Raw genomic sequence first — 72,089 nt, 5'->3', positions numbered from 1 at the left:
CTCGACCTTATCTTTTATTTGGAAGTGATATCTTATTCTGTTGCCTAAAAGTGCAAGGCCAGAAAGGTACTATGTTTTTGGCTGAACTCAAATGACCGATACCTACCATAATCTTAAGTTCAAAATGGTTTAGCTCTTGTCTTTCACTTGGTGAGTAATAGGATGAAAACAGGCCTGGAAAGGACACACAAGTGATTTTGACTGGCACCTGAAGGCAATTTTAGTCCTAAATAACTGCTCTCAAAGGGCTTGTTTAATGGCTCTATTATATGTGTGATTCTGTAACAATAAAGTTGGCATAATAGCAATACCTCCACCAGTTTCTTTACATTTCATTTAAAGTCAACACTAGGAAATGACTCCCGTTACTTAGAATGAACGATATAGAGAAAATGACTGTATTATTTAGTTAAAAAACAACAAAAAGATCTTCAGCAAGACCCTCCAAAATGTTTGCTGTGGATCCCTAGTCATATGGAAATCCAATTCAAATTCATTCACCTGTGAAGTTCCTGACAGTATAGAACTAGTTATATTTCATTTGTTCATTTTTTTTTCATTTATTTACCAGGAAGAAGATTTTTTTAATCAAATATCTAATATGGGCTACACATGACTCTATGACTTTAGTGACAAAGAGGAGAGTAAAATAAACAAAAACCTGTGTTTCTCTGAAGCTTATATTCACAAGAGTAGAGAAGCCCTTTCTTCAAAGGGCTAGAAAAATAAGCATTTTTGGCTTTGGGGACCATCAGAAAGCAGCCATAGACGATACATAAATAAATGGGTATAGCTATGTTCCAATACTTTTCTTAGAAAGAGGTGGGGAGCTGGATTTGGCCCCAGGATGATAGTTTGCTGACCCCTCCCATCCAGTGGGAGAGTCAGACAGAGTAAGAAAATGATAAATAAGTGAAATCTTCATTAAGAAAAAAACCAAAGGGGAAACAATATGGAAGTGTTGAGTGTGCATGTGTGTGTGTGCGTGTTTGCTATATATTTTGCAATTTTAGATAAGGTGGCCAGGGAAGTTTGATTGAAGACCTCAAGGAAGTGCATGAAACTGGAGTAATAGTAGTCTTCCAGGCAGAGAGAATTGCAAGCACAAAGGCCTTGAAGAACCCACCATCACGTGCTCCAGCCAATGGTGTCTAGTGATCATGGGGGACAGGCAACAGGAGAAGAGGAGGTCAGAGAAGGCACGAAGAGAGAAGGGGAAAATATGGGCAGTGGAGCCAGATAGGTAATTGCAAAGACTTTGGGTTTTTAATCTGCATGAGATGAAACCATAGGAAAGATTTTAGGGCAGTAAGATCACCTTGGTTCCTGCCCTGATAGAAAGACTGCAGGGAGGCAAAGGTGCCAACAAGGAGACCAAGTAGGAGGTTATAACTGTAATCCGGGCAGGAGCTAATCTTCACCTAGACTAAGGTGATAGCAGAGGAGCTGACGACATGGCAGTGAGCATCTAGGTTATGTTCTTAAAGTAAAGCCAGGATTTCCAGAGCATTTGTAGAGTTTTAAGAGGAAAAAAAAATGAGTTAAGAGTGACTCCAAGGTTTTAACTTGAGCAGCTGGAAGGATGGAATTGCCATTTATTGAAATGAGTACTCCAGCAGGAAGAGCAGAGTCTATCAGGACCATGGTTTTGGAGGTAATAAGTTTCAGACTTTTTATATTGAAGTGGAGATGTCAAATAGGCCATTAGCTATATGAGTCTGGAGTTGAGAGGAAAGTTCTATGGTGGAGTTATAAATTTGCAAATTGTCAGCATATAGATGGTATTTAAAGCCATGAGATTGGATGAGATCACTGAGGACATGAATGCAAAGGAAAATATCTGAAGACTGAGCCTCAGGCCAGTCCAGTGTTGGGAAGTCAGGGAGATTAGGAATAATTAGGAAAGAAGACAGAGTCCTTTACATTTAGGCATTTTAAATATCAGTTGGCATCTTTGAATATATGTTTTAAAATGGAAAATTTAATTGAAAGCCAAAAATAATGACAAATATTCTGTGCAAACTTAAAGAAAAAATTTAAAATAACAGTATTTTGTTTTTCATGGGGATTTTGTGTATGTATATTTCTTGGCCTGAAGGCTTGCAAATAGAAGAAACAATGGTGAGATCTATGTAAGTGGACATGGGCATTTTCCATCTTTCAGCCCATTGCCTGTACTTACTGAACTTTCATATCATTTTCTGCCCCCTGATTAATTTTATGGTGGTGCTTGACCAAATTACTTATTCTAATTTGAGAATTGCTATATTTGTGAAAGTACAGCTAGGCCTATGACTCTTCCATTTCATATTCAGAATTTTGTATTTTATATTCCCAATAAGTTTTTGCAAATGTCACTCCCCCACTGACGGAACAGTGCTACAGTTACCTGTTGAAAAGCACATCAATTGTTTGATGTCAAACAACTGGACATATATGTTCTTGTAGACAGTGGCAGTGACAAGGAGGCACATGACATATTCTAATACTGGTTCTGCTATCAGTGTAATCTTGGCAAATCAGTCTCTTTGGGTACAATTTTCTTATCAACAAACTGCCTGTAGGCTAACATCCTTTCATAACCTTTTGGACCTTTTATCCTCTTGTGTTGATATATTGCTTTGGCTTGGGTTAAATTTTCCAAATGCTACATGCTGCAATAGTGGATGGTAGTGTATGTTACATAATTTTTTAGCTGCATTGTGAATTCAAAATTTTTCCAAAATATTTCACATACATATTATATATTACAGTATATTCAAGGGGTACATGTGTCCATTTGAACAGATGCAGTATCTTCTAGAATTTATATTTTCTTTACACAGCCGACGAAAGAAAACAAGGAAGATTTCAAATAAAGGTGAAGAAGTAGATGGAAATGACGGTCACTTAATAAGAGCTGCATTGACTGTTTCCATCTTCCTTTTTTCTCCATGCTCTTTTTGTGTGATGCCAGATTGTCTCCTAGCTGGAGGTGACAGACAGCCCCAGTCCAGATTGCATCTACAGACAACCCATCTGGGAATTGTCTCTGCGAGTTTCAAAGATGTTCCCTGTGGCAAAAACCACTTTATAAGTCTCTTTTCAGACTTGAGTTTCTGTTTAAACATGTTTGAGCAGTTATGGTCTGCTGTGTGATGATTGGGGTGGGCAGTTCTGCAGGGTGGGGTGGACACTTCCTGCCGACATTGCTCACGAGCTGTGTCCAGAGTGGACGTGCCCTGGGGATGGAAGCAGGCTTGGGCTGACTGCCCTTTTCTGCCACTTTGTGTGTGACATTCCTGTGGTCCTATTCTATCCTCACATTTTTTTTTTTTTCAGATTCCCTATTTAAGTATATGCAAGACAAGGGGAGTTGGGGTGCGGGCAATGGGTTTATCCACTTTAACTTCTTGATTCCTCTCATACACTTACCCCTGTGGGTACAGATCATTTACATAATGTCTTGTGAAACATTTAACATGTGTGTAATATATTGCATTGTAAAGTTATGCTATGATGGGTAAGAGAGGTTTGGAGTGTTGGTTCTTTAAGTTGAGGAACCAGAATGAAAAAAATACAAATTTGTTTTGGCCAAATGAGATGAAAAGGAATTGCTAACTCGAACACATGAGGTGACATAAAATGAACCTGGGATCCTAGGTTGGGAGGAGGGAAGAGAAATACAGGAAAGCAACAAGGTGGGTAGAGAATCCAGCATTTCCATTTGAAGTGGAATGTTCAGATTAATACAATGGACTCAGTAAAGAACTATTTTGAAGCTTCCCTTGCCTCTCAGAGCATTTGTCTATCTATAAGCACAACAGTTTCTCCCCCTCTTTCTGATAGAAGATTGGGCCAATATCCCTTTCAGTTATAGCAGGATGGGATGGCACAGTTACATTGTGAAGGCTAAGTTTCAAGACTATTGAACTGAGGACAGTAGAACCGCTAGTTATTCTTTTAACAAAGTACGCCACAGAAATGAACTAGTAGCATGCAGCATCATTTTCAGTGTTAGCAGAATGACCACAGAAGGAAGAAGGATCCATGGTAAGCATTTATGGTGTTAGCAGTATTCTCTTCTTGGGAAAAAAATATCATATGGAGACAAATGTCATCACAGAAGACCTGCCAAGTGAATGTAAATTTTAAAAATAGAATGATGCTTTATTATGTGAGTTTCTTTTTGAAGAATATTTCAGTTAGTTTCCTACAGGAGATATTGAGAAAGAAAACTCACAAAGAGTGATAAATATTCCTTGGGAGATTTTTTTTTAATAGTGAATTTTTGCAGACAAAGACAAAGGATCCAGACACAATGGGGTGGTGTGTGTGTGTGCTAAGTTGCTTCAGTTGTGTCCGACTCTTTGCCACTTTATGGACTGTAGCCCACCAGGCTCCTCTGTCCATGGGATTTCCCAGGCAAGAATATTGGAGTGGGCTGCCATGCCCTCCTCCAGAGGAAATTTCCCACCCAGGGATGGAACTCCTGTTGCATCGGTCTCCTGCACTGGCAGGTGGATTCTTTACCACTAGTGCCACCTGAGAAGCACACAGTGGGGTGGTACTGGTGGGTTAATCCCAGCCAGCGAGAGATCTGGCTTTGAGGAGAGCAATAAAGTGATACTGTGATATGCTCAAAGTATGGAATTTGAAGAAAAAATAGATCCGGTGTTGAGGGAACTCTGGATTGAACCCACTAGGGTAACACGATGATTAGTTTAATGCATCAACTTGACTGGTGTAATGGATGCCCAGATAGCTCCTGAAATATTATTTAGGGGTGTTTCTGTGAGGGTGGCTACTCAGTTTATTCTGTAGCCTGAATAAAGAGACCTGTCCTCACCAGTGTGGGCAGGCATCACCCAGTCCCCTGGGAGGTCTGAATAGAATAAAATAGGCAAATGAGAGGAGACTTCTCTCTCTCTTCTTGATCTGGAATGTCTCTTTTCTCTTATCCTCTGACTTTAGAGCTTCTTGTTCTTGGGCCTTCAGACTCTGGGACTTACACCAGTGGTCTTCCAGTCTTCAGGCCTTTAAACTCAGAATGAATTATATCATCTGCTTTCCTGGTTCTCCAGTTGGCAAATGACAGGTTGTGGGACTTCTTGGCTTGCATAACTCCGTTCTTATAATAAATTCCTCTACTATCTATCTACCTGCTTATCTTCCTATCTATCTATCTACCTCCTATTGGTTCTGTATCTCTGGAGAACCCTGACAAATGCAGGTCATGTTACCAGAAGTGGATGCTTCAGCAACTTAGAATGCAAGCAAGCATTGGGAACTATAGAAGATCCTACCTCATATGACACAAGAGTATACATTTAAAAGGGTGGCTTCTAGACAAGACAGGCTGTTGACTCTAGAATAGATACTCAGAGTAGAAATCACAGAAGAAGCATGACCCAGTGTCTTGATCTCCAAGCAGGAAGAATATAAAAGAACTTCCAACTTTATTATAAGGCTAGAGAAACTTTGTATTGTAGGTTACTTGAGAGTAAGACAATTCAGCACAGATCAAAACAAGCTCTGGCAGAAGCTCATGAAGGGCCAGGCTCAGCTAGCCAGCCTTAGAAAGCTTGAGAGTCATATGTACTCTCCAGGAGTCACCCTGTTGTCACAATAAATTCTGATAGAAAGAAGAGAGAGCTAAGGTTAGCAAGAATCAGGAAGAAGTAGGATGGCATATCAGTTTAGAGTTCCTTCTTAATAAATAAGCCAATAGTAACTCTATGGAGGCTAGTAATTGCTCACTCCTTTAAATTAATAAATAGTTGGAATTGGGAATTTATATGCCTCTCTCTTAAGAGGATGAAGAGAGTTGTGGACATCTCCTGCCTCCTCCTCTCCTCTCTCCTCTCTTTTCCTCTCCTCTATGCATGGAGCTTCACCCCTCCTACTTACCAGTGTAGAGAAGTGGTACATACTGGCAAATTGCAAGTGACTTGGAGGATTCCTCCCTAATGTCAGAACAGAAAATAGGATTGGTGGGGGTGGCTGGAAAACTGGTGTGGGGGTCAGGACTGACCAGAGAGAAACAAGAAGCAAATGGTTCAAATCCATAGCAGCATCTCAAGCTCTGAACCTTCCAATCTGCACGGTAAAATTTCAATCAGGTCTTTCTCATGGAGACTGTGAGTTTCACAGATTTTTAAGGATGAAGCAAAATCCGCACAAGAGATTAGTGATCTGTCTCCTTACACATACACATATGCCAAGTTGCTGTGCGTGGCACAGGTGTGGAGGCTGAATTTCTTCTTGGTTTACAGGTCCATTCTGATCAAGGGAGAGATCTGGAGAACTGTGCCTTTGAAAAGAAATCTAATTGACAGAAATCAAAAGTTTAAAGGTATGAGGCTAAGATAAGTTTGGTAAATTTGCTGGGTAGCCCTGGGCAGGGGCAGGAGGGGCAAGGGAACCTGCAAAGATACATCTAGATCAGGCCACATGGAAAGAAACCATAGTTTTAAAATTTCTGTTATGATATTTAGAAGGAACTCCAGCTGCCAACTGACCTTTGTCTTATGGTTAGTGACAAGGGAACAGATTGGAAAGGCCTGACTCGAGATGCAGTTAAAGAGAAGACCTCAAGACTCTTTGTGGCTGAGCTCTGGCAGTTCATCATAACCCTGAACACTGTGACATCTGGGTAAGGTGTTCTAAGTCGAGATCTTGTGCAAGATTTGGGAATAAGAGATCAACAAACCTGGGGAAATGTGGGAAGTGCTCTCCGAGCATATCAGTGTGCAATGATGTGTTATGATCACTACCTCTGTAAGATGCTATCTTATAGCCAAACCTGTGGCTATTAAGAGCATACAGTTCACCATGAAAAACTGCTGAAAGGGCAGAGGATTTATGTCAATCTAGGATAATGATAAAATCAATGATTTAGTTCTGATTTAAAACCCATGATTTAAGTTATCATCAACCATGTAGGGTCAGAAGGAAACCTCATCCTCACTCTCACAGCAGAGACAGTTTCAGAGAAAGAGCAAACAGAAAGAGATGATAATGAGTGACATGCCTTAATGGTACAGACTCAGTGACGCTCTGGTCCTTAGCGGGGTGGGGTGAGATCTCCCACTGGCATTCCAGGAGGCAAGTGCCTTCCCGGAGGACAATCTGGAAGCCCCAGTTATCATATCTGTAGGCCCATGTCTGTCTAAGACAGGAATGTGTGTAATGCATTGTGCTACAAAAGATGAGTATGGATGAAGCAGGGAGAACTCCCTAAAGGATCAAGTCACTGATAACAGGGACCATTCCAAAGTTAGCAATGTCTATCCGAGAAGATATTGGCTGGTGTCTGTGGAGCACTGGCAGAATCCCAGCCCACTTATGGAAAAGGATGACACTTCAGTTGGGAGGACTCAGATAATTTTCAGCTGGCAAGACAGATGTCTTCATCCCCTTAACCTCTCCATTCTCTCCTGTCTTTACCCTCAGCAGGGAGGGCATCTTTTAGCTTACCAACACGGCAAGAATTTCAGGGATGATTATTACGGATGATAGTGGTCCCATAGTGCTTCCCTCTGAGTAATGAGAGAGCCAGTATGAAGTGGCTGGGTGAATGGACTTGCTGGCCTTGACCGCAACTGGGGAAAACAGCTTGAGAACTTTGGACACAGGGCATAATTAACTCAAACTCAGGCGGAGGGAGTAGGGTGAAGCTGGGATCCAGAAAAGTGGGAAGAGGATGAGAAAATGAAGGAGGAAAAACAAAACAAGAGCATATAAGATCAACTAGACTTTCAAAGACGACTTTTTTTAATAAGAAAAGAAAAAAGATCATTCAGGGATAACAAAAAAGCACTTTCCCCGCCTCTCATTGCAAACCATGCGTTAGCTAGATGAGGTTCTTTGCAGAACTAGAGTGTGCCCGCACGCTTTCAGTCATGGCTGGTGCAGTGACAGAGTTCCCTGTCAGTCACTCTTGTGAACTTAGAGTCTCCCCACTTTTTTCCTTTGGAGTGAAAGGGTTCTGTGGTTCCAATGAAATAACAGATAACGTTGGTTACCTGGTTGAATAATGAGGATGAGGAGGGCAGTCTCCATTCTACACTTGGAGTCAGTTTGCACCTTGACATTCAGTGGTAGTAACCTTATATCACCCCGAGGATGAACCAGCCCCCCAGAATGGACATATATAGACAAATACATGTGCTTTTGATAAAGTAATTTCAATGCAATGAGACCATTTGTAAAAACGTCCTGTTTCCTTGGACATTCCTAAAACTCTGCTTGGTTGGAGGTCAAGTATATTCTCAAGATCCATCTCTGGGGTTGCGTAACTGCAGGAAATAGAAGCCAGACTCCTCTGACAAGGACATAACTCTTCCCACCCCAATGACTCCAGGTCAGGAGAAAAACACCTTACACTATTTTCATCACAATAGGGTTATAAAATAGTACTTCTGATTTTGTTATGCTAATTCTCTATTTAAACCATCAGATTATTTCTTGTCTTAAAACAGGGTAAATCTGGTATTATAAATGATAATATACAAATAACAAGATGTAAAATATAGAGGTATAGCTCTCATCATCCAAGTCAATTAAGAACATCCCTGAATAAAAGATATTTCATTCATTTGTTTTTTTAACCAGTTGAAAACTACATTTTATTTTACTTTAAAACTGAATGGTGGCAGGATGAGTGCTATTTCAATTTAAAAAAATTTTTCATTCAAATAATAAAATCCATCCAAAACAAAGTTCTTATCAAAGAATTGTTTTATATAAGTGTATATGATTACTAGTTCATGAATTATATATTAATGTATAATTTATAGCTATCATATTTCAGTTTTTTGTAGACCAGAACATATTACCCTATGATTTATTGTCAGCATATCACCTACAACTTTACAGATAGTTCCTATCAATTATAACTTCATGTACATATCACTGAAAATGAAGGATAACATTTAATGGGTTCACTTCAATCAACTCTTATTCACAGACTTTGATATGGATACCCAACTTCCCTGAAAAAATAATACTGTACCTTTGTATATTACTTTACAGTTTTCAAAATGTAGTCAAGCATATTATAATGTGTTCAAAATGAGTTATTTTTTAGTCTTCCTCATGTGAAATATTTCATAGTCAAATGCTGGATTTTAAAATACTGAAAGAGTATGAGGGGGTTCAAAAATATAGGGAATGGTGGGGTTTCCTTGGTGTCTCAGTGGTAAAGAATCTACCTGCCAATGTAGGAGATACAGGTTCGATCCCTAGTCCAGGAAGATCCCACATGCCTTGGAGCATTGAAGCCCATGCACCACAACTATTGAACTTGTGCTCTAGAGCCTGGGATCTGCAGCTACTGGGCCCATGTGCCACAGCTTCTGAAGCAATTAGAAATTAGATGAAGCAGTTAGAAAACAAAACAATATATAAACTTCTACATTGACTCTGTGTATGTGTGCCTGTGTGTGTGTAGTGGGGGTTGGGGATGGGGAGAGATGCTATATAAATAATGACTTTGTGACTAATAACATTTTCAAGAAGATAAATATTAATGTGGGATAAAAAACATTCAGAAAAATATATTCAGTAAAATATATTATATAAAATATTCAGGAAAAACATCAGAGAGCAAGTATTTAACTTGTTTTAGCAAAGGTTTAGATTGTGTGCATGTGTTTGTGTGTGTCTGCATTTGTTTAGGGGAAGGCAGTTTTAATGAAGGAACGTTCTTGACCAAGAAGAAATGAATGTTCAGAGTGCAACAAGGTGGTCATTCATTCAAGAAAGCAGAGGACTGAAATCCACCAGCTCTGTGCCAGGCATAGAAGATACAAAGCACATATTTCCCTTTTTGTTATCACTTATTTACAAAAACGATAAGTGTTCTCATGTTTTAAAATACAGTTTACAGATTTTAAGGTAACCAGACTTGAATCCCAAGGGGCTAGCAGAGCTTATCAAAGACCCCTACTTGATTTTTGTCTCTTAAGGACAACAAAGAAACAAACCTACAAACCCCAGAATCCAGTTCAAATTTACTTTTAAAATCTGTTTTAATTTTTCCAGAAAATTAAATTAATTATCTTTTTAGATCTTAGTGGATCCTTTTAGAAATAAAAGGCCCTGAGGACCCATAGACAAAAACCATTAGAAGCTTGCTATGAAATGATGCATTAACTTAGTAATCTGGCAAGCCCTCTCCACGTGTCCTTCTTCCTTCACCACACTTGAGGCACTTCCTGTTCTAGGTCTCCTCCCCGACCCTCTTCCCCTCTGGGCTCCTTGGGTACCTCAGCTTCTCAGGCATCTCTCATACTCTCCTATGGTTCATCAATGGTTTATGTATTTGACCTCCCCACTAGACTATGAACTTTTAAAATATTTCAGTAATTAGAACTAACCCCACACTTAGCATCCAGTGGGTTTCATGAAACTTTGCTGCACACTGTTAGACAATTTAGAGTCCTGGTTAGAAACTCTACATTTTCCTAGAGCTATAAGCTGTAGGGAAACAATTTTTGCAGCTATACTTTTAGAAGAGACAAGTTTCACAAATTCCTTATACCTGAAGTAGTAAAAATAAGATTATAAAGGTATATGCTTAATTCTTTCCTTTAGTAAATATATCATACAGGTGGAAAGGGGTAAAGATGGTAGGTTGTATAAACAGAATGGAGTTTTTCCACTCTTGTAATATAAAGTAAACTGAACTGAACATTACTTGAAATTTTGTCTTTGCGAGGATGGGATAGGGACAGAGAAAGAAACAGAGAGAGAAATTCACTACAGTCTGACATCTAAGTGAATCCTTTTGGAAACAAAGTACTAGGAGTGCTTCTGCTCACAGCAAGAAACAGATTCCAGGAGTAAAGATCAGGGCTTTGAACCCTGCTGTGAAGGCGACTCTCTCCAAATCAAAGGGTGCGGAAGGCGGTAGTTCTCTTCAGCCCTGGCACTGATCAAAGCCTTTATTTGCTTCTGCTCTTTCAAACCACAGATTAGTGTCCTAATCTTTGTATTCTTAATGTATCCAGTTCCAAACATAGAGAATTCTTCAACCCTGTCCATCTGCAGAATGCAGAGCCCTCTACACCTGTAGTCCTTCAATGCAATAAGTTCTCAGTCATCTGGTTGTCAATGGTTTGCAATTGACACCAACTATACAATCACATGAATACTTACTTGAGATGCTCATTGGACAGAGCTCCCCAAAACATCTTTGTTGTTTAAGCAAAACCTGATGTGTTTAAACAATAGCACAATAAAAACAAATCCACAGGAAGTAGGTAAAACAGAAAGATCATCCCATTTCCCTGCCTGACCAACGTAGCCCTGGGGAAAACGTCTGGGATGAGTCCTGCTTTAGCTGCTCTCTGACTCTTTGCAGTAGTCTTTCAGGGCTCTCTTCCACTAGGGTTTAAACTCCTCTCATCCCACATAGTTCTCTGTGTTCTCTGAATCAGATACACCAAGTCCTCAGGCTATTTCTATCCTCCCTGAAGGCAGGCAGGTAACACTGGGGGAACAGCAAGGTGACTAGTGTGTCTGGAGCAGAGTGAGAAGAAAAGTAGGAGAGGTCAGAGATAAGGGGCAGAGGCTGGTTGTGTATCACCATGTATTCTAAAATATTTTGGCTTTTACTCTCAGAAAAATGGGGTGTATTAACAGACTTGTGAGTAAAGGTGTGGCATGGTCCGGTTTATGTTGGAAAAGGATCCCTCGGGTTTCTATGTTGAGAGTAGTCTAGGGAGGCAAGGACAGACCTGGGGTCGGTCCCTGACAGCGAGTCAGGTAGCGATTACAGTGGCTGGACTTGCAGTAGCAGTGGAGGCGGCGAGACATGGTGAGAGTCTGGACCTTTTTTGAATGCAGAACAAACAGAATCCCCTGGTGGGTTTGATTTGGGATGTGAGAGAAAGAGGCATCAAGAATATTAGGAAGATGGTTGCCACCAGCTGAGACAGGGAAGCCGGAGAGTATAGCAAATGTGAGACGTCCAGGGTTCTACCAGAAAACAGGTAGAAAAGAGGAGGACTTTCTGTTGCAACATGAGAAGCGTATGCATGGAATTCTGCTCTGCCTGCTGGCAATTAGAAGAGGTTGTGCAGTTTATAAGCATTAGGTGGGTCCCAATAAAAGGGGGATGAAAAAGAGAAGTATGCGATGGGGAGCTGGAAAGAAAGAAGTTAGCATTCTCAGATCTCAGGGATAGATGGACTAAGCCAGTGGTACTCAGATTGGAGTATACAGTAGAGTTATGGATTATTAAAATCTGTGTTTATTAAAACACAGATTGCTGGAGGATCTCTGATTCAATAGAGCTGGTGATCCCAAGAGTGCACATTTCTAGATTTCAGGTGATTACACTTTGGAAAACACTGGCTGAAGAGCAAGCAAGAGTGAGACAAGTCCATCCTACAGTTCAGCTTTATCAAGAAAAGAAGCAGTTGTTGACCCAAGCTTTGCAATTCTTAATTATAGGATATCCTAATTCTTCACAGGGGTGATATCAAAAACATAGTTCTGGACAGGCAGTGTAATCTAGAGTCTGAAGTTTGGGGTTGACTGTTATTAATTGAGATATTAATAACAATTGTCCCCCTGTATCTGTGGAGGATTGTTTCCAGGGCCCCCTGCAGATACCAAAATCTGAAGATGTTCAAGTCCCCTATAAACAATGGCTTAGTATTTCCATATATCTTACTCATATCCTCCCACATACTTTGAATCATCTCTAGATTACTTGTAACACCTAATACAGTATAAATGCTATGAAAATAGTTGCTGACACTCAGTTAATTCAAGTTTTGTGCTTTTTTTTTTTTTGAACTTTCTGGAATTAAAAGAAATATTTTCCATCTGAGATTGATTGAATCCACAGATATGGAACCTGAGGATATGGAGGGCTGACTGTAGATGGAATTTAAAATCATGAAAAATTAGAAAAACATCCAAAATGCTTGATAATATAGCAACATAAAGGTGAAATAAAGACTGGAGACAAGATGGGATGATGTTTATATCAAATTTGATTGATACCTGTATTTAATAGCTCTTCTTTTGTTGCGGCGGATTTGTAGAGGCCAAAATCAGGTATTCCAAGAAGTATTCTCTTTATTTCTTTTTGTTCCCTTCTCCTAAAGGGAGGCATCTGAGCCTCTGCAATGTTCACTGTCACAGAAGCACTGCCACACAGCTAGAGTGGCACATTATATTTTCCATAGATGGTCATAGCATTCTCTCTCATTCCAAGTGCTATTTTGAAGCTTGCTTTTTTTTTTTTTATTTTTTTTTTACTTTTCAATATTGTATGGTTTTGCCATACATCAACATGCATCTGCCATGGGTGTACACGTGTACCAAGTGCTATTTTGAAATGTGACCTCAACACACCTTCCATTGAAACATAAGGTCTTTGTTCTCATCCTTAACTCTAGGCAGGCTTATGACTTGTTCCTAAGCAATGAAAGGCAGTAGATGTGATGCTGCCTGACTTTCATGGCTAGGACAGAAAAGGTGATGCAATTTCCATGCTATTTGGTGAACTACCTCTGCTAAAACCCTGAGCCTTCACATATGAAGTCCAAATCCCTTGAGGCTGCCATACTGTGAGGAAGTTCATATCAGACCTCATAGAAAGACCACATTGAGAACTTAGAGGCTACTGAGTTCTCCAGTATCTTAATAATTCAGTCATTGGGAGAAATGACTGGCCAGCACCCACCTTGAGCCCTGCACTCCTCCAATGCCAGCCTGATAACATGGCAACTGCATGAGAAACCCCAAGGTTTGTCCAGCCAAGTCTTTTCTGAATTCCTGACACACATAAAACTGTTAGAGATAATAGAGTGTTATCAAACCACTGAGTTTGGGGATGGTTCATTCTAATTTGTTTAATTTTTCAAATCTGCTTTATAACCAAACCCCCTTTTTTGGCAAAGAAGTGGGGCATAACAATCATTAACAAGACTTAAAACTTGCATTCCATCAAACTAATTTTGGAAAACATCCTCTGGATTCATCAAGCAATTTTGGTAGTGATTTGGTTGCTCAAAGAGAACTTTCTTCATGAGAAAGGATTGTATAAGTCAACATGTCTATTTGCAACTTGTACAAATGTATAAATCAGGATTTTACTGTCATGATTGAATTTGGTTAGCAGGAATTAGCCCTCAAAGTCTCCTTATGTCTTGGATGTATGGTAACCATTCTATGGAATGAGGCAGAACTTCTAATGATATTTTCTAAATATAATAGACATATATCATTTATTTATTTATTTACTTTTCTTTCAGAGATAATTAGTTCTCTACTCTAAAAAAATGAGATATTTCATGCAGTATTAGAATAGAATTTACTATTTTATACTTATCAGACTCTTAGTTAGGAATTTCAAAAATTTCAAGCACAGTCTCCATAACTGTCTTTGTTGGATTTTGGGTAAAATGCTGCTTGGAACCTAGGGAGCAAGAATTTGATAAGTGGGTACTCACTTTATTAAGTTCTGTATATATCTTGCTACCTTAAGGATGGTAGATCTTGGGAGTCTCTGAAAAAAATCTCTGTGATCCTGACAATTGACTCTCAGTTCAATCGCTAAGTTGCATTCACCTCTTTGCAAACCCATGGACTGCAGCACGTTAGGCCTCCCTGACCATCACCAACTCCCAGAGCTTTCTCAAACTCATGTTCATCAAGTCGGTGATGCCATCCAACCATCTCATCTTCTGTTGTCCTCTTCTCCTCCTGCCTTCAATCTTTCCCAGCATCAAGGTCTTTTCAAATGAGTCGGCTCTTCGCATCAGGTAGCCAAAGTATGGGAGTTTCAGCTTCAGCATCAGTCCTTCCAATGAATATTCAGGACTGATTTCCTTTCAGATGGACTGGTTGGATCTCCTTACAGTCCAAGGAACTCTCAAGAGTCTTCTCCAACACCATAGTTCAAAAGAATCAATTCTTCGGTGCTCAGCTTTCATTATAGTCCAACTCTCACATCCATACATGACTACTGGAAAAACCATAGCTTTGACTAGATGGGCCTTTGTTGGCAAAGTAATGTCTCTGCTTTTTAATATATTGTCTAGGTTGGTCATAGCTTTTCTTCCAAGGAGCAAGCATCTTTTAATTTCATGGCTGCAGTCACCATCTGCAGTGATTTTATTTTTTGTAAGAAAATAAAGTCTCTCAGTATTTCCATTGTTTCCCCATCTATTTGCCATGAAGTGATGGGACCAGATGCCATGATTTTAGTTTTCTGAATGTTGAGCTTTAAGCCAACTTTTTCATTCTCCTCTTTCACTTTCATCAAGAAGCTCCTTAGTTCTTTGCTTTCTGCCATAGGGTGGTGTCACCTGCGTATCTGAGGTTATTGATATTTCTCCCAGCAATCTTGATTCCAGTTTGTGCTTCATCCAGCCCAGCATTTCACATGATGTACTCTGCATGTAAGTTAAATAAGCAGGGTGACAATATACAGCCTTGACATATTCCTTTCCTGGTTTAGACCCAGTCTGTTGTTGCAGATTCAGTTCTAACTGTTTCTTCTTGACAGAATTCTCAGGAAGCAGGTCAGGTGGTCTGGTGTTCCCATCTCTTGAAGAATTGTCCACAGTTTATTGTGATCCACACAGTTAAAGGCTTTGGCCTAGTCAATAAAGCAGAAATAGATGTTTCTCTGGAACTTTCTTGCTTTTTCAATGATCCAATGGATGTTGGCAATTTGATCTCTGGTTCCTCTGCCTTTTCTAATCCAACTTGAACATCTGGAAGTTCACAGTTCATGTACTGTTGACGCCTGGCTTAGAGTATTTTGAACATTACTTTGCTAGCATGTAAGATAAGTGCAATTGTGTGGTAGTTTGAGCATTCTTTGGCATTGCCTTCCTTTGGGATTGGAATGAAAATTGACCTTTTCCAGTCCTGTGGCCACTGCTGAGTTTTCCAAATTTGCTGGCATATTGATTACAGTGCTTTCACAGCATCATCTTTCAGGATTTAAAAGAGCTCAACTGGAATTTCATCACCTCCACTAGCTTTGTTCTTAGTGATGCTTCCTAAGGCCCACTTGACTTTGCATTCCAGAATGTCTGGCTCCAGTCCAGTGATCACAGCATTGTGGTTATCTGGGTTGTGGAGATCTTTTTTGTGTAGTTCTTCTGTGTATTCTTGCCACTTCTTCTTAATATCTTCTGCTTCTCTTAGGTCCATATCATTTCTGTCCTTTATTGTGCCCATCTTTGCATGAAATAGTCCCTTGGTATCTCTAATTTTCTTGAAGAGATCTCTAGCATTTCCCATTCTATTGTTTTCCTCTATTTCTTTGCATTTATCACTGAGGCAGGCTTTCTTATCTCCCCTTGCTATTCTTTGGAACTCTGCATTCAAATGCTTGTATCTTTCCTTTTCTCCTTTGCCTTTTGCTTCTCTTCTTTTCTCAGCTTTGTAAGGCCTCTTCAGACAACCATTTTGCCTTTTTGCATTTCTTTTTCCTGGGGATTGTCTTGATCCCTGCCTCCTGTACAATGTCATGAACCTCTGTCCATAGTTCTTCAGGCACTCTGTCTATCAGAGCTAATCCTTTGACTCTATTGGTCACTTCCACTCTATAATTGTAAGGGATTTGACTTAGGTCATACCTGAATGATCTAGGGGTTTTCCCTACTTTCTTCAATTTAAATCTGAATTTGGCAATAAGGTCTCTAATAATGGACCCCATTAAAGAAACAAAGCATACTCTTTCTGTAGAGAACCTCAAAGACAATTCTATGTACGTAAACCCTCTGTTTGAATAAAAGGCTACTGAAAAAGATAGAGAGGAAGAAGCTGTTTCTCTTCATTACAGAGTCATTCATCCATACACTTTTTTTTTAACATCTATAAAGTAATTATTGCCATATTTCTATTTCTAGTCCAGACATCATATGAGAACTATTAATGATATATAAAATTATCTATACATCATCTCAATTTGAATCTCTCAGTGTGCATGCTAAATTTCTTCAACCATGTCCAGCTATTTATGGCTCTATGGACTGTACTTGACAGGCTCCTCTGTCTATGGGATTCTCTAGAATACTGGAGTGGGTTGCCATGTCTCCTCCAGGGCAATCTTCCCAACCCAGGGCTCAAACCTGTGTCTCTTGTGTCTCCTGCATTGGCAGGTGGGTTGTTTACCATTAGTGCCAACTGGGAAGCAAATCTCTCAGAGGTATTTCAAAATCAGCATATTCAAAACTTAAAACATGAGGGAATACCTACACATAACTGTCTTCCAATGTTTCACATGTCAGTGAATAGTACTGTCAGCCATATAAATTGGCAATCTTTTCCCTCATCTCATATTTCTTCCAACACTATGTTTGATCTACATGACATTGTTTAATTCTGTTCTTTCTCTTTCTGCTGCCACCACTGAGTAGAAATCACCATGAACTCTTATTCGAATTACTCTAATTTTCAGGACTCTGTATTTCAGGCAACAGAAACCAACTCTGGGTGAACTACTTAGAAAATTAATGTAACCCTAATATAGAGTAGGTAACTGATAACTGAATGCTGGGGAAGTGGTTTTAGCATATCAACAGAACCCATGGAATATAAGACTACAGAAATCAAAGCCAGGGTCTTTTCCTTTAAAGGCACACATCTATTTGGGAATATTTGATTGGCTTGTTTTAGAAAAGGCAGAGGAACCAGAGATCAAATTTCCAACAGCCACTGGATCATTGAAAAAGCAAGAGAGTTCCAGAAAAACATCTATTTCTGCTTTATTGACTATGCCAAAGCCTTTGACTGTGTACATCACAATAAACTGTGGAAAATTCTGAAAGAGAGGGGAATACCAGACCACATGACCTGCCTCTTGAGAACCTGTATGCAGGTCAGGAAGCAACAGTTAGAACTGGACATGGAACAACGGACTGGTTTCAAATAGGAAAAGGAGTATGTCAAGGCTGTACATTGTCACCCTGCTTATTTAACTTTTATGCAGAGTACATCATGAGAAACTGGGCTGGAAGAAGCACAAGCTGGAATCAAGATTGCTGGGAGAAACATCAATAACCTCAGATATGCAGATGACATCACTCTTATGGCAGAAAGTGAAGAAGAACTAAAGAGCCCCTTGATGAAAGTGAAAGAGGAGAGTGAAAAAGTTGGCTTAAAGCTCAACATTCAGAAAACTACGATCATGGCATCCAGTTCTATCACTTCATGGCAAATAGATGGGGAAACAGTGGAAACAGTGGCTGACTTTATTTTTTTGGCTCCAAGATCACTGCAGATGGTGATTGTAGACATGAAATTAAAAGACACTTACTCCTTGGAAGGAAAGTTATGACCAACCTAGAAAGCATATTAAAAACCAGAGACATTACTTTGTCAACAAAGGTCCATCTAGTCAAGGCTATGGTTTTTCCTGTGGTCATGTATGGATGTGAGAGTTAGACTGTAATGAAAGCTGAGTGCAGAAAAATTTATGCTTTTGAACTGTGGTGTTGGAGAAGACTCTTGAGAGTCCCTTGGACTGCAAGGAGATCCAATCAAACCATCCGAAAGGAAATCAGTCCCGAATATTCATTAGAAGGACTGATGCTGAAGCTGAAACTCCAATACTTTGGCCCCCTGATACAAAGAGCTGACTCATTTGAAAAGACCCCCTGATGCTGGGAAAGGTTGAAGGGGGGAGGAGAAGGGGACGACAGAGGATGAGATGGTTGGATGGCATCACCGACTCAATGGACATGAGTTTGGATAAACTCCAGGAGTTGGTGATGGACAGGGAGCCCTGGCATGCTGCAGTTTATGGGGTCACAAAGAGTCAGACACAACTGAGTGACTTAACTGAACTGAAGACTAGGAAATATGTCCATATCCCAGGTATCTGAGGATGGACATATCTGATTCATTTGATTTTAGATTCAAATAATGAGACTTTCCTCCAAATTGGAAAATAGACTTTGATGGGATGACAAAAGTCACATTATTTTCATAATTGTTAACTTCTTCTCTATAGTAGATTAAAGATGGCTTGAAATTATTTTTACATTTCATCGTAGGGTTTGGGTAGATGGGAAATGTGTTCTAAATCTCCTCCCAGTGAATCTGGACTGTATTTTCTAAGTGCTTTAATTCATGCTGTGCCAATTTCCAGACTGAGGCCTTAAAAAAGTAGCATAGCAGTTTTGACTCCTTGTTTTTGTATTCATTCTTGGAACATTGAGAATACCATGCTACTAGAAAGCCAATCCATGTTCAGAGGCACTGCAGGATAAGATGCTTGGAGGGAGAGAGTGGGGAGGGAAGGAAGAGACAGCAAAGGAAGAAAGAACCCAGGCAGCAGACATTTGATTTTGGAGGCAGATCTTCCAGCCCCAGATGCCTAAACGGACACAACTGGCACTGCATGAATCAGAGAACTACTCAGCTAAACCATCCCCAAATTCCTGACCCATATACTATGCAAAAAATAAAACAATTTCTTTAAATCACTAAGTTTTGGAAGTAGTTTGTTAGGGAGCAATAGATAACCAGGTCAACCTCCTTGCATTCAACCTCCTTGCATTCATCCTTGTGTTTCTTCTCTTTTCTATACTGCAGCCAGAGTTTTTTTTGTTTTTTTTTTTAATGTATTTTTATCATTATTAATACCCTGCTTAACATTTTTCAAAACCCTTTTCAACACTCTTAGGATCAAAATTAATTCTTCAGGGTTATCTTTAAGATATTGAATGATGTATCCCAGCCATGTCTCATCTATTTCCATTGTCTGTCTCACTCTCTGAACTACAATCTCATTGGCTATTTTAAGTTCCTCCAAAATGCCACACATCTTTTTGTCCTATGGTCTTCACATTTGCTGTCCCCTCTCTTAGGAGCCCTCCTTCTATACAACTGAGATTTTCCCTAGCTAACTGGTACTCATTCTTAAGAGCTGAGTTCAAACATCAATTTCTCAAGAAAACTTCTTTACCCAGATCTCTCATAGCTCATATACCTCTCTAACAGAGCAATCTTTATATTGTAATTAAATAATTCACTGCAAAAGAGTTTTTACTATGTCTCTCCTGCTAGAAATACAAGTTTTATAAGATCTGTACATACTGCTTTCATTTTATCCACAGTGCTTTGAACCATTCTCTGAACATAGTAGATGCACAATAAATGCTTATTGAAAAATGAATACATGAACACTGACCTAATATAGATGAATCAATGCTTCTCAAACTTCAAATGTGCAGATGAATCACCTGGGGATCTTGTTAAAATGCAGATTCTGATTCAGTCAGTCTGGGGTAGGGCTTGAGAATTGAGTCTCTATTTCTAATGAGCTCCTAGGTGATGCCATTGCTGTTGGTTCTGTGGATCACTCTGAGTAGCAAGGCTACAGAAAAATTATAATTAAGTCCTGTGGGTAACATGGAACAACCAGTTGGGATTAGTTAATATTTTAAACCTGTGCTATCATTTTAATTTGATTCAATTAATTTCAACAAACAATTATTGAGTCAACTCTTTCCCAGGATAGATTAAACATGAATAAGATATGGTTAGTGCCCTCAAAAAACTCACTGTATAATGGACAGACATAAAACATAAACAAACCAATGTGAAAAATGTACTATAATAAAAGTAGACTGAAAATACAGATTTGAACACAAAATAGGCGGTTGCCAACTCAATTTGGGGAGCTCAGAAAATTTGAAATACTTTGGTGATCTAGCATGAATACCAAGCACTGTTTTGTTTTTATTTTGTCCTTTGTTTTGCCTTCTTATTCTATATCTGTCCACCTGAACTGAGTTATTGGAGAATTAGTGACAATAATTGGCTCAACTTTCATATTCCATTTTCAGAAGGAGCTTTGTAACTCTTTAGTCTTCATATGTACTATGGAAAATATGTCTTTTGTTTGTTTGTTTCTGATGTTTGTTTGTCTCTTTCATTTTCAAGTTATTGCATAGTCTGTAATTTCTATCTTCAACTTGGTAAAACTTTTCTAGCCTTTATAGTTAGACTTGAATTAGAAAACAAAATGTGCTAGAAGAACAATACCAGAATTATGTGAAATGCTGCTTAGAGTCAGTATTACTTAGGGTTCTCCAAAGAAACAGAGCCAATATGATATATGTAGATATACATAAGAGGAGATTTATTATAGAAATTGTTTCACAAGATTATGGAAGTCAAGAAGTCCCACGACCTGCTGTGTGCAAGGTAGAGGCCAAGGAAATCTAATGGTGTAATTTGGTCTGAGTCCAGAGGGCTGAGAACCAAGGAAATTGATGCTGTAATTCTGGTCTAAGACTGAAAACTCAAGCACCAAGAGCTCAGGTGTCCAAGGGCAAGAGAAGATCGGTGTCCCAGCTCAAGCTAAGAAAGCAAATTCACCCTTTCCCACCTTTTTGTTCTCTTTGTTCTGGCACTCAACAGATTGAATAATGCCTGCAGACATTGGTGAGGGTGACCTTCTACTCAGTTTATGAATTCAAATGCTGATATCTTTTGGAAACACCCTCACAGATATATCCAGAAATAATGTTTGCCAGCTATCTGGGCATCCCTTAGTCCAGTCAAGTGAACATATAGAAGTAAGCATCATAAAGTTCTTCATCAGTAGTTTGCTCTTTGAAGGAGAAATAATTTTTTTCTTGCTTAAATGATTAAGCAATAAGATGGACTCTTCTTTTATTTATTTATTTATTTTTAATTTTATTGGAGGCAGGTCTTTCCTCTCTCACAGGTTGGGACATAGAACCTCATCTGTGTCCACCCTTAGCTTTATTGCTCTAATGATCTCCTGGCTTCACTAAAGGAATTTGCTAAGAAAGCGAATTCACCCTTCCCCACCTTTTAGTGGGGAAGTCATTATTCTTTTAAGTTCTTCAAGTTCTTCCCTTTCCAGCATAAAAGTTTCTTTAAACACTTCTAAAACATGATTTCTCCTGAGAGGAGGCTAATTAACTATATCCTTCTGGTTATTATTTAATCATTATTTTTAGAGTACCCCAAATGTTCTAAGTATCAGCCATTTCTAGCACCAAATCATTATTCGGAGCTTAGTCATTTCTTAATTTGAGTCCTTGAAACTGCTTTCTTTATCCCATTTATTAATATGTATTAGGATCCACATTGAGCAAGGCACTCACCTTTTTAGGAAAGCCACACTTCCTGTCCTCCGAGAGGTCTCCATGCCTTGTTTCATCTCACTTTTCCAATCAGACTAAGGTGTTACTTCAAAATAATCTCTTTGACCCAACTCTGTAAGATACTACTGTATCCCTTTCCTACTGCCTGCCATCCACTAGCTTTTCACTGCCCAGAAATGAAATCTAAATTTATCTGCATCTCAAGCATTTATTTATTTTTTTTATTTTTTATTGTTCTTTCTTTACTAGTCATCTTCTAAAATTCATGCCTTTCTCAGAATGTCCTGCTAGCTAAAAGAGATAAACAGAGAGTGAGATTTCTTTAGGCTTGGAGTTTTGCGGTCAGTCATATTCCTTTAGATAGAAACCTACTTTCCCCAAGGTTGTGATAGCAGCTTTTGAACTCAGGAGTCAGTGATGAAATGTTTTTACATAATGCATGCCTCTTAGGAAAATAGCATGCCTCTGTTTAGAAGCATCAGCATTTTTACCTCCCCCTTCCCAAAAGGCAGCCAGAGCAGTGAGGCCTGAGTCTTTTCTGCGTCAGTGTGATGGAAGCACCGTGTCTCCAGGTGGGGTTGTAGATCATATTCTCAGGGGCTGCACTTTACAGCAAGGTTTGTGTTTTGTGTTTTTTTTTTTTTTTTTTCAGTTTATGTTGTCATATCTTCATTTCAATAATAATATAAATACAGTTTTATCTGCTTGACCAAATCATGTTATACATAGGAACTGCCTAAGGGACTTCAGTGACCATTATGAGCCGTACTGATGGATACCCTGGCCCATTGCTCTACACTGTGACAGTGATTTTAAGCTTTGTGTTGCTGTAAGCACCACTACTATAGCGTGAATGTTATGTGCCTAATAATGTGCATGTATATGCGTAAGTCTGAAAGAATTATCAAACTTGAGGCACTTGGGTCAATGGGCAGAACATAGACTCAGAGGAAGACATTCAAATAATTCAATTTCCAGTCCAATTGACTAGCTCGTTGCTCTTGACAAATTTGCTTAGTCTTTGCAAACCTCAGTTTCCCTGTCTATAAAATGAGGTTAAAAAAATGAGCTCTTACTAAGACCACAGAAATGCAGAAAGAATTCAGATCATACATGCATGCTTATTTGGTACATAACAGGTATTAGGTGTTATCTATGATAATGATTATACTTTGCCCTGTGAATCAGTTTAAATTCAGCACCCTCTGCATTATCTTTTTTCCCTCTCGAGAAGATATTTAAACTTATAGCCATAACTTAAAACAGAACTGACTTCTGAAGTATATCATAAAGCCACTGGCCACATACCTTATATAATACAATACATTATTTATTCTCAGTATAGGTCTTTGTTATTATCACCTTAAAAATATAGTAACTTTTACCCCAATTTAAAATTCCTAGAGACTTCTAAAGGTGGTAGGAATAGAGAAATCCCAAATGAAAACCCCCAAAAGCAAAAGCAGTTATCTGTAGAATAAAAACATGAGCAATTCTAACACAGTTTTGCCATATTTATCTCAATGTTACTTTCTGTGTAGTCCTAAACTAGTACTCTTGTTTACACAAGCAGCCAGAAGTCTTCCACTAGGCCTAATAAAATAAAAAGGGAAAATTGTAGGGGAAAGATATATCAAGACAGTAATCTATTGGTTTAGATAGATCAAATGCCTGCCAATATTGTTTATGGGAAATAAGTGTCATCTCTCCCCCCTATACTTCGCTATTTTCTAAAATGAATCCACTTTGAGATGTGATTTTTTTTCTCCAAAGTTAGGCCAGTTGGATTCCATCGATCATAATTGTGACGGATAGCAAGTGATTTGTTTCATTACATTGTTAATGGCTATAGTGGGAACATTTGAGCTATTACATGAAAAGCTGTGGTTGTGTCATTGTGAAGCTTCCAAGGATAGAATTTTCTCTTCACTCTTTGTTCCTACAATAGGCTCCCTTGCCCCTAACAGGGATGCACACTGAGTTTTAAATCCTTTTCCGCTTGGCTTGAGGGAGTTTGCTTTTTTCCTGTATGTCATTGAAAAGTCCAGTATACATGCACTTTGCCGCCAGCCAAGACATGAAAATGGCACAAGAGAAATGCATGCTGAAATTGATGTAAAAAATTACCATTCTTGATAGACAAAAGTATAAAAGAAGACATATAAAAAGGTACACATGCATCTGGAAAATGAATAAAATTCTTATGAACCTCTTTACTTGGCCAAATATCGCCTCTTATCTGTGTGGATCTCTCTTATAAACCAGTAAAAAGCAGAGTGGAGCTCGCCCCATAGAAGATAAAATGCATAAGATCATGTTTGTCTGATATATTCACAAAGCAGGTAGGCTGGTTTATGTCTTTCATGACAAGCATAATCTTAAACAAATTCCAACCTTAACTTAAAGATATTTTAATGTATCCATTTGACTCACAAACTCGAGCTCACATTGAGTTTAAAAGAAAATCCCTCAGAGCTCTGTTTTTAAAATATATCAAGAAAGATTTTATATATTTTAAAATTAATCCATATGTCATCAAGTTAATTCTTTTTTAGCCCAATGTCTACCCTTGAATCAATGACAGTGGATGGCTACTGTTGGGAGCAGGAGAGGCAGAGATACCTCTGGGTCATTTTAAAGGTGATTTTAATATTCTCAGCAACCTTCATCCCCCTAAGGGTAAAAGCCTTTGTAATGCATGCATTGAAACCCTAACTGTTTTGAAAACAGGTCAAATACAGTCACTTCCACAGCAGTTAAAAATTTTAAACGAACCTACAAACATATCCAAAATTTGCTAACAAATATGTACCAGAAATTCTAAGTAGAGAATCTTTAATTTGAATCACCTTGGATTCAGTGATGTTTCTCCTAAAGTTTAAAGTTCTTCCCTAAATTTATGTAACTATGCCATCCTGAAGATGGTGAGTTGGTAGGAGAGTCGGTTTGTTCCTGTTTTAGTAATGAGGACAGAGAAAAACCAAATTGGTGACCAACTCAAGGTTATGCAATATCAGAACAAGAGTGTACACTTTGAGCCTGTTCTCTGCCTTTAGACTGCCCGCTGCCCTGGTGGGCACATCTCCTCCCTTTGAGAACATACATATTCATGTGTTTGAAGTCACCCATGGATATTGACGTGGACTACAATGAGTTGAAAGGAGAGGGGCAGCTAACAGAATGATTAAGACTACTGAAAGAAAATAAAAAATTTAATAATTGAAATGACTTCTTTTTTTTTAAGGATAGAATAGATGAACCAGATAAGTTGCAAATAAAAAAGAAAACAAATACATGTAAAGTGAAAACTGCAATTGGTTTTGTATCTTCAAATGCTTAACTTATAGGTTGGAAGAACACACAATTTAGCTCGTTTGGGTTTAGTCCTCCTAATATATTCTACAGAGTAATTTATTTTCAGAAGAAGCCCCACTGCAGTGCTCCTATTATGATAATGGGAATTTATGCACATGAGTATTTGTGATCACATCACAGAGCAGTTTTGGAAGAACTAAGGAGAAGGGGGGAATCACATTTTAAAAATAGGGATGAAAGAGTAAAAAAAAAAAAAGAAAAACTCTCAATCTTTCACCTTTCACTCAATCTATCTACACACACACACACACACACACACACACACACACACAGTTCCACAGCAAATTGTCTTATTTGGGCTAAGTGCTTCTCTAGCGAAAAATAAAACTTGTGAGTGAAAAGCGGCATGATGCAGAGAACGCTTGCATGGATTTGTTGATGAGAAGGTGGCCGCCCCTGAGATTGGAAAACACAGCTCCAGCAGCCTTGGACTTCTCGGACCATGTTCACTTTGCTTACTCAGGAGCAGACAATGACAAGCAGGGACTCAGGGGGAGGGGATGAATCAAAGTCCCTCTTACCCTGTGTCTCTCTGCTAGAATTGCTGTCAGCCTGGTGAGCTGACATGAAGTCGGGGATCAATCCAGTAGACACAGGATGAAAATGTAAACAGGGATAAGCTCTCTGTGTGCACACTCTCTTTCTCTCTCTTTCTTCCATCTCCTATCGTTTTACACAAATTCCAGGCATTTGAGAGGGCAGGTGTCTTTTGCTGTCACGAACGAGGCAATGCTCAGCACTCAAAGTCACTGAACAGTAAGACCATCTTAACGGGCCAGCCACACTGCTTTTCATAAATTGTGTATGGCAATTTCAAGATTTGTGTTACAGAGTGTGCCAACATCACTGTGCATATTAGGGCCACTCCAAATACAAACATCAGTGAGGAAAATTCTGGCAAAGTCACAGCTTGGGCACGTTAATGAAAGTAAAGCTGATCAAAGTAGGTGGACTCACAGGTCTGTGCACTACAGTTTATGGGCACAAGTCAGCTGTCACTGGGTAGGTTTAGGGAGACATAATATTGCAGTCATTTCTCCAGTGGAAGGAACATTAGCTTATTCTCTCCCTTAATTGATATTCTGCGACTGAATCAAGCTCTGCTGATTGCTGACCAGCTCACACGTTCCCCATATGTCTCCAGATTGCTAAACTCAGAAATGTGAGACAGCATCCGTGAGTTAGTTTGAGGACAGCCAACCTCAGGAGTGGTGGCTAGACCATTTGTTCCTAAAAAGAACAGATAGACACAAATCAGGAGTTTGGAAAAATGTGTTTTCACAATTTTCAAAGAGATTTATGATCTTCTATATAGGGCACAGCTCAAGGATTCAAATTAATTTTACAAAATGTTATTAAATAGTTTCTCAATTTGCAGAGAAAGTGAAATATACTGTCTAAGAATTTTATTTTTTTCTTTTATATTTGCCCTTTGATATACATTCCTATTCTTATTTGCTTGTGAATGTTGTTTATTCACACAGTCGTGCCAGACTCTTTTGCAACACCATGGATTGTAGCCCACCAGGCTCCTTTGTCCATGGATAGTGGAAACAAAATTGTGGATATATTGATAGTTAGCAAAGATGAGTAGGAAAGTTTGTATACTTTAAGTATCACTTGTTTAATTAAAATTGAGCTGTTGTAAGTGAAAAGCAGAATGCAGAATTTCCTGTTCCCTTTAGAGTCAAGAGCTAAAATTGTAACTTCTTCAACTACAGATAAAGATATGTTAATATTTTACATTTTGTTTTATTTTTAGAAAAACTATCAAATATAAGGCTAAAGACCCCAAGATGCATGGTACTAATTTAAGATGTTATCAGGTGTATTTCACATGCAAGGTCCTGAACTCTTCCAAGTTTATTGATCATCTCAACCACCAAGTAGGGCAGGAACAGTTTTCATTCTCATTTTACAGATGAAACACCAGGAGCTTATAAAGAGGTCAGTATCTCGTTCATTGCTCACAGCCCATCTGTTGGAGAGCAGCGATTTGAAGTCAGGTAGTTGATGGGCGTGAGTCTGAGTGAACTCTGGGAGTTGGTAATGGACAGGGAGGTCTGGAGTGCTGCAATTCATAGGGTCGCAAAGAGTCGGACACGACTGAGTGACTGAACTGAGTCTTACATAGAAGCTCACATCTTATCTGTCTGCTATGTGGATCCTTCAGCAATATTAAATAAATTCTTATCATTGAACCTGGGTGATGTGTTTCATGCATTTTGAATATTGAGAATGTTTATTAAAATAGTAGGATGGGTACCACGTTTTAAATATAAATCCTTAAAAATGGATTATATCAGAGGTTTCTGTTGTGACAGATTGAAATGTAATATGTATATATGTGTATATATACACAGATGTATTTAGTCTGTTTAACAAAAGAGACATTATTTTAAAAAAGGGAGAACATTCTAGGTTATTCTCAGTAACGAGGGGTCTCATATGTGTTTATATGTTTAGGAAGTGTAAATTATGCTGACCTGCTGAGGACTTGCAAATAGCTTAGATATGATGATGAATCATGGTGTGACTTCCTATGAGATCTCCTAGACTTTTGCTGGGAATGTTTAAGAAGTAAAGAATGTGGGCTTCTCATAGGGATTACACTTCTCTGACTTAATCAGTTTGCTTTATGCTCTCAGAGAGAGAATTCTCTATTTTCACTCATCCAGAGAAAACCATACTATATTTGGTATTTGCAGTAGTGAAGAACATCACTGTTTTCCTCATGGGAAGCATTTGGTAGAAACTGCAAGTAGTTTCTCAGCAAAATCTGATTCGTTAATGTAAAAAGCAAACAACAGAACAAAAGAGATCTTATAACATTTCATGACCTCAGTACAGAATCACGTAAACAGTAACCTCCCTTTCTCATTAAAATTAAGGATAAAGTGCTCCTAGCTTGAAAGTGTTACCATAAAACATTATAAATAATTCTAAAACATTTTGGAGGAATTATGGTGAAATTTTTCAGGAGACACAAATCCCTTCATTCGATGTACTGACTCGTGCTGTTCTTGAAATCATTCCATGATGAGACAGGACCATGAGTCTTGCTCACTTGTTTTATACAGTAGCATTTGAACAGAGCTATCACCTACTGCACGCTTGCTGTGTGTCTCAAGAAAATAAAGCCGTGAAATGAGTAATGCTATATTACCACTAGAGTCTACTGAAAATCAAATAATATTCTCAGGTCTATAATAAAATGTTACTGAGTGTTGGTGAAGGAAAGGAAAAGAAAGTGTAGAAAGAAAGAAAAAGATTTCCAGAATTTTATTAGGCAGACAGCTGAAACAAAGTCACAGGACATGATTTGGAAGCATTGCTTGAAGTAAAGTTTTCCTTTTCTGCTCATCAGTTAAGCAACTAGTATGCAGTACTCCCCTCCAATGCTGAAGTTAGGGATGAGAACTCTTGATTTACTAATTTCTTTATAAGAAAGGCAGTGTCCAACTTACAAATGGGTTGTATTACCAAAATGCATTTGTTATATGGTCATGCGGGACCAAATGCCCTTTCCCGGAGAATCAATGTTGTAAATCATTGTTTGGTTTTAAGGCTGGTCCACATAAGCCTAGTGAAAGCATGATGTTCCTTAGCTATACTACTGTATTAGCCTGAAGTCTGAGGTCTGAGTGAGGGGTAACTCATTTTGAAACAGAAGAGGGAGGAAGAGACTTTTTTCCCTTTTCCTGGGCACAAGGCAATTCCAGGATACGGTGGCCATATCTTCTGAATTAAAAACTGGGGCAAAGGCCCAACATAGGAATTTGTTTTCCATGACAAAAATAAAATTGGAAAAGAAAAATTTTCTCCAAGGACATTCTACCAATATATAGAAATTACTTTTAAAATCAGTACTCCCCCAGAAAATCCAGTAGATTCATAGGTTCTCCACTAGTAACAATTGAGGAAAGAAAGTTTTTCTTTGTTTGATTTTAAAAGCCCAGTTAAAAGCAGGAAGTCCAAGAGGTTATTGCAATTGACCAGGAGAGAGGTGATAGAGCCTGGAATAAAGCTAAACCAGAGGGAACAGAGAGGAGGAGACCATTTTAAGATAGATGAGGTAGAAATATCAAAACTTGGTCTTTTGGTGTGAGAGACAGGAAGAAGACAAGATGCTTGGGGGAGCTGAATAGGTGGACAGAAGGAGTTATGGATCAAGATCACTGGAGGTAAAGGAAAATAAACCAATTAGCAGGGAAGCTGAGCCTGCCTAAAGTCAATTCTTTGAGCCATTCTTGCTTTACACAGCTCTCTTTTCTTTTCTGCTTAGACTTAACAGATTCCTTAAAAAGCACTGAGATTTTGACATTTGATCTTCACAACTATCCTAGGAGATTATAGGTGATAAAGAGAATCAGAAAGGTTAAGTAACTCCTCAATATAATGGTTAAATGGCATTGAACTATTGAAGAGATAGTTCTGACCAGTATTCTTTGCATTACTTAATCTTGCTACCTGTGTGTACACAACTTATCTTTGAATTCAATTCAATTAATTCATAAATTCAAAAAGTGCTTGCTGAGTGCTTATAATGGGAAATGCTTGATACAGTCTCTAGGAACAGAGAGAACAAAGACGTAGGTTCTACCCTCCAGGAGTCCTACTGATGAGGTAGGCTTACAGAAATTTGAAAGCAAAAACACCTCTCCTGAGAAAGAACCACACAAAGAAAGAAAGTAGTAGATAAACTTGATCCTGAGACTAGAGGTGAGAAAATCATCTGCAAACATGTGCTGTACCACCAAGGGTTGAAACCATCAACAGAAGCTCTATAAACCACTGAGATGCAGGCAGTGCTCTTGCTTGTTTCCTGTGGTGAGAAGAGCGTAGACACTGAAACCAAAGGACATCGGCCAGATTTCCACTTAGTTAATTGTTAACTGTGTGACTTTGGGCCATTTAACCTCATGTAAAGTGGACATTGGAGAAGGAAATGGCAACCCACTCCAGTATTCTTGCCTGGGAAATCCCATGGATAGAGGAGCCTGGCGGGCTACAGTCCATGGGGTAACAGATTGTCAGAAATGACTTAGTGACTAAAACAACAAACACACAAAGTGGGAATAATGCTGATGTATATCACACCATATGTGATATAGTGTACTGCTATATTAGTTGTGGTCTATGTAAATAGAAATTCAGTCTAGTGACTAGTACATTGTGGATTCTCAATACATTTTGGCTACTATTATTATATTTAGTATTATTAGATAGTGCTCACCCATTTTTTTGCATGGCAAATGAAACAATTTAACCATGTTAAAGACCCTAGTTTATCATAGGTATGAGGCCCAGTGGGAGGGAGCAGACATAGTAGAAGTGATGACTTTTAAATTCCTAATATGGGGGAGTGGGTGCTGGCAATGCCTGGTTGAGACGAAGTAGTGGTAGCTGTGGCAGAATCTAGGAGAAGCCACAGAACTCAGCAAGAGTAAATGGTGATGATGTAAAGGATGGAGTCAGGTAAAGGAGAGAGGTGGGGGAAGTCCCAGGGTAACTCATTCACAACTACATTCACAAATTCACTCATCTATTCCTTCAGTCCCTCAACAAACATTCATTGAACGCCAAATGTGTGCCAAGTACTGCTATAAGACACATGGATGAGGTGCTTAATGAGGTAATCAAGAATCCTGTCCTCACAGAGTTCATAATCTAATGGAAGTGAGAGAGAATATACAAGTAAACTAGAATCAGTCAAGACAAGAGAAATAAAAGTGAAGATGTGCTAAAGCACAGTCTCCAAATTGGAATGTGTGGGAAGAAAATACTAAAATTCTCTTTATATGCAATTTGTGCCTATAAATTTCTAATATTTAATTGATACCCTCCTAACACAGAGAGTGCCTCTGCACCTGGGTCTGGCATGCACTGCAGATGATGCCCTGTGTCCTGAGAGAAGGGTAGGCATGCTGGCCCCTGGAGGACTAGCAGAAGCATCTCCTTCTCCCTCTCTCAGGCTCTCTCTCTCTCCTCTCTCTCCCTCTCTTTTTCTCTCTCCTGTACTACTTATTGGTCTTCTCTGGTAAGTCTTAGATGTGGACTCCTTTCACGGCACTCTCTTCAGTCATGCTGATATAAAAATGACAGTCTAAACATATATAATAAAAAATTGGCCAATATGTTTTATTACCAGAATAGTGTGAAATGTGTATATATAGCCACAATGAAGCTCAGGCTGACTATAAATTTTGCATTGTTTCTAAAGGGTTTATAGACATGGCATAGATGACATCTATGTAAATGAAATAGAATATAATGTAATAAAATGAAAGTAATAAGATAAACAACTTAAAATCAGACTTTACAGATCCTGTATCAAAAATATTAAACAAGGTTCTCCACCATGTAAACACGTGTAAGCACATGTGTTGTAAACACAACCTACTAAAATCAACACATGGGCTCTCATCAGATACCAGTCTGCTGACACTTTCATCTTAGACTTCTTAGCTTCCAGGACAGTGAGAAATAAATTTTTGTTGTATATAAAAGAAAAAGATAAAACAAAATTTTCAAAAACAATGAAGCACAGACAATCACAGTGTTTTCAGCTAAAAATGAAAATTAATATTACTTTGGAGAGAGAAAAACTTTATTTACTCAAACAAATATCTTTAAGATAAAAACTAGTATGTTGCTTAGTCGCCAAGTTGTTCCAACACTTTTGTGACCCTATGGACTGTAGCCCACCCGGGTCCTCTGTCCATGGGATTTTCAGCAAGAATATTGGAGTGGGTTGCCATTTTCTTCTCCAGGGGATCTTCGTGACCCAGGGATTGGGATTGAACCCATGTCTTCTGCATTGACAGGTGGATTCTTTGCCACTTGAGCCACCTGGGAAGCCCATAAACTAGTAATATATCTAAAGTATGTTCCAGAAATACAATATTTTAATAAAATTACATTATTAATTTCATGACCTAAATTTCACTTATTCTCCACTCTGGAAATTAAAGATTCATATTATTACTATCAGCATTTCCTCAGCTATTTATAATCACTGTGAGACATCAATAGCAGGTTTAGAGACATTTTCTTTTGTATATTTTCTTCATTCTTTTTTTCTTTTTTAAACTATCCGACATGTTAAAACATTATCTTAAAAAAACAAAACAAATCACTTAAACAATGAAATAATCAAATTAGTTTAGACACAAGAGGTAGTTTTAGTTCTCAACTTTATTGAATTCTAAAATCTCTGCTAATTCTCCATGTCCGCCAGTGTTATGATAAAGTGCATGGAGTATTGGAATAGAGTGGTGCTGGGGTTGATTTATGAAGCTGCATATCTACCTTCTCTAGCTTCTTACTCTCAGGTAACAGTCCTTGAACTTGGTTGCCTAGTATAAAATGGGGTAGAGATTTTTCTCCTATCTGATGACAGCGGCTGGACAAGAAATTCCATTATAAGATCTGGGTGTTTAGGTTCTACCTTAAGTAGTCAGTAAAATCATTAGGAGAATCTCCTAAATTTGTTGAATTATTCATTAAAAAATTTTTTTAGCTATAAATATGAACATCACAACACACAGACACATACACACAAACACATGAATATCAACTCATCAGTTTTGGCTTGGACCTCAATCTTATATTTTAAAGAATAAACAATATAAATTTAATTACCTTCATCTAAATAGACCACCAATACAGCAGTCATTTTCGTTATTGTTGGATCACTCATTAAAGCATACTGTGCCTTATTAGTAATATGGAGGAGTTAGATATGAAATCCTTTGGCTTTTGAACATACACACCACACTAATAATCCACTTTCTTTTGACATGCATTTAACCCCAGGAACAATCAATGACTTAATGATCAGGAGACAGGAATCGTCCCTGTGTAGAGTTCCATAGTCCTGGCAGGCCTTCATTAGAACCTTCTCCTGAACTCACTGGCCCAGAAATGGGCAATACTTTACACTTACTGGTGAGAGGATCATTCAAAGCTAGGGCTGGAACTCAGCCATTCTGCCAGGTCATCACAGCACAACCTTCCCAGGCTGTAGATTTCTGGAGAATGAAAGACAGTCAGGTTTCTAAGCTGCTTCTGTACAGTGGGCTGAAGAGAAGAAAAAGCAGGCAAAGGAAAATAAAATAGAAAAATCATGAAGTTTTCCTAGCTGCTCAAAATCCAACTACCTGGCCTGGGATGGGGACTGTCAGCATAGACAGTGAAGTTTGGCATGCTGCAGTCAGAAGAGTCTGGGTCTTTTTAAATAAAATATCTGAGCAGTTGACAAGTCTCAGAGACCCTGAAAATTAAAGAGACATCTTTACATGTGGGAAGCATCATTGTACAATGGTTTCTTCCTCCACTGTTACACTTGGAGAGCAATCAGGGTCAGGAATGTCATCTCTAGATATTGAGGGCAATGGCAAGCTGTGAATTGGTTTGTGGAGAACTTTTCTCAGGTGTGAGATCTGGCCTAACAAATAAACAAAAATAATGCCACCAGGTGAAATAATACATTATTAGAAATTCATCACTTTACAGCATCCATGATTTTTACTCTAAATTATTTTGGGGAAAAATAAGATTTCTAATGAGGGTGGTAACTCTTCAGAAAATATATTTATATTTTGCTTTTAGAAAAGGGTAATAGTCTTTTGGTTCAAAATGTAAACAGTAGAATGTATCACAGAACTGATAAAAGTATGATGATTATAGTCTCTGTGTAACTTTAAAATTTTTATCTTGGCATATTTAAACGCTAGTCGAGGTTTGCATTTCATGTGAAATTTCTTCAGTCATCTTGAGGGACTGTTACACACCTTCCAATCTTCCTGTAATTAAGGCAGTAGTTTTGTTGTCATCTTGTCACAACTCATGAGAAAAGCTGTGAAAACTCAAGAGCGTATTCAGTAGTAAGTCAGTATTAGACAGCTATATGTAATTTTGCTTTGTGTCTTGAGGTACTTCACTGCACTTGTGAATAGTCAGCTATTCCTTTCTCATTAACTACTTTTTCCCTTCTAAAGATTCTTTCCTTTTTCTTAAAGTTTCTAAGAGGCATCTTGTTCTACTTGCTTGCAGGATATTCTGGGAACTCTGGTGCTAGCAAATCTAGCAACAGAGTCAATTTAATTTTTCAAGAATTTACTAAGATTAAGACTTTACTCTCTAATTTAATGGAATTTTAAATGATGTATTATTATAAAACTAAGTCAGAGCTCATTGGAGTGAATTTGTAACTAACCCATAATGTCAGCAATCATGTACTGAGAAATTCTTTTGTAATATTTAATGTTTTTTGATAAAACACAGATCCTATCAGATGGAGAAAGATAATATAGAATTTAAGACAATAAGTTACAAATCTGTATTTACTATTTGATGAGCCTTAGGCAGAGCCATCTACATATTAAAAAAAGTTTTCTTTGCTCATATTACTTCTAAACATTGAAAACATGCTGCAAATTTTCAGGGATTTAGATAATGACCAATAATTCATTACTAAACCAGAAGGTCCTTCAATGAGAGTCCCAAAGACCTGAACTTATTTGGTTTTATTATAACTCAGAACAGAGATCTGTTATCAACACAGTGAACACAGGTGGAGAACAAAGTTAAAGCTGGAGAAGTTGTAGGCAGAAAGTGACATTATATTTTCAAATATAAGAAAACTCACAGTGACTTCACAAATATAAAATTGGGCATGACTGGCAAGAGCGTTATGGATCAGAAAGCCCTGAGAACTAACCATGCGTCAGCAATGCCTGTAGATAATTGATTATTGGTCTTGAAAAATGTATAAATGAGGACATAGCATCAAAGGCCTCACATAGTGACTCTCCCTATATCCAACATTGTTTGCCTACCTTTGAACTCTGTATTTTAATCAACTGACAGCAGCATAAAGAGGAAAAGTGGAAATAACGCAGAAAAATGGGTAGCAAAAGGATAGTGCAAAATGACTAGGGATGCTCAGTCTGTATTAGAGAAGTGGGATGAAAATATGTTGATCTGGTGTGTATGCACAGTAAGTCTTTTCAGTCATGTTTCACTCTCTGAGACCCTATGGACAGTTGCCCACCAGGCTCCTTGATCCAAGGGATTCTCCAGGCAAGAATACTGGAATGGGTTGCCATGCCCTCCTCTAGGGGATCTTCCCGACCCAGGGATCAAACCCGTGTCATTTAGGTCTCCTGCATTGGCAGGCAGGGTCTTTACCACTCACGCCATCAGGTAGGGGGAGTGTCAATTAAAGTGTTTGTTTTAGTACCAAATCTAGAATGTAATATAATTGTTTTGAAATAATCTGTAATATCTTTCCCCTTAGAAAAGACTTTTTTGGTTAAAAAAAATTGCTCTGAGACTTTTGAGTAAGTTAAGGGGAACAAAGCAGACGAATTAATTTATTTTTGCATAAAACACATGCAAAGTTCTTCACTTAAAATGGATAAGTGAGATTTTTGGAAGAAATAGGACATCTAATGCACTTTAAATCATTTCCAGGCCTTTTATCTGTGTGACAGCTGTAGACAAAGTCAAAATTTTACTCATTCCAATCCAGTTTTTCTGTAATCCCATGTGTCTTTAACACGAATACTATAACGCCCCGAGAGATACCTGATTCCGTGTCGGTGTAACTGCCTTCCTGTTTCTCTTGTCTCTTTCTGCCATTCTTTATTTCTGACTTCCATGCTATATAATGCACCTATCATTTATCTCTCTGTGCTTTCTCAGCTTTGGAACAGTTGGTGGTAATTCAACACTAAGAGTAAGCATCTTGCTATAAAGAACAAAGATTTCTTCCTTTTTGTCTTCTATTTTCTTTTTGAAATGTATTTTCTAAATGAAGAAAGATAAATGCTTCCCGGTTTTTGTCACCTGTTCATTTCTTACTGTTATGTCTGCTTTCAGGTTTCTCCGTGGAGTATCTTTGATGCTATTCCTCCTAGAACTGGGGAAAATCTTCTGTCTAAAATATATACTTTTTTTCTGTAAAATTCATTCCTGCCTGGAGATATGACGAATGTAGAGATAGGGATCTGTGAGAATGAATTTTAATCTTATAATGTAGGAGGCAGAAATTTTTACATTTGAGGTTGGAGTTGATGAAAATGCACTTTCACGAATGGTGTTACACAAATCATTGGTAATTTCATATATATGAACATAGCACCCAGGGTTCCACTGAGTGACTGTTGATGTTAATTGTGACTTTTTCAAAGAATTTTTGACTTTTATTTAAGTTTTATTTTACCCTGGGGAATATTCTCCATCTTTTGAAGAACTGGTGCTTCCTATGTGATCTCATATATTATACCAGTCAAAGACTCTATCTGGTCTTCAGAACACCTGAAGATTTGGAAATAAATTCACAAGGTTAAGAGAAAATTTAAAATACCCACATGGATTGATTTTCTCTTTTTTACCAATAAAGCTCAACACTGAAATAAAGTAATAGTTTTAAATCAACTTTACCTATTTTAAAAAGCCACAGCACCTTTCCAGTTTATTTTTCCCCTTTGTTCAGTTTCATATCTTATTTCCTTATTCTTACACTTTTGGTTATCAGATACTTTTATCATTGTCCCCCTCCAACTCAAAATGGTACCTGTATCTATTCCATATACAGTAAATATTCACTTTGTTTAAGGATCAATTATCAACTTCAGGCTTTCAAGTCTTACTCTTGTTAAATATTTTAGTGAAATATTTCTAAAGATGAAAACAACTGTAAAGGTCAAACTACTGAACCGTTTTACTTGCCTCAGTATACTTCCCACTTAAAAGGTTTTCCTATCTAAGGTAAAATAATCTCTTGATTTTTTTCCCCAAATGCTTTTCTATAATCAATATAAGAAATAAGATTTAAAATTTTAATTTATATAATGCTGAAGAGAAAACTGTCATCAGACTTGCTTATTAGTTTGCTTTTATTTGAATTCAGCTTTCAAGATGTAAGAAACATTTTTTCTGTTCCTCCTACGTGAATATTTGTGAGTTGGCTGCCGTGAAATATCAGGTTGTATTATAATGTATCATATCCATACCTTTAAGACTTCTTTCATCATTAAAGGAGTCACTATCGTTAATTTTTGTAAGAGGTTTTAATTATTGGTGCTTATTTCATATTTTGATTAATTTTGGTTTTTAATTTCCACTACCTGTCATGGCATGTTTTGTCATGATCTTTCAGTTGGGTGCCATTTTAATTATTATTCTAGGGATTCATTTTCTCATTTATTATTACCTCAGTCCTTTTAGCTGCTTTCAGAGGGCTAATATCAACTTTCAAGTATAAAGTGTGAAGAACAGATTGCCTTCACACATTGATAATTTTGAAGATTTACAAACAAATTTAAAAATATGATTTCCATTACAGCACTTAATAAAATTTGCTATGATTTAAGTAGTATAATTCTTGAAATCTGCATTAGCAAAGTCTTAAGAAACCATATGGTATGTATCAGTAGGTACTAATAATATCTACAACTAATTTTAATTTACAGAAAGCATTTAAAGTGAGAGTAATATTTTTAAAAATACCAAAGTTTTTTCTTGTAGTATAGCATCATTTGGTCATGAAATGGTATTAATTTTTGGTCTTGGGTGAAGAAACTATTTTATAGATTAAAACATTTTTTTAACCAGTTGTTATATATGGAAATATCATGGCATAGTAAAATAATTAGGATTTTAAAATTAAAAGAAGTGGACTGAATCTCTACTCTCGCCATTATTATTTGGAAAGGTTATATAAATTGTATGTGCTTCAGTTTACATACCTGTAAAATAGGGACAATTAACTCTAGCAAGGTTGGGGTCCTCTTTAGGTAAAGGAACTAGAATGACTGAATGACTTGAATGTGCTCTCAAATTACTTTTTATACTACATAGACTATACTATACTAACATATGCAGGAGTTTTATCACTATAATACTCATTTCTTTAGGCTGTTTCTTCACCAGTGGTAATTTTACATGCCATTTCCTTTGGAATTGATGGACTTTTTTCAAAACAAGATGAGCCAGGTAGATTAAGAAGTATTTCAGTATGGTGGGATGCCCTAAATATGAGGCTTTTCACATAGCACACACTATTATAAGATTTTGCCCTAAAAATACAGGAATTTGATAGATTTCATTTTATGTTACTTCTATTAAAAAGAAGAAAAATCCACTTTGGACTTATATTTGCTGTATGTTTAGCATATTCCTGACATGACATAACTTCTATTTTGACCAGGGATCAATGAAACATAAGCCTTCACTTATACTTCTACATGTTTGCTGATTGGAAGAAATTTTCCACAGAGTAGATTCTGTGTTTATACATTTCCAATCGAGTTTGCCCTCTACTGTACACATGCTTCTGCTTCTTGGGCTGCAGGACATGGTCACATCATGACCTGAACTTGTATCAGCTGCTGTGTTTGACTACTGTGGGGATGAGGAATATTCCTGAAAGCCATTCTTAGTCCTGGATGGTAGCAATAACTTCACTCCCCACAGAAGTGATTGCTAACCCCATAAATCTATCACATAAAGCCAAAGCAATATATTCCCAATTCACTCCTCTTAGCCAGAGCTTTAAAATGCTTACAGTCATTCCATGGCTACTCAACTTAAAGAAAAGTGCTATGGAGAAGAAGTCAGTGTGGAAAGAGACAGTGAACTGAATTGATTGTGGTCAAAATATTTTACATATATTTGCAAAAAATATGATTATTAGCACCCACCATCAGAACCCAGGGCCTTAGAAGAGGAGGGGCCAAAAGCTTAAGCTTCATTAGGTTTATGTTACATATGTCTTCAAACCCTACCTATAGTATAACAAGAGAAACCTTAGGAAGTTTAAAGGTACTAACTGGGCCAAGGAGGAATAGAGCTGAAAAATGTTTAGGAGGACTTGGTGAAGGTCTATAAGGGAAGAAACAAAGAAGGGAATTTTAGAATGACCCCTAGGGTTCTGATTTAGATGTATCATAAGGAGCAATAAGTTTTGAGATGAATAGGATAGACAGAAGAGGAGAGGATGAGAGAAATTTTGGACCATTTCGAAAATGTGGGAATATCCCTGGCACAGTCAAGTAGAGGTTTCTCATAACATTTATACTCAGTTCTGAAATTCAGAGAAGGCCCTAGGGCTAGAGATGAAGTATAAAAGCTGCAGTTAAAACTAAGAGCATGGATGAGACACCTCCCACCCTGCCCTCTCCCCTGACCCCCACTCCCAACACACACATATCACTATGGACAATGTATATAGCAATCAACCACAGAAGGAGCCCAAGAACACCAGGTTTTAAATTGGGAGCAGAAGAAAGGATTTGGCATCAAGAGAGAGGTGAGAGGAAAAACTGGAATGAGCTACGCCATGGAATTCCTGTAAATAAAGTTTCTAAAAAGAAAGAGGGTTCAAAAGTGACAATCAGTTAGAAAAGCTTTAGTGAAGGGGTGAAATTGAAAGTGGAGACAGAGTAAACCAGACATGGAAGAAAGTTGGCTGACTAAGTGAGTGGGAAGAGCTGGGTTCTTGTTAGAGAGAAACACTGGGCTGAGAGAAGATTTTCCTTTCTTTTAGTGAGGGGGAAATTTGAGCTTACAGAGTACAGGGAAAATGTCAGTGGAGAAGGAGAGCTTTGAAATTCAGGGGTAACAAACAGTTTCCTAAGGAGCTTCTTCTAATACTCCAACTTCTTAATTCCCTCTTAGCTTCTAGCTGTGGCATGGACTGAGTATCCCTTTTATGTGTATTTGTGACTCTTTACATATACATTAGACAATCATCTATTTATTTGTCAGTATTTCCTGCTAAGGAATTTGGGGCCCTATTTAATTTGTCCTTTAAATCTCTTTTGCTTAGAGCCACATTTATTGAGACAATGTCTATGGCTAGGAACAGATGAAAAAACACAGGTTAGGGATAGAAAGCAGAGAAACAGGATCTGTCAACCAAGGGGACTCTTCATAATATTTTGAAATTTGAGTGAAATGATAAGATGGGCTTGAGTGAGTTTACAGAGTTCATCTTACTCGCCATGTTTGTAGACCCAGATCAGTTTTACCTCTAGGGTTTCCGATTAATTTTTTTAAACTCTTTACTGCTAGCCCCCTTTTCTGTGCTCCTTCTTTCAGAGGCACACTCTTGGCTGTACAGAGCATGTACAGAGAATATGAAGCAAGTAGTAGTGGCAAATGAGAGCATCAAATCAAAACGTTCTGAAACACTGAAACCTATGAGTATGTGAACTATTTTAAAGCTCTCCAGGTCATTTTGTACAGGGAACAACAACAAAACTCAGTTTCACATTTAAGGCCTCCTTGCTTTGTTCTGAGCAGTTATTTGTTAAATTAAAGCTGTTGGTCACAAATTAGACAAGATAAGAAATTGGAGATTATAGTATACTCATCATCGATACTTTAACCCCCAAAAGAAAGAATAAATAAATGCATGCCCGTTGATTGCGAATCAATGGCGTTATCTTCATTTGCAAAGGACAGCACATTAGAACATGTTGATTTAGAGTTCCTTATTCCTGTTGAATAAACACACAGGTCACTAATCATCAGCTACTAAATATATTTTTCAAAGGTGAACAAAAGAAGTGGGCAATTTGATGCTTCTTAATTAAGCTCACCACACTGAATTTTTTTCTACTCAAAAGCATTTGTTTATGAACACTAAATGAGTATAGATTTCTGATAGAAAGATTTCCATCCCCCCCCCACCCCCCAACACACCAACAGCTGTGAGTGATTCTGGCTAGTAAATTATATGCTGTCCTCTATATTGCCTTGTAAATGACCTCAACCCTGACCTTGACACAGCAGTATTTCTAAAAGAGAATAATAATTTATTCTCTATGTTAAATGAACTAAGCCCATGGTGGTTCTCAGCTATAATTCTATACTATTTACTGAAAAACTGGTCCTATATATTCAGATAAATTCTAGGTGGAGGAAGAGACAGACACAGAGATAGGAGACATAAAACAGATTTAAAAATGGAAGCATAGATGGACTGGAGGGAGGGTGGCCAGGAGGTAAGGAAGAATAAATAGCTCCCTTAGTAGTCATCTAGGTCCTGTGGTTTCATATATGTGAATTTTTTTCTAACTTCATGCACATTAATTTAGTGTCACTAAACCCTTTATCAGACTTCAAAACCTGTTTTGCACATATAGGGTTATAGCTATAGCTATAGATATAGGTATAGATATAATTTCTGAAGATTTTATAAGGTCATAACAATAATTTACACTCATAGAATTTCTGTATCTTAGATTAACATACCTTCAATGGAAATTCCACAATTGTTATCCTGACCCATAACATTTCCACATATCACAGCTCACATTAGCCCATTTTAAAGCTTTGTTTATGTGTATATAAACCCCTACATTAATGTTTTGTGCTCTGAAAATTTCACCCGCACAGCACCAGCCACTTAATTGCGTTAATTATTATTCACACATTAGCGCCTATTAGTCAGCATGGGTTTCTTTCCATTTTTTAAAAATGTTTTAGCCAGCATTCAGATTGCACTTACTTGGCAGAAATGACTTGTTATAGTGGTTTTCAAAATCTGGCAGTAAGCCTAAGAAGCGACCTCTTTTGCTGTCTGAATTTCCTATTCCAGTCATCATTACAGATCTAAAGAGACAATCTGTTAAACTCATGGAAAGTTTATGCGGAAAATGGTGAAAAGGAACTTCAGAAATTCCCCAAATTCTATTGTCAAAGCAATAGAAAACAATCTTCTAGCAAATTTGGGTTTAAATACATTTTGTTTTAGATGCTATTACTAGTAGGAAATTCATCCTTAATAAATTGTTTTTGTTTTTGTTTTGGTGAGTGTTATTTCATAGAAATCTTAGGGAAACATTTAAGCATACTCAGGGGCATGGACTGCCTAAATTGGATCTCAAAAATAAGGTATAGTAAGATAGAACATTGGAGTTGTATATTATAAAGATTGAGATAACTCTAATTTAAGAATTTGGGCACATATAGTGATAATGAAGTTGAAGTGAATTTTAAATATTATGCGTAGCTTGCTAGGGATACTAACTTAAGAGCTGGAATTGACAGAGAGGCTATTGCAATAATTACTATTCCTTAAACAATAATAGAGAACATTCTTGTTTTTCTAAACTCTGTTGATTAAAAATTTTTCTTTTCATGGTTTAAAATAAAAAACCTCTCATTTTATGGACTGAATTCCTAGAAGGAAACAACAGATTTGTAGACAATAGAAGTAATAAAACAAGCCATCACAGTGTCCCATATGCTCAGCTTGGTTAATGCTGCATTTTGCAGAATCTCAGAGTTTGAGAGACTTCAAAGAAAATGCCAGTAGAGGAGAGCTTGAAGATTCATGAGTGTCTTAGTCCATTCAGGCAGCTAGAACAAAGGACCATAGCCTGGATGGCTTATAAACAATAAAAATTGATTGCTTACAGTTTTGGAGGCTGGAATTCTGAGTTCAGGGAGCCAGCATGGTTGGGTTCTGGTCAGATTCCTTTACTATGTTGCAGACTTCCTTCTTCTCTAAGTATCCTTATATGATGGAAAGAGGGCAAGACAGGCCTTTGGAGACATTTCCAAAAGGGCTTTACCCTTATGACCTAATTACTTCTCAAAGGCCCTATCTCCATGTCCATCACATTGGGAATCAGGATTTTAACAGTGAATTTGGGGGAACACACAAACATTTGGTCTATTCCACTGAAGAAGAGGATGTCATTTCCTGACAATGTTCCCTCAGTTAGTTCCTTACCCATTCACTGAAAGTCTAGGTCTATTTGTAAATCTGGTGAAGCTAAACTTGGGGTAAATCCTTAGCTCACAGTTCCTGGGTTCACTCCATTTAAAATAAAATGTTAACTTCATCACTTCAAGATATACTGTAGATTCCAGAACACTTGTTCCAAAGGAGTCAGTGCTGTAGCTTCCCAAAAGGATTAAAATGGAAATCTCTGGGCCTCTCTGGAAGCTGGAGAGAACAGCATGTAACAAAGGCTTCAGGGAACCCAGACAACAACTACAGCAGGGCCATCAGTATAATGTAGTGGAAGTAAACAAAAAGAGTTAGGATGTCCAAGCAAGATCAAAGACCAGGTCCTGGTAGCACCCACAGGATGAAGGAACCAGTTAAAGAAAGAACAAACTGGGAATCACTGGAATCACTGGATCTGTTGGGCTTAGATAAAGACAAGATCACAATAGAAAGATGATCAAAGTCAAGCCAGAGCCATTATAAGGACTAGGGATCCAAGAAGCTATGAGAGCCAAGGAGCTGCTAAAAGGTTCTTTTGGTGTGATAACCGGGGGTGCTATTCCTGATCTTAAAGGATTCTATAGATGTGGAAAGGCACTGGGACAGAGTTAGAAATTATCAGGGTCCCGACAAAGCTGTTTCTATTACCTTACATCTGGATGAGAGTTCTGGCTTTGTACCCCCATGACAGTTGACTTGTCCTCTCCTAGGACCTGTGTCCAAATTATGCATTTATTCCGCAATTCCAAGTACATTGTTTTACAAAGTGCAAATCAAAAGTAAACTATCAATATTAACTGAGATATAAATGGACTGAATGATAAATAGGACCACATCTCTGAGGCTATGTTTCATTTCATGCAGTGTTTGTTAGACTTGTCTTTAGCTATTTAATTCAATTGCTTGGGGTGTAATGAAAATGATGCTGAGGTCACAAGTTCAGTCCTTGTGTGAGCAGCTTACTGAGCTCTATTTTATGGCCAGAGAGTCCATCCACCAGCTGTTTTGAAAATGCATGGCATTGGCCACCAGAGAATGAGAAAAGGTATGGGGAATGAGGCCTCATCACTTCTGATAACAATAAAACTCAGAGCACCTGATTCCTAATAAATTGGTCTTTGCACATAGGGTCCTGCTGTTTCTCTCAGGAATGCTATTTTTTAATATAAATTTATTTATTTTAATTGGAGGCTAATTACTTTACAATATTGTATTGGCTTTGCCATACATCAACATGAATCCACCATGGGTGCCATTTAAAATATTACAATACTATCATTATCCTTAAAGTATTACAATACTATCCTTCAGGAAGGAATGACCCACAGATAGAATTAGGCAGCACAATAAAAACAGCAGGAAAATCATCTTTGAGAGACCAAGACTTGAGCCTCATCTATGCCACTTGCTAATGTGATCCCTCAGATAAGTTGTCTTTCTGACCAATTTCACTTTCTGTAAAAACTTAATTCATGGGACTCATGAGAATTAGAGGAGGTATTATTAATGTCACAAAATCTAATATCACTGTTACAAGTAAATGCTTAGTAAATGTTAGCTGTTAGTAATAACTTAGGGTTGCAAGTAGACTAAAAGAAAATGGCTGGCCACATATGAAATAGAGGGGGTGTAAGAATCAGTCATCGTGGCTGTCAAGGATCTCTGTGAAATATCCAATCCTAAGTTTTACAGATAAGACATGGGGAAATGGAAGTGTCTGCTTGGCAGTCACAAACTGGCAAAACTGAGACTCAAGCCTCCATCACCATTTCCAATCTCATTGTTCCCTCATGCTGAGCCTCATAGGAGGCTCATGTCTCATAGGAGACAGTCTGAAATTCCAATGAGGATTTTAGAACACTTCAGTAAGTTCTTTACACATAGAACATAGAACATACTCTAACTTGGTTACCTAATCTGAGCAATACTTATTCCTATGCCCAACCTGGTCTACTCAGGCTATGCTAGTGGTAAAGAATCTGCCTGCCAGTGCAGGAGACACAGGAGATGTGGGTTTGGGAAGATCCACTGGAAGAGGGAATGGCTACCCATTCCAGTATTCTTGCCTGGAAAATTCCATGGACAGAAAATTCCATGGCAGGCTGCAAGCCACAGGGTCACAAAGAGTTAGACATAATTGAGCGTAGCACAGCATACACATACCCACATGCCCAACCTTGCCCTAGGTATTGGGATGCTTGAGATTTGTCAAGATAAATATAAAACAGGCCATGCCCTTGTGAGGACAAACCTCCAGAGAAAGACCACCATGTAAACAAACAAATATAATTCAGTGCAATAAAAGCTCAGGAAGGAGCTGTGCAAGAAAAGTTCTGGAACTTTCCAGGGAGGGAGCGGCAATTGAACCATGCCTCTGAGTTACATTACATTCTGTTCTGCCAGTGCTGTCAGAGATCGTCTGTCAGCCATTCCTTCTCCTCCTTCCTTTGCCCATAGAAATGACTGTCAAAGAACAGGTTAAGAGAAACTTACTAGAACATTGTTCATTATTTGAGTATGTAAACGGTGACAGACTTTATTTTTAGGGGCTCCAGAATCACTGCGTCTAGTGACTGCAGCCATGAAATTAAAAGACACTAGACTCATGGAAGAAAAGTTATGGCCAACCTAGACAGCATATTAAAAAGCAGAGACATTACTTTGCCAACTAAGGTCCGTCTAGTCAAAGGTATGGTTTTTCTAGTAGTCATATATGAACTTGAGAGCTAGACTATAAAGAAAGCTGAGCACCAAAGAACTGATGGTTTTGAACTGTGGTGTTGGAGAAGATTCTTGAGAGTCCCTTGGACTGCTAGGAGATCAAACCAGTCCATCCGAAAGGAAATCAGTCCTGAATATTCATTGGAAGGACTAATGCTGAAGCGGAAACTCCAATACTCTGGCCACCTGATGCAAGGAACTGACTCAGTGGAAAAGACCCTGATGCTGGTAACGATTGAAGGCGGGAGGAGAAGGGGACAACAGAGAATGAGATGGCTGGATGTCATCACCGACTCAATGGACATGAGTTTGAGTTAACTCCGGGAGTTGGTGATGGACAGAGAGGCCTGGAGTGCTGCAGTCCATGGGGCTGCAAAGAGTTGGACATGACTGAGTGACTGAACTAAACTGAACTGATAGTTGTTCTATGGCCATTTGTTAGTAAGACGTAAACTTGAAATTCAAATAGAAAGTAAATAGTCTTAAGTTTACTTCTGTGGCTTTTTAATACCCTGAATTTCTTGGTAATAGCAGAAATTCTATTTATTTTCAGTGTTTGTACTATTCCGACTCTTGAAAGGAGGGGGAGGCTTTTACAACCATCCTTGTTCACTATGTATGCCCTACCTGCTCATGGATCTTATTCTCATGTAGTCACTTGCAATAGGAAGCCTTCATTTAGGAAAAAGTGCTGGAATCATTGCCCCCTTCCATTTGTTTGGAGGAACCAGTGGTTAGATCATATTTTGACTGGCTGAAGAATCACTGTGCTATGTTATCTTAACTTTTAAAAAATACGTTTAAAAACCTGTTGAGTATTTCCTCAGCACTACCTCCTGTGTTCTCCTTTTTGTGATCTTAGACCATGCTCTTTGCTGATTAGCTTTGATTGACTGGTGTACTCCTTAGTTAAGGAAACTATCCCTTGATCAAAAATTAATACTGACAAAAATAATTTGATGGTCGCTCTGAGTACTCATGAGAAAATTCAAGAATCAAGAATTTGCATTATATATCCAAATGATAATGAATTGCTGAAATTTGAACAAAAGGATATATTTTCCATTTAAAAAATTAATGCTGAATAGAAGTAACATCCTAGGTAAAACAAGATGATACTGCTCTAAAGATCCCTGTTTGGATTTTTAAAAGGGGGTAGGAGTGGAAAGGGAAATATCAGTTTTTCTTAGACAGTCAAAAAGATCTGCTTTGTCAAATGTCACAAATAACCCCTTTTGCCAACCAAATTGAGCAGGTATCATGGTTTTGCAACTCTGCCTTAGATTAATACAAAGACTATGTTCATCTCACTTACTGTATAATTACGATTTGAGTCCAAATCCCAGAGTACAGATGAACGGAGATTTTCTTAAGGCAACTATCTGCTCTTCTCAAATGGTCTTCTTATTTCTTGTGTTTCTAAAATTAGAAAAGTGAGTATAAACAAACAATAGATGACCTTTGTGAGTAAAACATCTGAGCATAGAAAGATTAATCAACCTCTATCAGTCAGACATTAAACCAAATAGGAGCTTTTTTTTGTACTTTTAAACCTCCAATTTACAGTCAGGCAAATTGTGTAAAAAAGCTGGTAATACAGTGACACCCAATGCCACTGGGCTTTAGAAAGCTGACAGTTCCTGTAAAATAGTCATTAAACAACCTCTAGAAGAGACTCATCAGCAGATGCCCCCAGGTGAAGGAGAGAGAAAGCTGAGAGAATGAAGGAGAATCTAACATCTTAGCATGACTGAATTAAACAGAGCATATTATGCTGATTTTCAGAGTCTGCCCAGTAATTTAATTTTCAGAGCAGTTCCTTTGATTGTAGCAACCATTTTATGAAACATTAATAAAACTTTGTATGTGTGTGTGTAACACACATCTCTTTTCCATTTCATTAAGAAAAAAGAGTCAATATCAAGAAGGAGTCAACATCATCAAATTTGCTGACCATTAGTTCCGTAAATGCCAAAAAACATTTTTGTTGTTATTCTTGAAAAGGCAAAGGAGCAGAATAATATAGCTCCTTCAGTATTATTCCATAGGAAGCCCAAAACAGGGAAAAGGAAATAAAGTACATACAGTTATTACATGTTAGTCCAAGGAATTTTACATTAAGACTATGAGCTAAAATACTACTATAATGTATAATCCAAATGTGATTTTATACCTCCTATATAATGATGTCTACTGTGTATCCAAATTAATTGCTGTAGAATATACATTGTTCTGTATATTGTTAGCAAAGGCATCTAAGACAATAGATATATCTGCATCAAGATACCCAGTTGAGAGTTGTTTTTAATGATTTTTATTTTACATTTTGAATAACAGAAGATTCACAGATATGAATGTTTTAAAGAAGGAAGAACCTTTAAATAATTAATACAGCTGGGCCTTACTCTACAGAATACGTATGTTCTTGAAATGTGCATCATAAAACTATTTTCTTTGCAAGTTAACTTGTATTTTCTCATTTATTTCCATCATAAAACTGAAGATCCATTCTCACTGAAGTAATTTTTGGCTCAAAGACAAGGATCACATTTAAGAATGAATCAACCCTTTTAAATCAATGGTAAATTTTATACTCAAATCTAGTAATTATCCTTAGTCTGATACCGTAGGTTATAACTCTCTCTTTTCTTTCATGACACAGTCCTTATTTTAACCTTATTGTTAAGTACCTTGTATTTTCCACTCTGCTATACTATTTTTTAAAGAAATAAAAATATATAAATGATAAACACATCAGAATATTCTTTCGAAGTAATATATAAATACAAATAATACATTTGTTAGTGAATGGTTTAAAAAAAAAACAAAAACAGCTGACACTGCCAGTCACTGCAAGGACATGAGAAATGTCACAGACTAGGCACCTCTGGACCAGAGACCATGTTCATTGCAGATGCTACAGGTGAATCACTGCAGACTTTGCTAGGTCATGGGGCCTCTCTAGGATTTGGTTTCCTCATCTTTAAAATGAGGAGGCCACCCTAAAGAGAAATATATTTGTCCCAGATCCCAATGAAGGTGTTTTTCCTCTGCTGTCCTGGTCAGTACTTTCTATGCTTACTAATAATAATGTCTTTGTTCAACTTGGCAGTCCTTCTCATGGTAAGATAGACCATTAAAAAACCATGCCCACGTATTTTCATGTTCAAGAACGCCATTTCCCAAATAGTGTATTGTATATTTTTAGTGATTATTCTTACATTTAATTTTCATTTTTTCATGCTTACAGGTTTTCCCAGCTCTTCTAGTAAATTATAAATTTCTATAATTATTTCTGTCCTGAGTTTATAATTTGGACCTTAATTTTTGTTTCTATATTTGAGACTCAAAATAATATCCAGTTGGCAAGGAATAGAATTCAAATTCTCTTGGGTATTTCTGTAACATGTAAAAGTCCGCAAAAGATTGTCAGAAATTGTTTCATCTCATTACACTAAACATGTTAATTAACTCTTTAAGTTCTATATTCTAATAAAGTGAATAACTGGTTGGGAAAACCATAAAGAGTCACATTTAAGCCCACACCTTAGGCACTTGTTAATCACCAATTGTAAAATACCCATAAGATTAAGCACCACATATTCAGAGAAGGACAGAAATGAAAGTTGTTTAACAGACTTTCATCTGGGAGAGATTTTATTAAGAGCCTCTTTCCTATATGCCAAGATATGAATGCTTGAGTATAATTCAATTTTATACAAAAGAAAATTCCATTCAAATCTAAAGATAGAATATTTCTATTCCAAGTTACTTTTCCCTGAATTACTGAGAAGAATTGAAAGAGAGTAATCCCAAATCATAAATGTATGGAACAAGTCTTCAAATAGTTGAAAAATAACATTGAGAAATTCTCAGGGCCATGGTTGACAGCAGAATGAGGCTGACTGTTGAGTGGGTTAAGGTTAATTCCATGATGTATAAAAGGAATACAGTCAAGTTGAATACGGGTAGCAAACCTTTGGTGCGTGTGGCCATTTTCCTGTGATTCTTTTAAAAGGGAAGCACAGTGTGGAACCCCAAATGCCAGCCCTAAGTTATACAACCCACTGGGCTATACTTTTTTCAAAAGTTTAATTTCCATTGTTAGTCCCATGAAGAAGAGCCCTGCCCTCTCTATTTCCTTACAGAGCTGCTTTTGATGGAAAACTTTGTGGATGTTTGTGATATTGCTCAGAGCCCACTGGCAGATGAGCATCTCTTGCTGTGGCCTCCATCATTATTTGCCTGTCTTGTCTATTAACGAGCACTATCATCCCATCGTGGGATGACAGCTGCAACACGTACTCAGGCGCAATAAACAGCTAAATGAGGCGCACAGCAATTTCACTTGTCACCAGCGCCCTCGGCACGACTGGCTGCACAGCTTGATGCATAAATTCATGAGGCTGTTGCATATGATGGAGTATGCTTGGCTGAAAGAGGTGATGGATAGCAGGGCAGCTAAAAATGGCCATCACCTTGACTCTGTCAGGACATTTTTTAAAACTACCCCATCAGCTTTCTTGTATTCAATGCACTATCATAGCACAGAAGACTCTAAGGCACTGATTTGATACTTTTCTTCAATAAAGAGTTTTGGGGGGAGTTTTCTCTAAAAGGAGGTACCATGAACTGAGGTAGATTTCATATATTCATCTTCAACTGATGCTGCTAGATTAACTTCTGTTTAAGGATAGAATTTTCTACATAAAAATCTCAGAAATAAATTTCAGTCTCAATAACTGGGGGAAAACAATATAAAGTTTTGAAAATATTTCTGAACTGTACAGTTGAGCAGTGGATTGGCTAACATGAGATCTGAAGAATTTGAAAATAGGCATAGGGATATTTAAACACATAGATCCCAGAAATAGAACTTATGCACAACTCTTTGCAACATTGAATTAAATTCCAGGACACATCATTGCATCAGTGTTGGCAATGTATTTTCTAATTGGTATATAAAACATAAAGCAAGGGCTAATACTTTATAAAAGCAACTCCATCAAAGAAGCTACATAGGAGACTTTAAAAATAACCAATGATACAATGTATCCATTTCTCTAAAAATATCTCTAAACTCTGAGTGACTCAGATTCTTGAATTTAAGCCAGAACTCCAGAACCTGTGGGCAGGGCCCTGGATATCCCACTGAAATGGGCTATACATCCTCCATCTATGTTAGTGGAAGTCATCTAAGGAAGACAAATATAAAGGCAACAAAATCAATGAGGCAGTTTCCTGCAAAGCTTTATGCATTAATCTCTATCACACAGAGATATATACACACACCAGTATAAGGGAAGGAAGTCACTTGTTCTCTAATAAAAGAGAAAACCCTTGATAATAAGCAATTAATACAGTTGTCATGATTAGTTATGCAGCTATGAATCAACACACACAGTAAAAATGACCACTTTCTATAGACATAAAATATCTATGATTCAATCATGGTGAAAATAGCCACCAATATGGGTGCTTACAAATGATTCTTATAGCTACTTTCCTTCTCTTCCTTTTGTAATAAAGTAGGAACTCCTGAGTGAGAGTTAACTGAACAGTTTAGACACATATAAGCTAGATCAGAAATGGCAACCCACTCCAGTGTTCCTGCCTGGAGAATCCCCAGGGATGGGGGAGCCTGGTGGGCTGCCATTTATGGGGTCCCACAGAGTCGGACACAACTGAAGCAACTTAGCAGCAGCAGTAGCAGCAGCAAGCTAGATCAGACAAATTTATTCACCATTTTCCCTTTTGTTCTTATCTTCCCATATCCAAACTCACACTTCTCAAATGCACATGCTCCAAAATCCCCTAAAATACTTAGCAAAAGTATTTTTAAAAGAAAGCAAGACAAAGGTGAATTCGTGGGGGTAACTTTTAGTATTAATATGAATACAAAATACCATTCCAAATGATGCAAGAAGTGTCCAAATACGTAGGAGGAAAATACTTTTGAATTGTTTGAGAAACAGGGTTCTTTTAAAGAAGATAATTACATGGCATGATACCAGATGATATCCTTAAGATACTGTTTTAATAGCTACTTACCTGGCTAATCCTTGGACTAGGTGGCTCTGATGTGGGTAAGGATGTATGGATGTTAGCCATTGTTCAGGAGGGCAGATGGAGAAGAGAAATTTAAAAGAATAGGGAAGACTAATTCTCCAGGCGAGAATAACTAGAATGGGTTGCCATTTCCTTCTCCAGAGGATCTTCCTGACCCGAGGATTGAACCTGGGTATCCTGCATTGCAGGAAGATTCTTTACCCTCTGAGCCATCAAGGAAGCCCATTAAGGAGATTCCTTATCAATAAGACTAGATTGGAGGACATTGTGAATTAATAAAGATAAAAACATGTTTTGTGTACTTACTTTTAAGTCAAACATTGTAAGATCAAAATTAGAGTGAGATAATGAGACACTCTACTCAAGTACAAAATTAAACAGAGTACCAAAAAAACTCAATAATCAAGATAAATGATAATTTAATACAATATATTTTAAAATAGGAAGTAACACAAATATTCATAATTGTATTAGTTCTATTGTTGTATCAAAATCACTGCAAACTTTATAGCTTAAAACAATTGTCATTTATTATCTCTATTTCTGTGGGTCAAAAGCCTATCACAGATAGGACTGGATCTACTTAAGATCCTACTATAAGGATGAATAAAATATCAAAATTTTAAATAAAAACAAGATTTAAACCTGCCTTGCATGACCATGACTCACTTCCTTACCCAAGACCCAACTGTGTTTCTGATAAAAAAATAATTTTTTTAAAGCAAAAACAGGAAGCTGGCCTATGAGTCATAATTTCCCACTTTGAATTTTTAAAACATGGGATTAAAATATTATTTCTTGATTGATGGCACGCTCTCCTTAAATTCTTGTATCCACAGTGAGTGCCTCAGTCACCTCATACTGGTCTCAGCCCTCAGTTTCACCTCCACTGTCTTGCATAATTTTCCTCACCACCTTGTAAGGTGGGCCTGGCCAGTCCCTATTACAAATGGGAACACAGAAGGTATTTAATTTGTTTACATTCATACAAGTATTAGGGCTTCCCTGATGTCTCAGATGGTAAAGAATCTGCAGGAGACCCTGCTTCAATTCCTGGAACAGGAATATCCCCTAAAGAAGGGAATGGCAATCTACTCCAGTATTCTTGCCTAGAGAGTCCCATGGACAGAGGAACCTGGCAGGCTGCAGTCCATGGGGTCGCAAAGAGTCAGACACCACTGAGCGATTCACATTCTACTACTATACAGGTATTAAAAGACAGAGCTGAAATTTGAATTCAGGTTTACCTGACTCCAGAAACCAAGTTATTGGTTGTGGGCCTTACTAGGAAGGGTTGAAGAGCAGAGGCTGTGTCAGGAACTCAGATCATGGATTCAGAATACTTTACCCAGCATTCCCACACTGTGGATTTAAATTATTAAATTATTTAAGTCTCAGGTTGAGATAATAACAGGTGCCTTTTATAGTTTACGGAAGGAGTAAGTGACGAGATTATAAATTCTTTAAGATCAGGGACAGTCTTTGGTTTTATATATAGCTAATATGCAATAGCTCTGTGAATGAATTAATATTGAAGAAATGAATGAGATAAAATAATATAAAGATCTATGATTGCTATGATCTATGAAGTACCATACAAGTATGATATGTCTTCTGCAGAAACATTAGATGCTTCAGTTAGGGAAATATCCAAATTATATATTGTTTTATGGAGTTGTCTCTCATGATTGGTTTCCTTAATATATTAATTATTTGAGTCTGAAGGCCTAGATTATAATATTAGACAAACATAGTGGTTGAAGATTGGACTCTGTGCTCTCTAAATTGATGACACAAGACTAAGTAATGTGGTGACTAGAACTGACTATAAAAAATGTAAACCAAAAATAAATCCCTTAATGATAAATTCAGTTCAGTTCAGTTGTTCAGTCATGCCTGACTCTCTGTGACCCCATGGACTGCAACACGCCAGGCTTCCCTGTCCATTACCAACTCCTGCAGTTTGCTCAAACTCATGTCCATCGAGTCGCTGATGCCATCCAACCATCTCATCTTCTGTTGTCCCCTTCTCTTCCTGCCTTCAATCTTTTTCAGCATCAGGGTCTTTTCCAATGATAAACTAGCTTTTATTTATTTTTCAGAGTGACGATTCTGTTGGACTGTGTTCTACAAATAGAACAACTCCTGGTTAATTTAGCCGAGGAAAGAAAAAAAGAGAGAGAAAGAAGGAGAAAGGGAAGGAGGAAGGCAGGAAAGGAAAGGGGGGAAAAGAAAAAAGAAAGAAAGGGAGGGAAGAAAAAAGGAGGGAGGTAAGAAAAGAAGGAAGGGAGGGAGGGAGGGGAGGAGGGACAGTGAAGGAGGGGAAGAAAGGAATAAAGAAAACATCTTTCTTGGATAATTCAGATAATTAGATAACATGATATTTTGAAATATGTTATCTAGAGTCATAACCAACTCTACAATTTGAACTTTAGTATTATTTGCATTTATTAAATTACTACAGAAATTTTTACATTGAATATGTTTTCTTCTTTTGACAAAAAAAAAGGTGACAACCTAACCTAAATGAACATCAGCCAAAGCAGAGTGCAAAACATTGGAGAGGACTCAGAGGTACATTTTATACTCAACTTTTGGCTAAGCTAGGGCTCAGCACTAGTGCGTTCCAGATGACAGATTGGAGCTGTGCTTGGCTCTTGATGGATTTGGCTGATATCTGGCCGTCCAGAAAAACCTTTTCTTCCTCTGAAAACCCAAGTACCAAATACCTATTTTTTAAAATAAATTATTCCAATGCATTCATTTCTAATATCCTTATTATGCTTTTTTCTGTATAGCCACACTGATAGTGATATATAAAATATGAAACAAATTACATTTACCTCAAACTTTTATTAATCATATATTTTTAATCTATGGATACACAAATGCTAGATTCAGCATGCTAAAACATAGTAAAGAGGCTATTACTTATTATTCCTGTATGCATAAGTGTTTATAAGCAATATATTTTTCCATTTTTGAATTTTGTCCTTTCTTTATTTCCTTACTCATTGACAATGATGCATCATTTTTATAAAGTAATACCACATAAACTACATATGTTTCTAGATATGATGGCTTGAATTAACACTACCTTTTCTATTAGCCTCCTGCACTAACTTGTCTTTTCTTTATATACATTATTGTCTTTTTTCTTAATTATTCTCTTTTCCTTATACTACACAATGATGAGTCTTTCTATTTTAGGAGTTATGGAAGACAGTGTCTGTACCAGAATCTGATTCAGATACCATTTCAAAAAGACAAACGATTAAACAAACTCCCTGGTATTTTCCAGAATGAAAATAAATAATCAACATAACCTCTTTGCTTAGCTTCAATGTTAGTCATCTAGGATAGATCTGATCATGTTATTTTCCTGCTTCAAGTGACTCAAGGTTTTCTCTGTGTTTCTAGGCTAAGACCTTAGGACTCGAATCACAGCCTCCAGAGCACATGGCCTGGCCCTGCTCCTGCCCAACTACTTCTGTGTCATCCTACTCATTACTCTCTCTCCTTTAGCTATGCTTGATTTCTCCTTTTTCCACCCACATCGTCCACATACTTATATGGATTAACCCATTTTTTAGTTTAATACTCAAAATGACTTGAGGAATTAGACAATTATATTATTTCTACTTATAAGTGACATGGACATGTTGGTAAGAAGTCACAGAGCTAAGATCTACCCATCAGCCAGAACTTAAGCACTCCTGGGAATTTTTATAGAGAAAAGTCTACACATGTTCTTCAACTTAGGATGGGATTGTACCCCAAAACATTCATAAGTAAAAGAATATTGTAAGTTGAAAACACATTTTACGCACCTAACTTATTGAACACCATAGTTAAGCATGGCCCATCTTAAACATATTCAGAACACTTGTATTAGCCTACAGTTGGGCAGAATAATCTCTACCCAGAGCCGTTTTAATAATAAAATGCTGAATACTCATATAACTTATTGAATATTCTGCTTAAGTGAAAAAGGGGAGGAATGTATGGGCACAGATAGTGTGTACGTTGTGAACACTTGTGATCACATGGCTGATGGAAACTGCATCTCTTGCTAATACTCAACATCACAAGAGTTTGTATTCCTTATCATTAGCCTTAAAAAAAGATAAAAAATCAGAATTTGATGTATGGTTTCTAGTGAAAGAATATGACTTTTGTACCACCATCAAGTCGAAAAATCTTAAATTGAACAACTGTAAGTTGTGGACATCTCTATTTTGTTGTTTTATTTGCCTACTTTATTTTTATTTGATACTTTAGTTACAAGTATCTTGTAACTAGACAAATATCTTTGGTAAAACAAAAATAGTTAACTCCTTTCTAGGCAGTAAATATCAATGTACAAGTCTTCCAAATACTTTCTCTAAGAACCTGTGTATCCTTACCTTCTTCTAGTTTGATGTGCATTTCTGTATAAACACTTCTAAATAGTTTACAGGCCAACCCCTCAGATATCTATAATGGATTTGACATTCTTTGAACATGTGTATTCTCATACTATCAATTAGTTTGTATATTTTTGAGATGATGATATTGATTAGTTTGTACAGTAATTTTGAGACATTATGACTAAGATGATCAATGTTTCTACCAAATGCTCATCTACAGGAAATTCAAAATGAAAGATTCTCTTCTAAGAGGCTATTTGCCCAGAGATAACTCTTTGAAAAATGAACAGGAAAACATCAAGTTAAATTGATACATCACTATACTATTACGGTAGTAAATGACAATTGCAGAGATATGACAGGAAAGAAAATTGTGATACTTTGCAATAAAGTATTAACTCCTATCCCCTTCTCCAATGACAATGATATTAAATGCTTATTAATGAATTCTTTACTATTTACTGGCAGGGAGCACTTTTAGTGAAAGGTAATTGGACTTCGAGGTTTATAAACTTTTCTCTGTTAATTACTTGTGTTCTTGGGCAAGTTAAACTTTCTCTATTTATAAAATGGGTAGCTTTACTTTCCATGTAGGTTTTGAAGGTTAAACGAGATAAGATGTAGAAGGTATAGCTCTGGATTTACATATATTAGAGGTTATATACCCAACACCTTTATTTTTAACTCCTCTCTAATTAGTCTAGAATATATTGATAGTAGTTAATTCTTTTTAAAACTTATTTTAGCTTTCAGTATTGTTGTGAATTATTCTAGTCATACAAAATAAGTGACAACATCATGGCAATGAGTTTATAGGTGAAATGAACACCCTGATCACATTATTGGTTTTGTAGGACATAGATTTCTCTTAAATAATTATAGATTTCATATTAGCACAAAATACACTTGAGTATTTCTTTTCTGATGCAAAATAGAATTAGTAGACATAGCTTTTGGCTTGATAAAAATGACCAAAATTATAAAGCTAGAGTCCCGTTAAAAACAAATATAAACTAGAATTTCAACTATTAATTGGAATATTATCCAATATATGTACATTTGATAACACATGATTCCAATGCTTTGATTCGTGACTAGAATTTTGGTATAGAATACCCACTCCAATATTCTTGCCTGGAAATCGCATGGATAGTGGAGCTGGTGGATTATAGTCCATGGGGTTGAAAGAATCAGACATGACTGAAAGTGACTAACAGGACGACATGACTCACGTGAATATATGGCACATTTTACATATAAAAGTAGTATAAAAAAGGAAAAGGTCTGAAAAGAAAATGTAGGAAGTATATTTATATTATATTTATATAAAAATATTAACATGAAAGTAATATTTTTAAAGATTGTTTGGAAGAAGAGATTCCTAATCTCCTAAATTTCCTAATCTTAGGAGTTTCTTAGGAGGATTAAAGTTTCCTAATCTATCCAAAATACAAATATAATTAAAATTTCAGTTACCCCTACATCTCCTATAGTATGTGATATCCTTAAAATAATCAATGAATGATAACAAACAACTGAAGGAACGAATGAATACATTATAAAATGTATAATGAATACATTATAAAAATGATATCCCATGTTATATACATCCTCCCCTTCTGGTGCAGGTGACAGAATTTTGTAATTCAAGATTCAACAAAAAGAAATTGCATAAAGCTATAACTTCTAAACCAATAGAGTTTATTATTGTACTTTGGCTCACTCTAAAATAAAGACACTAAGGGAGACTATGGTAGATTCAAAACTTACACCAAAATCATGTATTACATAAAAATACACACTCTCAGTTACTGACATTATAAGGTCCCACTTATCGATTCTGAAAATCTGATTTGCTATCTATTCTACTTACAGCTATTTTTTTTTTTTTAATCAAGTAGAGTTGCTGTTAAAGTACTGCACTCAATATGCCAGCAAATTTGGAAAACTCAGCAGTGGCCACAACACTGGAAAAGGCCAATTTTCATTCCAATCCCAAAGAATGGCAATGCCAAAGAATGTTCAAACTACCTCACAATTGTACTCATCTCACATGCTAGCAAAATAAAGCTCAAAATTCTCCAAGCCAGGCTTCAGCAGTTCATGAACCATGAACATCCAGATATTCAAGCTGGATTTAGAAAAGCCAGAGGAACCAGAGATCAAATTGCCAACATCTGCTGATCATAGAAAAAGTTAGAGAATTCCAGAAAAACATGTACTTCTGCTTTATAGACTACACCAAAGCCTTTGACTGTGTGGATCACAACAAACCGGAAAATTCTTCAAGAGATGGGAATACCAGACCACCCTACCTGCCTCTTGAGAAATATGCATGCAGGTCAAAAAGCAACAGTTAGAACTGTTTTGGAACAACAGACTGGTTCCAAATCAGGAAAGGAGTACGTAAAGTTTGTATATTGTCACATAGTGTGTTTAACATATATGCAGACTATATTATGCGAAATGCCAGGATGGATGAAGCACAAGCTGGAATCAAGAATCCTGGGAGAAATATCAATGACTTCAGATATGCAGATGACAGCACCCTTATGTCAGAAAGTGAAGAAGAACTAAACAGCCTCTTGATGAAAGTGAAAGAGGAAAGTGAAAAAGTTGGCTTAAAACTCAACATTCAGAAAACTAAGATCATGACATCCAGTCCCATCACTTCATTGCAAATAGATGGGGAAACAATGGAAACAGTGAGAGACTTTATTTTTTTTGGGCTCCAAAATCACTGCAGATGGTAACTGCAGCCATGAAATTAAAAGACGCTTGCCCCTTGGAAGAAAAAACCATGACCAACCTAGACAGCCTATTGAAAAGCAAAGACATTACTTAGCCAACTAAGGTCCATCTAGTCAAGGCTATGGTTTTTCCAGCAGTCATGTATGGATGTGAGAGTTGGACTATAAAGAAAACTGAGCACCAAAGAATTGATGCTTTTGAATTGTGGTGTTGGAGAAGACTCTTGAGAGTCGACTGCAAAGAGATCCAATTAGTCAATCCCAAAGGAAATCAGTGCTGAGTGTTCATTGGAAGGACCGATGTTGAAGCTGAAACTCCAATAGTTTGGCCACCTGATGCGAAGAACTGACTCATTGGAAAAGATCCTGATGCTGGGAAAGATTGAAGGCAGGAGGAGAAGGAGACGGCAGAGGATGAGATGGTTGGATGGTATCACTGACTTGATGGACATGAGTTTGCGCAAGCTCCGGGAGTTGGTAATGGACAGGGAAGCCTGGCGAACGGCAGTCCATGGGCCCACAAAGAGTCGGACATGACTAAGCTACTAAACTGAACTGAGAGTTGCTGTGACTTTATAATATCGAAGTCACATCTTTTCTATTCCTTAGTTAACACCTAGATTGAGACTCATGCAGTCTCTACCCCTCACTTTACCTACCCTCTCCTTTTTCCCAGTTACATGTTTAAAGGTCTATATTGGTCATTTCATTGCCTTGTTAAAAAATCCTCATTTATTCCTTTTGCTAATAGCTGTGTTTTTCAAGCTGCACCACAGTTTCTATGGACCCTTTGAGAGGCCTCGGGGTCTTCTGGGAGTAGGGAGGAATAATGTTTCAAAGGACAAAGGAGAGCAGGAGTCTTGACATTTAACCTAATTCAAGTATAGAAGTACAGATTTTATCTGTTCCATAGATTAGAATTCTGTTAAAGATTTCATTTAATGAAAGGCTAAAAACTGCTTGAAAACCATTGGTTTATATATGGTCTCCACTCCCTTTAGAGTCCCAGCCATGGTCTTTTTCCAATGAGTGAAGCACACCTGTCCAGATCTGTATTATGCCATACTTTTCCGTGTTTCTTGTTTCAGTCACACCAGGACACTCATGGTTTTTACCGTGAGTTTTTGTATTTTCCCTCAGCTTTTGTTCATAGACTCTTTGACCCTTGAATCTCCCAGCTCCTCCTTGCTGAACTCCTACTACCCTTCAAGGCTCAGTTCAAATGACACCTGCTTCTTCTCATCCTTGAAACATTCTCCTTTTGATTCTTTGGAATTTCAATTACTCTTTTTTGAACCTCTACTGTAACTACTATTATATTTTGCCTGTGCACTTGAATACATGTTTACTTATCCATGAGACTGTAAACTGTTTGATGTCAGAAATCACAATACATTCAAGTTGCCTTATTGCACACCTATATTTAACTCTTTATAAATTTTGTTAGGAGGGCTTCCCTGGTGACTCAGACAGTGAAGAATCTGCCTGCAATACAGGAAACCCAGGGGCAACCCCTAGGCTGGGAAGACCCCTTGGAGAAGGGAATGCCTACCCACTCCAATATTCTTGTCTGGGGACTTCCATGGACAAAGAAGCCTGGTGGGCTATATATAGCCCATGGGGGTTGCAAAGAGTCAGACATGACTGAATGACTTTCACACTTTCACTAACATTTTATTAAGTAATAATCAAAGAAATAAGTAATAATAAATAAATCAAGTATACTGCACATTTCTTAGATCAATTTTATTCAATTATTGAAAAAAACTGTATCCTGTTGTACTAGATGCTAAGCATTGAATTCAATTCTTTTTAAAATAATATTTTAATGAATATGGCTAGAATTAATCTTGCCAGCCAAAACTCCTTAAGTTTGCCAAAAAGGGTTCATTACTTCTGATTTAAAAATGTGGAAACTGAAGGACTAGGAGATTATAGTTTTGTTTTGTTTTGTTTTGTTTTTCATTTTGGAAAATGGGCCTAGAGAACAAAAATGATATACTTATTTTCTCTAACCCACTAGGGAACCTGTATTTCACCTTAACTTTTCGTTGTTAGTTTTCTGCAGAACGTTTCAGATAACATTTGCTTAAACTTCCTTGAAAACTTTTCCCCCTTTCCTCAGTGTGTGACCAGCTTCCATTTTGTGGCGATGCAGGGTCTATTTGGATAAGTCATACATATTTAGTTCTTTTTAATCTTACCTCACATCAGCCCTTCTAGCCCCTCAATCATTTTTGTAGCTCTCTCTGAATTCCCTCCAGTACGATGACATCCTTCTGCTTCTGAGGTTTTCATAAATGGACACACTTGTCTGACTCACGATGTGTTATCTCTGCATGTGCTGCCCAAACAGTTTTTATAAACCACTATATCATCCTGTGCCATCTCATACTAATTTTCTGTAACCATCACTCCCAGGTTTCATTCAACATTCCTATTTTCCAAGTATAGTAGCTCCATTTCCCTGATTATCTGTGAATTTTCATCCAAGATGCATTACTTTACATCTTTCAGAGCCTAATCTTATTTTGATTATCGCCTACTCAGACCTGTAACCTCTCTATATTCTCTAAACATATTTTCAGTTATAGCTTGTGCTTGCAAACCACCCAAATTTTGTGATATTTCTAAATGTAATATGTGATTCAGCTACCCTTTCTAATAATTAGTCAAATCAAAATAATATTCAGATTCTTGCCATTTCCCTTTATCTCTTTCTTCAAGGAAAATACATACAAATCTTAGGTAGTCTTGCCACTCAGTCTATTTTTACGTGTTTTATCTTTCTCTTCCACTCAGTCTATTTTTATCTATTTTATCTTTCACTTCCATGCTTTCATGTGGATGAAAGACTGATGCATTACACAATTCCCAGCCTACTGGGGTTCATCATATTTTTAATATAACATACTACAATACATATCAAGCCATGTAGTGCATCCTCTAGTTCACAAAAAGCATTTTCTTTCTATTGTTTTATTAGACTCTAAAAGTTGTAATTCAAGAATGTATTGAACTTAAGTTACTCTTTTGGATAAAAATAAATCATTCTTCTTTGCATTCTAGCTTAAGAATGGAGGAAATGTTCTCTTTTTATGAATTAACCCTTTATCCATCTTAGATGGACAGACAAAGCCTCAGAATTCCTTCCATACTTCCTTCTAAGGCACTCCTGCCTATAAGTCCTGCTGGGGGAAACGGGCGCAGGTGGATGATCCTGTAAGCATAAAATGGATAATATTCTGTTGTTTGGACCTGTGGTGAGGACCTGATACAAAGGTAGTCCAACCAGAGCCTTCCAGGTGGTCTGATGCTGTCCATATAAAGATACAATGATACAACATATATCAATATCTTTATGTATCTGCAAAAGTAATCAAAGTATTGTTATTAAAATTTTAATAGTGGGAGACTTGAGATAAAAAGAATATGAATGGTTTGTTCAACTCCACACAGATCAGTCAAAAGGATACTTGCAGCACCAGGAATCCAATATTTATAATTGCAAGAAAGCCCAGAGTTAACTCATTGGCTAACATGGTTAATGAATATTTGTGATTTTGACTACCCAGACTCAAAAATCCTTCCTCTTTGGAAGAAAATCTCCAACTAAGTGGGAAATAGGGTCTCCCAAAATAGATGCTGAGAAGGGGTAGCTGGTATCAAAGTGTTGGATCTCCATTGACTGCAGAAATCTCTCCTCTTCTGTACACACCCTTTAAAGCTAAAGTCACTGTGAGACTCACCCACATCCTTGACCTGAATTACTTTCTCGAGGATTTCTATTACTATCTGGTGAGGTCATTCCTCACTAGAAGAAGGTCTATATGTATTTTAACTGGAGTACTTATATATTTTGTAGTGGGAAATATTCAGGACATCTAGCTTGCCCTTTTGCCAGGAGGAAAAGATGGAAATGACTTCATGAATCTATGTTATTCCTGACCTGGAAAGTCCTTGAGGCCTCCTCTGTGTGTATGCCCTCTGCCAGACCATGCCCGCAGGTAGAGGTGGCAACACATTTTTTTTTAAAGTCATTGAACAAATGAATTCATCCATTTGATTCATTAGTTGACTAAAACAATAGATCAATGACAATTCATTAAAACCTGAGCCTGTTAAGCATTAAAGTCTGGTAGAGATATCTTCTAAGGAATCAATGGAACTCAGAAATGGATAGGGCCTCTCAGGAATGTTGACCTACTCAAAGGCTCTTGGCCTATCCTGGGTCATGAAATACTTTGCCTATCTGAGGAAATGCAGGGATTCTTCTTAAAGAAAAATGCATATATGCACAGAATATACTTGGTCTACAGTTCCAGCTCTTGGAATCTCATCCACAGACCCCAAGGTATGTATGGCATAGCCAAAATTCCTAACAGGAAGAATCTGATTAATTTGTAGCTACTAGTATTATTACCCTTGGACCAAAACCATATCTGTTTTCCACAGTCACTTTAAAATCACCCTTTAGGCACTCCCAAGTCTGAAGAGTCCAGACAAGAATGTCTAATGAGCTCTGCCTGTGTCACATTCATAGAGGATTAGATGCAAGGCAGTTGGAGAAGGTACCAGCTACCCATTCTCAGTTGTAGGAGACCCTACCTCTCACTTATTTTGGGATGTTCTTCCAAAGAGGAAGGGTGTTTGAATCTGAGTAGTCAAAATCACAAACCACAAATATTAATTGAATTCTCAAAAACAAAGCAAAGAACAAAATTTTTGCAAAGTTGAAAAAAAAAAAAAGCCACCACATTCCACTACTCCAATCCAGTCTTAGTTTTCAGTATTTCCTTCATTTTCCCCCTTATTAGTTATTTTTCTTATCAAGATCTTACCTTCAATTTTGTTTTGCTTCTCACTCCATATGAGTATTATACAAAACCCAGCAAACTGAGAACTCTATAATTATGTTATGGATCACAATAAACTATGGAAAATTCTGAAAGAGATGGGAATACCAGACCACCGATCTGCCTCTTGAGAAATTTGTATGCAGGTCAGGAAGCAACAGTTAGAACTGGACATGGAACAACAGACTGGTTCCAAATAGGAAAAGGAGTTTGTCAAGGCTATATATTGTCACCCTGTTTATTTAACTTCTATGCAGAGTACATCATGAGAAACGCTGGACTGGAAGAAACACAAACTGGAATCAAGATTGCCGGGAGAAATATCGATAACCTTGATATGCAGATGACACCACCCTTATGGCAGAAAGTGAAAAGGAACTCAAAAGCCTCTTGATGAAAGTGAAAGTGGAGAGTGAAAAAGTTGGCTTAAAGCTCAACATTCAGAAAACGAAGATCATGGCATCCGGTCCCATCACTTCATGAGAAATAGATGTGGAAACAGTGGAAACAGTGTCAGACTTTATTTTTCTGGGCTCCGAAATCACTGCAGATGGTGACTGCAGCCATGAAATTAAAAGACGCTTACTCCTTGGAAGAAAAGTTATGACCAACCTAGATAGCATATTCAAAGCAGAAACATTACTTTGCCAACAAAGGTTCGTCTAGTCAAGGCTATGGTTTTACCTGTGGTCATGTACGGATGTGAGAGTTGGACTGTGAAGAAGGCTGAGTGCCAAAGAATTGATGCTTTTGAACTGTGGTGTTGGAGAAGACTCTTGAGAGTCCCTTGGACTGCAAGGAGATCCAACCAGTCCATTCTGAAGGAGATCAGCCCTGGGATTTCTTTGGAAGGAATGATGCTAAAGCTGAAACTCCAGTACTTTGGCCCCCTCGTGTGAAGAGTTGACTCATTGGAAAAGACTCTGATGCTGGGAGGGATTGGGGGCAGGAGGAGAAGGGGACGACAGAGGATGAGATGGCTGGATGGCATCACTGACTCTATGGACGTGAGTCTGAGCAAACTCCGGGAGTTGGTGACAGACAGGGAGGCCTGGCGTGCTGTGATTCATGGGGTCGCAAAGAGTCGGACATGACTGAGTGACTGATCTGATCTGATATATTTATATAATATATAATTGTATATCTGTGTATCTATCAGGTAATCTATCCATCTTTTCTTGAAACAAAACGTAAAATAATATTAATAGCATTATGTCTGGATAGTACAAATTTTATTGCTATATGTTTCTGTATTCTATGGCTTCTAGAATGTGTTCTAAGATTTCTTTTTTACTGGGAACCCCCTGGTGGTCCAGTGGCTAGGACTTTATACTTTCATTGTGGAGGGCCTGGGTTTAATCCTTGGTTAGGGAACTAATATCCTGCAAGCCTTGTGACATGACCCCCCAAAATTTTTTAATGTTAAAAACAAACAAAAAATGCTAAGATTTCCTTTTCAGAAGAAGAAATGCAGCAAAAGTAACAAAATAAATCAGTTTCCATATGTCCATATTTTCCATAGCATGGTATTTGTAATACTAATTTTTACTTGTAGCATAATTTCCATTGAGTAATTGAGGGCAGTAATATTAGCTATTATCTTTTTTTACTGCCATAAAAATGCATATTTTTTCTATTTTTGGATTACTTTTCCAAAATAATTTCCATAAATACAGTTATTGGCTCAAAGGTTGCAAATATTTTATTACTCAGTAGATATTGCCAAACTGCTTTCCAAAATCTTGTACCAATCGATAATGCCTCCAATTAAAAATGAAGGGTGATAATTTCATGGTTTCCTTGTCTACATTTATAAAATAATTTAAAATTTTTGATAAACTAATATAAAAAATGGCAACTGATTTTTGTTTTACTTTGCTTGCCCCTGTTAACCTGAGCAATCTGTAACATGCTCCATATATATTTACAAACTTACTACATTACTCTGCATATTCTATTTAGTGTAGTGTCTGTTCTATATATACTCAAGTATTACACATACTTAAGAGTACAGCATATCATTACTTTATTTACCTAATCATCAATTTTGTTTATAAACAGAGAATCACATCTTATACTATTCTGCAATAAGCAAGCAAACATATTTTCATATTTGCTCAAATGGGTCTATTTGTCTTACTAGGGCTACATCTTCCCTTTCTTCCCAAGCAGGAAACATAAGCAAACACAGGCACACACAAAAACACAAATTCAAAACAAATGACTAGATATGTTTTGATTTGTTGATGGATAAATATGATAATTTTTAAATGTTAGTTTTTCTTATTGACAACTCCAGATCACTCATTCTCCCAGATTAATTTCCCCCCTGATTTTAAAATAATTCTCTTTCTGTTTGTTGAACTGAAAGCAAGTCTGCTTGCCTGATCATGGAGTATCAGATGAGTCAATAGGGTTGGCCACTGGACAATTTACGGCTTCAAATCAATCATCTTCATTAGTGACAGAGGAAAAATCCAGTGTCAGTGGGGATTTATGATGAAGAGTTATGGTGGCAAAGGGATAGATGAGAAAGATGTTTGTGACTCTGGGGATTTAGTCTGACCACAGTGAAGAGAATGGAAGGTAAGAAGTGTGTGCTTGTTTGGCATAACAAAAGCAATGGATTGGGAAGAGAAGGGTGAAATGAATCAGGTTGACTGAAACTTTGCTCTGTGCAAGAGGTAAATATTTGAGTTGTTCACTTGCTCCAAACAAAACACTTCCTCATTTTTACTCCCAGGATGGCAGGAAAAGAGTGAAATGAAGAAAACTTAGTGATAAGTTGGAAGAAGCAAATATCAGAATGGTCTGGTATGATTGAATAGCAGATATGAAAAAGAGAGGAAAACTTTTTCATTTTATAGAGATGGGAAAAAATAACCATGAAATTTTGAAAGATAATGAAGTCTTCAATGTAAAAGCAGGCCCTAGGAAGGTATTAACAAAACACTGAGAAATGCAAGACTGGCAAAGGAAAGAAGGATGAAGATAGAGATTGGGGATTTATCTACACAGAGAAGGAGTCAAAACCATCATAGAACAGCTCTTTCAGAGGACAGTTGAGAAGAAAAATTACATCTATCTCTCCAAGTACTATAGGACACAGGAAGGTACTATGAAAAAGCAGAGGAGTCAGCAGAAAGGACCCATAGAGTCAGGGAACAATATTTATGGAAAGGCCACTTTGTGGCATTTGCTAATTAGTTACATATGTAGAAAAATGAATGACACGTTTAGTATGAAATTTCAAGATTTTATTCAAGAAAGAGTAGGAAAACAAAACAAAAGGAATAAACCAATTTATGTGGTCATATTTTTAAAATTCTTTCAAGAAAGTAAAATAACTGTTATGCTTTATTTGATCTGAAATCCTAAAATGACAACAGCCAGAAAGCCACAATTATGCTTGTGCAGATGTCTCATCAAATCATTTATTTTCCTAAAAACTAGCAAACTCTGTGCCTTTATTATGAATATAATAAATATTTTAGAACTTTTGGAAATTACTGAGAATAGAATAAAGATTAACAAGACTACCTATAGTCACATCATTTTGAGGAATTGCTTGAATGCCTTTCCACTATTTTAGTTTTGCATGGTATTTATTTTTTTTGGTTTGACACTTTTAATTTTTTTGATATACTTATTTTCTCATAGCTCTGATCAGATGTTAAAATAATATTGTGATGTCTTTTTTCACACACTTTACAAATGAGTGCTTTTTAAGTTATTTCTGCACTTCGAGAAATTTCAAAATAGCCAAGCAAGTGGTTACAATACTGTTTACGTATTTCCTTAATATTGAACAGTTAAATAATGCTGAACTAGGTAGCTTGATAAATTTGAAGTATTTTTATTATTAGTATTATCTACTCCCATGAGAATTACTATTTTAGAAAAATCATCAGAAAGTACCAAAATAACCTAAAAATAAAGCTTTTTCATTTATCTAACTGCTGCATAACAAACAATCTTAAACTTAAAAAATACAGCTTCCAAATCTACAAATTTCATGAGGCTTTGTAGGAATACTTCAAGAAAGCTAAGTCATCTTCAATAGCACCCAAAAACATCTATTGAACCTCTATAAAACTTGATGCTTATCTCACTGAAAGACATAAGTGAGAAAGCATAGAATTTTCCCAGAGCAGAACATGTGCAAGGGCTGGCTGAATTCAGATATGTGACAGGACATGAATGCCTTGAATGGAAGACCAACAGGTGGAGAATAATTTCAATTTCAATTTCAATATGCAGGTAAGGGGCAACTCTTAATAAAGTGTCTTATAGACTATCCTTGATTTGATCTTTGACCAGGATTAGTTTCTTAATTTGAGAATGGTTTGCCTTTAGGAGAGATCGGAATGAGAAACAGTTTAATTTGGGACCCCACAAGTGTGGAATCACTTATATTTCCTTAAATTTTGCTTGTAAACACATCAGTTCTTTTATTTGCTCATCTCTGATCCCTCTTTTTAGTTTAAGCAGCTAGCAAAAGTCAAGTGGTATCTTCCATACTGTCTCTGAAATCTTAATTAGTGCATTGAGTTCATTAGACACATCTTATTGTTTCACATTAACTCAGGCAACAGTTTTGTCAAACTTTCCAGCGATACATAAGAAGGCCCTCTTCTTTCCAGTGCTGCTGTGTCGTTTCAGTCGTGTCCGACTCTGTGCGACCCCATAGACGGCAGCCCACCAGGCTCCCCAGTCCCTGGGATTCTCCAGGCAAGAACAGTGGAGTGGGTTGCCATTTCCTTCTCCAATGTATGAAAGTGAAAAGTGAAAGTGAAGTCGCTCAGTCGTGTCTGACCCCCAGTGACCCCATGGACTACAGCCTTCCAGACTCCTCCACCCATGGGATTTTCCAGGCAAGAGTACTGGAGTGGGGTGCCATTGCCTTCTCCGCTTCTTTCCAATAGCCAATAACAATTCCTCAACAGATCTTTAGGGTCTAACTGATAGCCTGCTCAGGCACTAGTGGTAGGGAATCCGCTTGCAGGAGACACAAGAGACGCGAGTTAGATGGCTGGGATAGAAAGATCCCCTGGAGGAGGAAATGGCCACCTATTCCAGTATTCTTGCCTGGAAAATCCCATGAACAGAGGAGCCTGATGGGCTACAGAGCATGCGGTCACAAAGAGTTGGACATGACTGAGCACTCGCACACACACATACTCTCTTTAGGTCTTTGCTAACACTCTCTTTGAAACCCTGTGAGCTTTCACTAACTGTCCTTGAGACTTTTGCAGCTTATGCTTGCTTCTGATCCCAAAGTCAGTGCCACACTCTTTAGAACTTTTGTTTCAGGAGGGTCCCACTTCAGGTACCCAGCTATATTTCAGTTATCTATGGCTGCATAACATACCACCCCCAAATGTCATGGCTTCAAATAGCCACAATCATTTAATTTGCTCACAAATGTGCACTTTTGAGCTCAGTAATTACAAAGTCAGCAGGTCCAGCTTATCTCTGTTGCATTGGGTTGTTGAGGGTAGATCAACTTGGGGGTGGAAGATCCACTCTGTGTGTGTGTGTGTGTGTGTGTGTGTGTGTGCGTGCACTATTACATGTTCATTCAGGCATTTTGGAGTAAAAGGTTGACAGAGGTGCAAAGAAATGTTTCTTTGTAGAGAATAAACTAAAATAGATCTTGTCAGAGCTGTTGCTTGTTTGCTTGTTCCTATGGAAATGGGCAATTGGGGGGTGGCAGGTGAGTATTTTCTTGTGGTTAGGGCAGGTTGAAAGTTATGAAAGGTATGAGAAAAAAGGCAGAGCAGAGCATAGATGCTGATATAAATGTTTGTAATAGGTGACGACTGGAGTCACTTAGAAGACCAACTAATTAAATTTGGCTGAGACATTAATAGAGGGGCATTTCTTATCATTTTCCTATAAAATTTAGTAATTCTTTGGAGGGTTTGAGAACATGGAGATCTTTGCTCGGACATAGGTGTCTTATGACTGCCACATCCACAGGACCATTATGAGGTTTCTCTAGATGACTTGAAGATGGAGTACCTCAACTGAGCACAACTGCAGCAGGAAAAATGGAGCATGGCAGATGCCTTTGGGGATGGCATTTGACAGAACTTGTTTGTGAACATATGTGATATATACACTCTCTGGGGGGGGTCAAGAAATAATCACAGAATAATTCTGGTGGGTTAATTTCTGATGGAGGGGTTGTTTTGCTGTGCAACAATTAAAATAAACAGCTTCAAGCAAAGTTATGTGGGCATAAAAATTAACATGATGCCAATTTACACGCATGGGCTGGAGTGGCCTGGACAGCAGTTTCAACTGCCATAAGGTCAAACATGGCAACTCATCTTCTTCCTGGAGAGTTGTTACCTGGGAATCGTTGTTTCTGAATGCAAGAGAAAGAGTACCTTGGGTGAAGTGGTACATCGACTGCCTCCATCAGAATAACTATGACATTTGGAATGACTATGTTTTTTGGGGTTAAGACTTACATTTTTGGAGTGCAATAGGGATGATTTGACTGTGAAAAAAAAAGTGGAAAATGCATAAAGAGGCTTCCTACCTGGGTCTATATGTATCTGTACACGCATGTATTTCAGTGTTTTCTTATGTGCCTAAATAGGAATTTGGGGAAGGCTGATAGCCTAGTATCATTTTAATTGGGAAGCATCATTTAAATTTTATGAAAAAAAAACAAGTACATTTCTGTCATCTGTGTGAGAAGATCATTTTCTATCAATGATAATCTGGAATGATCAAAGACACTTTTTAGACCAACATAAAGTATTAATAATAAATAATTATAGTAGTACTGTGTTGGTTGTACTATGCACTCTGTTTTTCATTATCTATTTTTCTCTGCTCTCTGAGTTATTTAAAATCTGGGATTTCAATAATTCCAGTATTCTCTCATATAAAGTCCTCTGTTCTATAAACAGTGGGATGAATACATTAGTATAAGAGATAACAAAACACCTGAAATGAGGGCACCCCAGGCCAGAAGATGTTCACTGTGCAAAGCCTTTGAAGGCAGACATTGCTTCTCAGAAGGAGTTATAAATTTGATCTGAACAAGACAAGACCAGCATGAAGTTTTAAATCACTTCTTATATACAAGATCTCAACAGGCATGAATGAAAACAAAATAAAGAACACTTGAGAAAATCTAAACTAGCGACCTGAAAATTTTACTTTTGAAGAACGTGTCAATAAGAAAGCATACACTTCATCACCTTTCAACTTTATCAGATACCAGGACTTGGAGATTTTTAAATGGACATGACCTCTCTATTAAAAAGCAGAGACATTACTTTGCCAACAAAGGTCCATCTAGTCAAGGCTATGGTTTTTCCAGTGGTCATGTATGGATGTGAGAGTTGGACTGTGAAGAAAGCTGAGCGCCAAAGAATTGATACTTTTGAACTGTGGTGTTGGAGAAGACTCTTGAGAGTCACTTGGACAGCAAGGAGATCCAACCAGTCCATTCTAAAGGAGATCAGTCCTGGGTGTTCTTTGGAAGGAATGATGCTAAAGCTGAAACTCCAGTACTTTGGCCACCTCATGCGAAGAGTTGACTCATTGGAAAAGACTCTGATGCTGGGAGGGATTGGGGGCAGGAGGAGAAGGGGACGACAGAGGATGAGATGGCTGGATGTCATCACTGACTTGATGGACGTGAGTTTGAGTGAATTCTGGGAGATAGTGATGGACAGGGAGGCCTGGTGTGCTGCAATTCATGGGGTCGCAAAGAGTCAGAAATGACTGAGTGGCTGAACTGACCTCTCTAACCATTAATGGCTCCCTCTGCTTATTCTGATCCTCCTCCCTTTGTCCAGAAGGCTATTTTCTATTCACCTTTTAAGATTCATCTCAAAGGTTGACTCCTCATGCAAGCTTTGCCTGATTCTTCTGCACAGCCTCCCTACCCCAATTGCTCTTTCTTTGGTGCCCAGTTGGAATATATAATATTCATATTCTGTTTGCTGGTTAACTTTTCTGATCTTGTTTCATGCTCTGACCCCAACATACACATCCAGTGACTAAATCATAAAGTCTTTTAA

The sequence above is a fragment of the Bubalus bubalis genome, chromosome 10, assembly GCF_019923935.1.
Source record: "Bubalus bubalis isolate 160015118507 breed Murrah chromosome 10, NDDB_SH_1, whole genome shotgun sequence".
NCBI lineage: Eukaryota > Metazoa > Chordata > Mammalia > Artiodactyla > Bovidae > Bubalus > Bubalus bubalis.
Note: the sequence above shows the minus strand (reverse complement) of the source record.